General features: G+C 32.1%; 5 protein-coding genes across 5 annotated transcripts in view; 2 read left to right on the top strand and 3 right to left on the bottom strand.

The window, feature by feature from the left end:
- The window catches only part of LOC109817443 (dynamin-2B), a 16403-nt gene extending 7617 nt beyond the window's left edge, over positions 1 to 8786 (bottom strand). The window contains exons 1-14 of the mRNA XM_020382681.3: positions 8391 to 8786; positions 8243 to 8293; positions 8030 to 8150; positions 7825 to 7917; positions 7343 to 7404; positions 7118 to 7235; positions 6626 to 6968; positions 6224 to 6371; positions 5171 to 5272; positions 4910 to 5029; positions 3463 to 3546; positions 3150 to 3277; positions 2029 to 2113; positions 1733 to 1880 (exon numbers count right to left, since the gene is read on the bottom strand). Coding sequence (XP_020238270.2) covers positions 1733 to 1880; positions 2029 to 2113; positions 3150 to 3277; positions 3463 to 3546; positions 4910 to 5029; positions 5171 to 5272; positions 6224 to 6371; positions 6626 to 6968; positions 7118 to 7235; positions 7343 to 7404; positions 7825 to 7917; positions 8030 to 8150; positions 8243 to 8293; positions 8391 to 8531 — 1744 coding nt within the window. The 5' untranslated portion in view covers positions 8532 to 8786. The remainder of the gene's footprint in view (positions 1 to 1732; positions 1881 to 2028; positions 2114 to 3149; positions 3278 to 3462; positions 3547 to 4909; positions 5030 to 5170; positions 5273 to 6223; positions 6372 to 6625; positions 6969 to 7117; positions 7236 to 7342; positions 7405 to 7824; positions 7918 to 8029; positions 8151 to 8242; positions 8294 to 8390) is intronic.
- An 11692-nt stretch (positions 8787 to 20478) lies between these two features.
- On the bottom strand, positions 20479 to 22953 carry LOC145950586 (uncharacterized). Its single transcript, XM_083061692.1, has one exon. The coding sequence runs from the start codon at positions 22951 to 22953 to the stop codon at positions 20479 to 20481; it is 2475 nt and encodes an 824-aa protein (XP_082917818.1).
- A 1326-nt stretch (positions 22954 to 24279) lies between these two features.
- On the top strand, positions 24280 to 30333 carry LOC109817446 (eukaryotic translation initiation factor SUI1 family protein). The gene is made up of 8 exons (XM_020382685.3): positions 24280 to 24487; positions 24572 to 24683; positions 24773 to 24963; positions 25516 to 25610; positions 25694 to 26119; positions 26633 to 26741; positions 27618 to 28263; positions 29835 to 30333. Exons 1-8 carry the CDS (start codon positions 24353 to 24355, stop codon positions 29954 to 29956), a joined length of 1836 nt encoding a protein of 611 aa, XP_020238274.2. The 5' UTR covers positions 24280 to 24352; the 3' UTR covers positions 29957 to 30333.
- A 7442-nt stretch (positions 30334 to 37775) lies between these two features.
- On the top strand, positions 37776 to 49648 carry LOC109788731 (tropomyosin). The gene is made up of 18 exons (XM_083061691.1): positions 37776 to 37918; positions 37996 to 38082; positions 38322 to 38455; positions 39191 to 39249; positions 39322 to 39376; positions 43814 to 43864; positions 44146 to 44272; positions 45136 to 45228; positions 45370 to 45491; positions 45583 to 45662; positions 46225 to 46329; positions 46443 to 46705; positions 47371 to 47411; positions 47478 to 47582; positions 48526 to 48573; positions 48825 to 48944; positions 49157 to 49215; positions 49513 to 49648. The coding sequence occupies exons 1-18, from the start codon at positions 37870 to 37872 to the stop codon at positions 49598 to 49600; spliced, it is 1686 nt and encodes a 561-aa protein (XP_082917817.1). The 5' UTR covers positions 37776 to 37869; the 3' UTR covers positions 49601 to 49648.
- A 19-nt stretch (positions 49649 to 49667) lies between these two features.
- LOC109788730 (organic cation/carnitine transporter 3) lies at positions 49668 to 51334 on the bottom strand. Its single transcript, XM_083062043.1, has one exon. It carries the CDS (start codon positions 51332 to 51334, stop codon positions 49814 to 49816), a length of 1521 nt encoding a protein of 506 aa, XP_082918169.1. The 3' UTR covers positions 49668 to 49813.
- Positions 51335 to 70105: the final 18771 nt, after the last annotated feature.

The following is a 70105-nucleotide window of genomic DNA, read 5'->3' as shown; positions in this document are numbered from 1 at the left end:
TTATGTTAGGAATGATTTTAGGGAGCAGCAGAAACCTCTAAAGGTTTATTATAGAAAGAAAAAGGGAAAGGGGCATATTGTAAATGTTAGCTGACTGGGTCAAGATTGTAAGTTAAATCTGTTACTCTGTCGTAAACTCTTTAAATAAGACCTCTATTGTTTTGTTGGGGGAGTTTTTTTGGTAAAATTTGTATAACTGGAAGTTTCCAGTGTGAAAGGAGAGTGCTCCTTTTGGGGTTATACTTGTATACCTTAGTTCTTGTAAGAATTTTTGTTCATAATCAATACAGAAGTCATTCAGTTTTTCAGTCTTATTGTGTGGGTGTGCTAATCTTGGTTAGGATTCTGTTCTTTTCCTTTCTCAAGAAGGGATACCTAACACTTCACTTTCACTCTAGTTATAACTTACTATCTATTGATAGTAGAGAAAGATTTGTATGTATAAAATCTAAATCTTTAACTCTCCTAAGGTTGAGCCTATTTCCTTATATAGAATAGACAAATGAACATGTCCTCCAATTTCTCTCATAACAAGAATATGAGAATGGTTGTGAAAGGAGTTTCAATGCAATGAATTTATGTTTGGAGATTGCAGCACCATATATGACCCACCACTCCTTAGGATTTAAGTTCCATCTATTTTGTAAGGAATCTAATTGGCCAATGATTTCATTAATCAGTAATAGAGTATGAGCTTGATACATACCCAAATAGTACCCATATGTACCCAAAATAGTACCCATATGTACCCAAGTTAAGTACCCAATTACTTTTTGTTTGAAAATTGTTTTCGGTACGTATCCGTTACATACCCACAAATACCCAACGCTGGCAACACATAGCGGGTATGGGTACGTACCCATTTGTGTATCATATGACTTTAAGATTAACCATGCTTTAGAGATTCTTTATTATAGTTCTTATTATTATACTAATTCTATTTAATTAATAAATTTCTATTATATATTATATTATTATGTTAAATTTGACTCTATTATATAATGTATATTAATATTTTTCTATATTTCATTAAATATTACAGAGTAGCTTATAGTATTAATTATAGTTATAGCATAATATTAGTAGTAGTAATAATAAAAACAACAAACAGAAAACACCTCAATTGTAATACTTTGGAGAAGAGAAACTTGAAACAGACTAGGGTTTTCTTTGGGTGGGAAGGGCCCCAAATTGGGTCAGTCTCACCCAAACAATACTACAATTGGGAGGATTTTTTGCTGCTTTTTTATAATTAATCATTTATTATACTATTATAATATTATAATACAATAAAGTACTCCATAATATCTAAAAAGAATATTTTAAAATATAAAAATATTAATACATAATTCTAATAATTATAATTATATACTATATACATAATACACATACATAACCTATAATAATAATATAATATATACATATAGAGAAAAAGGCAATATATATACACACACATCATAAACTTAGAATTGTGACCATCCCACTATCCACAGACCCACTCCCACTATAGTGTTGGTTGCTCCACACCGTTATTGACTACTATGATTTCCACTGAACTACCACCCAAACCACAAAGAAATTATAATTCCCAGATGATATACAGTTTTTTCCTGACATTTCAAGAGCATTCTATCAAATTCAAACAGAATAACTACACAAAAAAACTATGGGGAATTGAGACCGCAAGAAATTTCAATTAGCAAAATGTAGTAGCATAAAGAATAGGACAGACCTGCTGTAATTTCTCCTTCAGGACCAGCAACCTTTAAACCTGAGCCATCTTGCCCTTCTTTCTCTGCCTGACCTGATTTGTCCTTTTCCTTATCTTTCTTCTCCTCCTTCATTGATTTCATGCTTCCACCAGTTTGGGGACTAGTGGCCTACAATAAGTTAACAAAGCAGTTTAAATTCCACAAGTCACAAAAAAGAAGAGTAAAAAATAAATCAGAAAATCAAAGTTACAAAAGCAGAACTCATACTTCATCATTTTTAAATACAATCCTTTTGTTACAGTAAGAGACCACCTACCCGGTTAAGTATAGATTGTTCAGCATCTTGCCCTTTCTTTGAGGATCGGCCTTTCAGTTCCTCCTCTCGACGTTGCCTTTCCATCCTACAGTAAATAACATGGAATTACTAGATCAATAATGGCCTCACAAATATAATATGGGTGGCATCTACATGTATAATGTTATGTGTAAGCAAGGACTAGAAAGAATTTTGTGAATAACTATGCAACACTATTCAAAAGAACCACCAAATGAAAAAATGCAGCATGTTCCTAAACAATTGTTCTTGGTGAACAGGAAATAGCAAATAGATGCTGTTTAAAAAATTCCAACCAACAATTTGTTCTGTCAAGATAAAAGTGGGTTTGATCTGGGCACAAGCAATAACACATGCCTGAAAAAGGTATGAGCCAAATGCTAGATCAGCTTAGATATGGACCAAAGATATGGAGAGTTTACTGTAGAAGGAAGAATGAGAATAGAGGCACAATGTGGGATCTAGTTGCAATTCTTCAATTTCATCATAACTTGATCGTTAAGCTTCAAAAAATGGGGGGCTTAAACGAATAATTTACACTTCAGAAAGGTCAATATGCTTCAAGCAATGGGACAATGGTGGATGTTTCTCCCAGACTTGGTAGAGACCCAACCCAATCCTTCACCAAGGTGAATCTTGAAGGGGCGTATTGATAGACCCCAATACCAAGGCATGTGCTACAAGGATTGCAAAGTAGAACGAAAAACACACGGGGATAAGGAGGACAACATGAAAAATAATGGGGATATTCAAGTTGTTAAGTGTGGATTATAACCAAGCACAGAGCTACCAAGGAATACTCAGAGGGAGGGAGGGAGAGTTTGAATGGAAAAAAAATGAGAAGAAAAGATGGGTAGTACATGGTAGGCTTGAATTGAGGGGAAAGAAGATCAAGGGCTATGGCTAGAGGTTATGTGCATCTTCAAACTCTATATTTATCTGTCACTTTCTGCATTTTCTGCTTTTTGGAGGAGCTAGTGACTCCATTGTTTTCACCAAAAAAATAAAAATGGTTGCTAACAAATAGACAAATAAAAAGTAGGGAACAGATCATCTCCCCCAAATGAGAGGATTTAGATCCATTCAAGAAATGTCAAAATTACCTCCTTTGTACCAAGCGGATGAAGTGTTGGGGTGGGACAAAAGCACGCTCCATATCAACTAGAGCAACCACCATTTTCTTTGATTCATTTTTAAACCCTTCTAGTGCAGCAGTTGCAAGAGCCACAACCTTGAAATATTTTTAAACAGCGTTATCTAAAAGAAATAGAAAGCACACTCCCCACATAAGGGATAACTTTAAGAAGAAAATATATAAAGGAACAATGGGCAACAAAAAAGAGACTCCAATTTAACAGAATATATTAATACAGGTATAATGTAGGAACAAAATAAAATTATAATAAAGAACCCTACCTCTCTCTTGAAAGGTGGGTATCTTCCTAAACCAGGTGTAGCATTGGCAGCAGATGAAACAATATCTATCAGGACACGATGTACCTGGAGCATAAAGCAATGAGAATCTCCATCAGTAACAAGTATAACAGAAGGAACAAACTAGGAAAAATGCACAGTGAATCAAATGCCAACGTTAGCTGTAACATAGAATTACAATGTAGTACTACTTCTGATAGGAACACATTTTTTCTCATAAAGACAATGAGACTAGCTCCTTACAAGAACACAAAATATGGAAAATAGAAGTCTATAAATTGAGTTGAATTAGAATCATAAACTTTACATACAAATGATGCAGTCATCATTTTACATGTGCTGATAAGAACTTTGGGAGAACCACACCACAAAAGCTTGCCTACAAGTTGAAGAGCACAAGCCCTATAAACCCCACACCAAGATCTCATGCCTCTAATGTGGGACTCAAGTCTCATACCTTGCAATTGGATCTAACATGTGCTTTGAGAGAAATCCCAAAAGATATGCAAGAAATACTAAATTATCAAGTTTTTTTTCACATAAGTATTCTCTTTCGAAGACAATCCTGTTTGAGGCACAATCGAACACTAAATGTAATCACCTCTCCTAGTTATGAGGGGGACTAGACTAGACTGTAGTTATCAGAATCCTACAATTCACAATTCAATTCGGCAACCTACCGATTTGTATCAGAAGATGAATATAAAATGACTTTGCATCCTACAATACATTAATGAATCTATGAAATTTTGTATTATTGACATGAAACGTACGATTCACAACAATTCATTATTTTATTCTTTTTTCATGAAAAAATTGAAATGTCACATAAACTTAAATTGTTAAATGAAAAGGAATTGAAGGAACACTTTTGAACTTATCCTATTCCATTACTCAATTTGTCACTCACTCATTCAATGTATACTATTTAGCTATTTACTTGCTTAGTTTCCATTCTTCTAAAATAAAGGTTTCACAAACTCATCTAACTACAATTATTTTGTTCTACAAGACTTTGCTTAAGTTGTCTTTATCTATTTGTAATTGAAGTTTTTACATTGAACACCATCATCTATATGATATATTTGAAGTAATTTTTCATTGATATTCCGATTCGATAGAAATTATGATTCACAATTCAAATCCCGATTTGATAACCTTCACTAGACCCAAATCTAATTGGTACCAAATGTATAGTTCCGCTACATATAACATGTTTTCGCAATACGCAGAATGAATACATTTAGATGGAAGGGAAAAGACAAAGAACATGGGTACTAGATCCAAACTTCAAACCTAAATGACAAACCAAATGAAAATATAAAGAAAAGCACTACAATATATAAGGAACAAACTACAATCATTTACAAACTTGAGAGTAAAGGAAGTTAAATACAAGTCAAATTCATTCTACAGATTAAAACATTACCTCTTCAACACAAAGACGTGATGGTTCTTTCGCAAGCTCTAGAACACCTTTGATTAGAGATCTCAATCCCTTTTCAGGGGAAATAAGATAAGGCTGATAACCATCTGCTTCTAACACAATCTGACAATGGGCAAAAAGGATAAGCCACAGTAACAACAACCCCTCCCCCCACCCCAACACACACACAATAAAATAGGCGAGGGGCACTAAGGGGAAAAATAAAGAAAGAAGATATCAACAAAACAGTGGTTCAAAACTTACCCTCTTTACATTGTTGATATCAAAATGCCTATCTAAAGGTAATTGTTTCATTCTATCAGGAAATCTCCCCTCAAAACAGGAAACAATTTTCCAACCAGATCCCTGCAAGACAATTTAATAATAATATAAATAAAAAAGGTCCAAGCAACAAATACAAAATTAATTATTCATTAACACAGGTTTGTTTGAAAACCAATTTTTCACCAAATGCTGAACTATCAAAATATCTACGAATCAATTATAAATGAGACTTTCCTCATTTTTTCCTCCACAGTTCAGCTGTGGGCTACATTTGAGATAAGCTTTTGTAGTATGTTATGAAAATTCAGCTTCTTTGCACTTTCAGGAGATTGGCAAGGAAAACAATACCTAGTGGCAATGTGTGGTTAATGGGATTTAGTGGTTTGTATTGTTGAAAAGGAATGCTTGTATCTTCAAGTGTATCTTTTCCTTAAAATCGGCCAAGTAAAGAATTGGGCAGTGAGTATATGGTTTCTCTTTCGTGTACAGATCCAAGGTTTACAAACAGATTGGGCAGCTCTTCTAGCTGATTAGTCTTGCAGGACTTTTTTTGTGTCATTGTATTGATTTTCTTTAATTGGTCTGAGGAACCCTTATCATCCATCTTCTTGTACAGTTTTATCTTTCTATTTCTAATACACTTTCATACACATAAAGGTAGTAATAATGTTCTCAATATAGCACATAAACCAAGTAACCAACTACATTCTTTATCCGGAGGACCATAGCAATAATGATGAATATTAAATGGCAAGTTAATCGAATATACTCTTTCTCAATTCTAAAACCTCAAATATGTTCTTTCTCAATTCTAAAACCTCTTTCAAGCTTCAACTTCTTAATTAAATTGGGCCCAAAAAATAGTTTCTTCAATGAAAAGTAACACAAGAAACAATATGCTATAATATGCAAAAAAAAAAAAAAAAAAAAAAAAGACTAGATTATTTGGAGCTAAAGAAATAGCATTCCCAATAATAAGTAACATAAAAAATAAATAAAATTTAACTAAAACATGAGATTGAGAGAGCAAACCTCGCCAGTGGTAATGTGCTGCAGGAATTTATCCTCAAATTCCCGGCAAAGTTCCAAGGCTATAGCACGCGTACCCTCTGAAGTCGTGACCATTGACTCTCCAAGCCTTGCCAATTCATCCTGAACTATCTGAGACTTCCCTTGTAACCTTAACAGTGTCAGCGAGGTAAAGATTAATAGACTGAACTTTCTAATACAAATCATTTAGTAAGAACAGCTATTCACATGGTAAACAAAATATGAAAATTAAAACACAAAATACTTCACATAAATGCCAAGAAACAATAACCATTGATATATATTCCAGGTCTTAGTTTTCCACTACTATAAACAAGAATCAAGTCAAAACAACAACATTTATAATTAATGGGGAAATGTCATATTGCACTACATGGAACTTACCCAGAAAGAAGGTTAGGAAGCCGAAGCTTCATGCGATTCTGAATCTGCTGTGCCAGGGCATCCACTAAAGCTATCCTTCCAAGCTTACTTTGAGGAGCTCCTGTCAATATGGACTTGAGGCTTTCACTCTCTGCTCTCCATGCAGTTTCTAAAGAACTTTCAGAACCAGCAGATCCAGACTGTGCTGTAGCTATTGAAACTGATTGACCAATCAATGCAACCCAAGGAATATCTGATGTTTTGGCAGGACCCTGATTCAATAAGAGAGCTTGTACTGCAGCCAGTGCTTTTTGGTCTGTTGCAGCTTGATCTATTTTACTAATAATACCAACTGTTCTGGTACCTATGAAAATATATATTTGCCTATTTCATCAATTAACAATGAAAAAATCTAATACCTAATAGAGAATGGAACCAAGCAAGTCCTCAAAAGAAAATTTATGCAAGTTTTTTATAACAACATTCCTAAAAAGAACCGAGCAAACAGTCTACCTTCTGCATCATACTCCTTTGTGTATCTTAGGGCTCGAGATGAAGCAATTTCTGGTGCTTGAGCTGCAGGTACAATAACTAGCAAAATGGCATCATTATGCTCCGCATATTCACTAACCTATGCAAGGACCACATTAAATAACATCAGAATTCCAAGACTGTTCAATGATAACAAAAACCAAAAAGTTTAGGAATCAATTTGGGAAATGTAGGACACCCAGTTACCGTTGATTCATCCATAATGCGCTGATCCAACCCAGGTAAATCAACCAATTTAAGAGGTGGTGCTGGGAAGAAAAGATGTTAGAAGGAACGTTAGGAAGTTTAGTTAAATAAAAGATAAACAGTACACATATAACTGGGGCTTGTCAATAAACAAACTGAATCACTCTTTCAGGGTTCAAATTCAAGCCAAATTTCGGCAATTATCTGATATCATAAAATATTAATTGCAAGCACCAACAACAAACTCAAAAGTTTTGCGAGGGCCACTGTAATTTCAAGAAGAACTATCTCTGACAAGCAAAGATCATCACATAGCTACGTATGGATAGTCCAGAAAGACAACAATATCCACCGGAGAAAAAGGAAGAAGTAATCGGGCAATTCATCTTCTCAAATCTGTATACTTCTACCCAATTGCAATATTACAGAACCTGAATGAAGATGGCAAGGTAACTAAAATAAATCAAGAGTTATTAATAAACCTGTACTCGTGCGTAGCTTCAAATAAATTTGATCTCGACTCCTGCCTGAGGAACCCTTACTCAGTCTATCCTGCAACGAGTGTCTCAAAGCACCTGCGGCAATAAAACAAAGCACGTGAGCATGCTCGTCAACAAAGCAAAGAAGCAAACTGCGCAGATCAGCCACTTAGGTATGCGCAGTCTCAACAAGAGAATAGGAACTGACTTGCAGAGACTTGCTGGGACTTGTTGTCAATCTGCAAAATAATGGATTTGCTGCTCAACGAAGTGTCTCGCTGCAGATCAATGCATATAGGAGCCCGAGTAGCTCCGTTCTCACCGGTAGGCTGAAGAACACAAATTTCCACACTCACTTTCACAGTTTCACTTTTGTAACAACAGAATAGGGTTTAAGAGAAAGAGAGAGAGTTCAAGTTACCAAAACGGGATGTCCAATCAAACTGTTGAGGACTGCGGATTTTCCAGCACCCTACAAAACCGGAATTGAAGTGAGCAAAACACAGTGACAGTGACGAAGCGACGAAAACGACGACGTAGAAGAAGAAAAACGCGAAACGGATACTCACAACATTGCCGAGTGCAACGACGTTGAGGAAAGTGGAAGGTCTTCGAGAAGCGTTGGCGTCGTCAACGTCTTCGTCGGCGAGAAGCGCCGCCGCTTGGCGCATCGAGTCGGCAAGCTCCGACAAGTCCTCGATCGCCGCCATGTTAGAATGAATCGACGGATCCAAAGCGGAGAAGATTGGTCGTGGAATCGAAGGCGCGGCGGATAGGGATCGATCGGAATCGAACCCTAAATCGGAGCTTCGATACGATCTGGAGCAAGGTACCGATCAGATCTCTGAGTTTCTCTCTCTAGGAAATGGGCCTTCGTCTTACTATATTGAAGTTTGATTCAGAAATTTCAAAAAGCACACTCTATCTCTCTCTTCCGCGTTTTGAAATGGTTGTCCCAGTCGTCTTGTCTTGTCTTTTATTTTGAATCCTGTTTTGTTTCAACTTTCAACCTAATTAACTTTTTTCTTCTCAAATTAATTCACCGCCCAACGTCAATTCACAGGTAGAAAGCAATGGTTTGGTTCAATTTATCATTCTAAGATTTGAAATACGAGTATAAAAAATCATATTTAAATGAAAGAAAAAAAAAGGAAACAATAAGTAAATTTAAAAAAAATCTTTGTTTTCTTTCTTCTGAGAGTGTTTATGTGGTAATTTAAAAAAAAATAAGATTAAATATATTTTTAGTTTCTCAAATTTAGAATAAGTCTATTTTTTGATTTTTTAAATTTAAAATTATTATTTTTAGTCTCTTTAATTTCAAAAAAATTTATTTTAATTTTTATATTCAAATTTTGTTAAAAAATTTATCAATATTATTTCATAAAATCCATCTATTGATGTTCTTATTAATAAAAGTATCACATTAAATTTGATTGATAATGTATAATTGTCTTAGTTAGTCATTTTCATATATGTTATTGATGACCTAAAAGACTAAAACAAGATTTTTTAAAATTATAAAGATTAAAATAATAATTTTAAATTTGAGAGATAAAAATAAATTTATCTTAAATTTAAAAGATTAAAAATATATTTTAAAAAAATATATGAAAGTTAGAATCAAAATTTAAATTTAAATATGTGTAGTATGTGGGACAAAATTAACGGCTAATGAAACATGATAAGTGTTACTGGTTAAATATTTGTACTTCTCACAACTTATGAAAAGTTTTTGTAAATATAATAAGTTTTTTTGTTTTGTTTTAACAAGTTTTTAGTATAGCATATTTTAACTCCAATAAGTTCTTTTTTAGATTCCATTAAAATTGACATTCAACTCGATGGAAAAATGCTTGCATAGTTTTTTTCCATCATTCATGTAATGGAAAAATGCTTTCATGGTTTTTTTCATAATTCATATAAGGAAAAAAATGCTTTCATAGTTTTTGTCATCATTCATATAATATATACAAGATGTTTAAAAAACCTCTTGTACAAATATTTCGTAATAACATGATAATGAAACATGAAAAAATCTATAGTGCTTTTAAGATGGATTTAAATTAATATTAAAATAAATATTTTTGAGTAAAATTAAATGTTAAACAAAGTTTTAAAAATAAAAGGTCTTAGAAGAAATAATTTATTAATAATATAAAATTTTAAATCAATTCTTATATATTAAACATTTTTTAAGAGTTTTCTTTTGATATGATTTTTAAATATGATTTCAATTTTTTATTTAATTTAATTTAATTAATATTTATTATAATTATTTATAAATTAAATTTTAGTATTTTTAAACTAAATTATCAATAAATAAAAATAATATTATGTTATAATATAAATTATTTATCATAATTCTAAAATATAATTATATATTTAAAATATCTATTTATTTAAAATTTAAATATAATTTATATATTAAGATATAATACTTATTTATATAATTTATTATAAATTTAAATTATATAATAAATATTTAACTTATACATTGTATATACTAAAATATTAATATATTTAACGATGAAATGTCACTCTATCAACTAAGTTGAGTTCTGATAATTTTATTATTTTAAAGACAATTCTCTACACTTTATTTGAATAATAAGTGAAATTATTAAGAAAAAACTAGAATTATTATTGGTTAAAAATAAAATTTTGTATTATTTGAATTAATGAAATTAATTCTTATATATTAAATATGAACAAATATCTTGTACAATAGTGTTTTTAGATTTTTTCTTCGATGAAATGATTTGTAAAGATTCTTTTAATTTCTTTAATTCGATTATTATTTATCATAATTATTTATAAATTAAATATTATTATTTTTAAATAAATTATCAATAAATAAAAAATATTTTATACTATAATATAAAGAACAACTTAAAAATTATTTTTTACTATAAAATAAATTATCAATAAATAAAAATTAATTTGCACTAAATCAAGTTCCAACTTAAACTTTTAGAAATCATAGACATGAATAAAGTGTAACTAAAAATTCGAGTAGCATCCAAAGTCATACAAAACTTCAAAAAAATTAATAAAAGGTTCCTAATCAGCATAAATAAGTCTAATATAAGATTCCAAAAGAAATATAAAACATAAAATCATAAACTCCAAATCTCTTGATGTTACAAACCTATATCAGCATATCCTAACCATAGCCAGGACATCAAGCTCATCAATTACATCATCATGACCCTCACCTATAAAACACATAACAAAAATAATCAACACAAAATAGAGAAGTGAGATACGTTTGACTCTGTCTCCTGGTGTGAGATATGGTCATGTAACCACACACACAAACACGTATTAAGGATATAAAATCAATTACATAATTATAACTACAATAATTTAAACAACTCACCCACATATCAAGCATATTCATTCACATTGATATGTCATACAACATACATGATATTAAAAATGCAAACAAACCTTTTATACTTAAGGAGGTAAATCTCCATTAGTGCCATTTTCTTAAAATAATGTTTAGGTTATGCCCAATATTTTTTATGAGATTTTCTATAAAAGTTGTTACAAATCATATGTGCCCAATTATATGTTAAATAATCACGTGTGAGATATATACGGAAAATAAATTAAAACTCATCTTATAAAAACTAAATCATTTAATTTAACATTATTCATAAATTTAATGTACAAAACAAAACAAATTTGTTGTACAAAGTAATCTTCGATAGATATTTCCCTATTTTCTTCATAAAAATACTAAAGTTTCAACCTTAGTTATTGGTTCATCTTGTCCCATTTAAAATTCCTCAATTGCTCTTCACCTCATCATGTCATCCTAAATTAGAAATATTAACACCAAGAATTCAGTTTGTAATTTTAAAAACTGATATTTAATTATCAACAACAAATTAAAAGTTATAAACATAGAAGATAAGTTTTAGTCTTCAGTTATGGATAGTGATTAGTTATGTAACATTGCTTGACATGACAAAATAATCTCAATAATAGCCCAAGCATGTAAAATCTTAATCATAAGGTTCAAACTTGTTAGAGAGATTAAAATTTTGTAAAAGTCTTTTATCATAATGCATTTTAAGCCTTTAATTGGTCCTGCCTATAGGTACAACGTTCATGTAATAATTGCTCAAACACTTAAAATCTTTGTAAGCCCAAAGAGACTAGTTAAAGAATACTATAATTGTTGGGTGTGATTTTAGCCATAAGTGACATAGAGAATGTTTGTTTTGTAAAAGTTTCCAAATTAGTGGAATCCTTAGAGTTTGAAGGTAATTATGTGACTCAGTTTGAGTGAACCAATATAAAAATACAAGATTTTTTTTTATCTCACCTTTGGACTAAGTACTTTTGAACTAATAGTATGCATTTGCGAAAAAGTTTTTGAAACTTTCACACACACATTCAACCCGCCTTCCGTGTGTTTCTTTAACCTTCATATAATGATAATTCTCAATGAGAGGATATGCTAGTTTAACACACTTAAGTTATGACTTGCTAAGGCAAAGATAAGCTAAGGTTAAGCTTTGATCTATATCCGTTTAGTGGACAATAGTTTATACAATAGTAAGAGCACTAAATTTATTAGAGTTTTGACACAAGTGTGTAAAAACATTTTACTAAGCTCTATAATTCTTCTTGTATACATAGGCTTCAAATATATGACCATTGAGCTAGGAGCCCTTCAAGAGTCATTGTGACTTGTTTTTTAATTCATGGTTGATTCTACAAATTGATACATGAATGATTTATATTTAGATGCTTTGGAGGTGTTTTAGGGTTGACAAAGGCAAAATCATTATTGACTTCTTTTGAACAACATTTTTCAGGGGTTGCGTATTCTATTTATAGACATCTTCCCCTTTTTGGACACTACAAAGGCATTACTTTACTTGCACCACTTTGTGTGCATACACTAAAAAGAAAATAAAATATACAACAATTTATAACCACTACAAACTATTAAAACACTTATCAACATTGTTTTTTAATGTATTTAACATCATTACAAGACATGTAAATATTAAGTCACTTGCATAACTTATTAGTTGGAGATGTTGGTTTAACACATTGGACACTAGACACAAATTCATACAAGACACATAAAGATTGTTTTTACTTACTTATTTTATGTGTTTAATAAAAACATATTTGTCAAGTTAAAAACATAAAGTCTTCACAGTTCTTCTCTTTGACACATATTTCCTATAATGACTTAGCTAAAGTATTAGTCCATCAATATTATAACTTTATTATCATCAAAACTTGAAGTGTTGAGCATTCATAATTGTCTTTGGCTTAACAAATCTTCTTGGAAACATTTTATTGACAAGATCATAACAAGAAAATCTTCCCCTAGCATATTTTTTTACGAAGTTTATTAAAAAAAAACTTGGTTCCTTAGAAGAAGAGTGACAAATAAGAGAGAAATAAGTGTAATCATATTCATAAATCTTATGGATGATCTCTTTTTGGATGATTCAAGCGCTCAAATAGTTTCAATTAACCCTTAAATGTATGATATGTTCATTTTAACACTCTTTTTATTTGTTATTTTCGTTAAATGTATTTTGTTGTAGTTAGTGAAAACTCCCAAGTTGAAGGGACTATACGTAGCTCAAAGTTATAGAATGAGGCTTCCCTTAAGGGTAACAAAGAGACGATTGTTTGGCGGAATGTGAACGGGTGCACCATTGACCGTTGGATCTGGAGGATCGAACGGTTATATGCACCATTGTAACCGTTGGATCTGGAGGATCGAACGGTTATATGTAATTTGAAACTTCGAATTTTCCCGCTTCTTTTTGAGTTTATAAATAGGTGGTGTGGTAGGGCCATTCACACGCATTGCTCTCATCCGAATTGTGATAGCTAAAGATCTCATAAGCCGATCCAACGAACGATTGTGGTCTTTCGGAAAACTGGTAAGTTTTTTGTTGTCATGGTTACTATTTCTGTAACTTCTTCGGCCAGCAGCTCTCGGTCGTCGTCATCCGGGGGGTCCTCGTCCAGTGATTCGAGTCATCCCACAGCATCTTCGTCTCCTGTGAGTGCCGAAAGGCCAGATCAGGGTGATTCTGCTTCGGGAGAGGCGTCTACCAGTGGGAATGAAGAGGTTGAGAAAAAACCAAAGCGGGCATCGAATCGTCAACGATACGGTCCATCCGAACTACCTGGATACGAATGGGTAAACGGGAAGGTAACTTCCTACTACTCTCGGTACCGAGACACAGACATGATCACGAGACTATTGGATTACACTAACTGTCTGAACTTCGATGCCACCGAGAATCCCTACCCCATTGGGGTTCGGTCATGCCGAAACAATGCGTCTCCAAATCCCGACATGGTCTGCCTTGATCAAAGTGGTGCTAGAATGGAGTCATTTTATATATATGACTGCCTTCTTCGGGATCTTAAAGTGAAACTGCCGTTTGATGAGTTTACCATGGGAGTACTAAAGATTTTAAACGTTGCACCCACACAATTGCACCCGAACAGTTGGGCACAGTTACAAGGTTTCAAACACTTGTGTAAGTGTCTTGATATTAAGCTTTCTCCCCTCCTTTTCCTGTATTTCTATTCGTCTCGGCCTACCATATTAGCGAAGTGGCACTCCTTAAGCCGAGTGAGTGACCGACTATTATTCGATAGCTTCACTTCTTCGTATAAAAATTTCAAGGCAGGATTTTTCCGAGTGACTATCCGGCCGAATGGGAGGCGGTTCTTCTTTGGTAAGGACGAAAGGCCTTTATTTCCATTGTACTGGACGCGCACCCCTCGGCCGTATGACGTCGTACCGAAGAAAATGCTGACTGCCGAAGAGCGAAAAGACCTCAAGTTACTGCTTCGTCTTCCTCGGCGTTTGCCGATCAGGTCTTTAATCAACGTGGTTGAATCCCCTCGTTGGTGGAATGACTTGATAGGTATGTTATCTGTCCTAATTCAACTGTAAACTTAATTCCTATTGATGTTTTACATAATCCTTTTTGCAGGAATCATGGTTACCAGTGGTGCTGACGAGCTAAATATTCGTAATCTGCTTGCTGCCCGGGTGAAGCAAGTTCGGCGATCCGGAGGGGTGGGAACTTCTACCGTTGCACACTCCCCTCGACCGTCCAATGATGACCGACTACCTCCTCATCCGGAACGCAAGAAGAAGAAAGAAAAGAAAGGGAAAGATTCCGGTCGGGAGCATACAAAGAGAAAGAACTCCGAGGAACGTCAAGACCAAGCTAAAAAGGCCAAATCAACGGCTATAGCTTCGCCAAACCGAACCGTGATTGTGGTGCTGCCACCGCTGATGTCTCGGGCCTTTCTGAGTGATGATGCTCCGGCCGAGACAGTGATTCGGCCTGACATGGTGTCTCCATTCGGGCAGGAATTTTTGGCTACTTTGGACACGAAGGCCAAATGGAGGCTTTTTTGCGAGGTACAAACTCGTTCATTGGCCTTAGCCCACCATCTAGCCATGGAGCCTGTCGGCGAGGTGGTACATTTGAAGCAAAGTGTGGAGGAAGCCGAGAAGATTGCAGCCGAGGCATTGGCAGCTAATGAACAAATATTAGCTAAAAATCGAGAGCTAGCAGCTGCGCTGGATGTTGCTCAGCGAGACAATGATACTCTCCGTCTAGACCTCCAAAAAGCAGCTAACGAGGAGCGTCGCCGAGTGGAGGAAGCTCAAGCTGCGTATGACAATCTTAAAGAGCAAGCAAAAGAAAAAATTGTTGCTCAACATGAAGCTGGTTTCAAACATGTCGTTCGGCAAGCCAAGCACTTCGGCCAATTTCCTGAGGATTTTGAGTTTGACATGACTCAAGATTTTTACCAAGGATCTCTCGTGTCATTTGCTGATATGCCCGAAGGGGCGAATCCTGACGACGAGGAGCCGAATGATGCCCCCCAAGCCACGGATGTTCATACTTCATCTGGTGATGAAGATGAAGAAATTACTAATCCTCACCCCGAGGGGGAAACGGAGGCCCCTGCCCAGAATGATCCAGTAAGCAACACTGATGAGTAATGTTAGGATTCTAATTCTTGTAGTAAGGGGGCCGATAGAGCCTCCACTCTTTGAATGAAGTAATATTTTCACTTTTGAAACTTGTCATCTTGAATTGTTACTGATCTGTATGGATATTAAATTTTCTGAGCCGATAAATATTTTTATGTTACCAACTGATTGAACCAATGCAATTGTAAAACTTAACTTGAGCAAAATTAAGAGAACACTTGTGAATTTATTTGCTTATCGTTAAAGACCGGGTGGATTCATTCGGAATTGCTTACTTTTTGAGCAATGCCGAACGGGTTCGTTCGGAATTGCTTGCTTTTTGAGCAATGCCGAACAGGTTCATTCGGAATTGCTTGCTTTTTGAGCAATGCCGAACGGGTTCATTCGGAATTGCTTGCTTTTTTGAGCAATGCCGAATGGGTTCATTCGGAATTGCTTACTTTTTGAGCAATGTCGAACGGGTTCGCTTGGTATTGCTTGCTTTTTGAGCAATGCCGAACGGGTTCATTCGGAATTGCTTTCTTTTTTAGTAATGCCGAACGGGTTCGTTCGGAATTGCTTGCTTTTTGAGCAATGCCGAACGGGTTCATTCGGAATTGCTTGCTTTTTGAGCAATGCCGAACGGGTTCATTCGGAATTGCTTGCTTTTTTGAGCAATGCCAAACGGGTTCATTTGGAATTGCTTGCTTTTTGAGCAATGCCGAACGGGTTCATTCGGAATTGCTTACTTTTTGAGCAATGCTGAACGGGTTCGTTCGGAATTGCTTGCTTTTTGAGCAATGCCGAACGGGTTCATTCGGAATTGCTTGCTTTTTTGAGCAATGCCGAATGGATTCATTTGGAATTGCTTGCTTTTTTGAGCAATGCCGAACGGGTTCATTTGGAATTGCTTGCTTTTTGAGCAATGTCGAACGGGTTCATTCGGAATTGCTTTCTTTTTGAGCAATGCCGAACGGGTTCATTCGGAATTGCTTGCTTTTTGAGCAATGCCGAATGGATTCATTCGGAATTGCTTGCTTATTAAGGCACATCCTTAGCCGAGTTGAACAACTCGGGAGGGAAGCCTTTTTCGAGGTTTTTTAAGGCACGATCTTAGCCGAGTTGAACAACTCGGGAGGGAAGCCTGTTTCGAGATTTTTTAAGGCACATCCTTAGCCGAGTTGAACAACTCGGGAGGGAAGCCTGTTTCGAGATTTTTTAAGGCACATCCTTAGCCGAGTTGAACAACTCGGGAGGGAAGCCTGTTTAGAGATTCTTTAAGGCACATCCTTAGCCAAGTTGAACAACTTGGGAGGGAAGCTTGTTTCAAGATTTTTTAAGGCACATCCTTAGCCGAGTTGAACAACTCGGGAGGGAAGCCTGTTTCGAGATTTTTTAAGGCACATCCTTAGCCGAGTTGAACAACTCGGGAGGGAAGCCTGTTTAGAGATTCTTTAAGGCACATCCTTAGCCAAGTTGAACAACTTGGGAGGGAAGCCTGTTTCGAGATTTTTTAAGGCACATCCTTAGCCGAGTTGAACAACTCGGGAGGGAAGCCTGTTGCGAGATTCTTTAAGGCACATCTTTAGCCGAGTTGAACAACTCGGGAGGGAAGCCTGTTGCGAGATTTGAACAGCTGTTAAGAATTGTCAAATATAATGGAAGAACTGAAGTAATTTCATTAATGGGTGCCTCGTTAAAAACCTTGTCGGCCAAAACCCCTTTTCACTTTTTTACAAGGGGAGAAAAGACCGATCAAGGAAAAGAGTACACCATCTGTTTACACAAGGTCCTTTTTACAATATATACTAGCTATAATATGTCTTCAAATGAGAAGCGTTCCACGTTCTGGGAATGACCTTGCCCGAGAGTTCTTCCAACTTGTATGCGCCGTTTTCCAAATTATGTCGTACCCGAAATGGACCATCCCAGTTAGCAGCCAACTTGCCTTCTTTCGTATTACGTCTTGCCGATCCTTGCACTCTCCACACCAAGTCGCCCTCCTGGAAACTTCTTTTAATGAGGTTGGAATTAAACCTACGAGCCATCTTCTGCTTGCAAGCTTCAGCTATAATCTCTGTTCTGATACGGACTTCATCGACCATGTCAACTTCAGCTCGGAGAGATACATCATTGGAATTTTCATCAAAATATTGTCGCCGAAAAGATGGTTCTCCTACCTCAACAGGTATCATTGCATCAGTGCCATATGTTAGCCGAAAGGGTGTTTCTTTGGTCGTGGACTGAGGCGTGCACCGATAAGCCCATAAAACCTCTAACAACTCCTCTGCCCAAGCTCCCTTGGCATCTCCCAATCTTTTCTTTAGTTCACCAAGAATTACTTTATTTGCTGCTTCGGCCTGCCCATTGGCTTGTGGGTGTTCTACCGATGTGAATCTGTGCTTGATGCCGAGATCCTGAATAAACCGATTAAGTTTTTGATCGGTGAATTGAAAACCATTATCGGTTACAAGTGCATATGGAATGCCGAAGCGAGTAATGATATTTTTTCACAAAAACTTTTGAACATTAGCAGCTGTGATACTAGCAAGTGGCTCGACCTCGACCCATTTCGTGAAATAGTCAACAGCAACTAGCAAAAATTTGCACTGACCCTTGGCAATTGGGAAGGGTCCAAGAATATCCATACCCCACATTGCGAACGGCCAAGGTGAATTAATACCATGAAGTTCTTCAGCTGAAGCATGAATAAGGTTACCATGTCGTTGGCATGATATACAGTGTTTTACGAACGTTACACAATCGTCCCTGAAAGTAGGCCAATAGTATCCTGCCCGAAGCACCTTAGTGGCTAAAGTTCGTCCTCCCGAATGAAAACCGCATATCCCTTCATGAATCTCTCTCAATATATAATTGGCTTGCTCTTTATCAACACATTTTAACAACGGAACCGAGAATCCTCTTCTATACAGCTCTCCTCCAATCACAATATATCTAGCAGCCTGCATTTAGAGCTTTTTAGCAGCCGTTGGATCCGATGGTAGTTTACCATATTCAAGATGCTCCACTATCTCAGTGATCCATGTTCGAGCAGACTCCTGCACTGCCAAACATTCGGCAGCTACCACACTCGGCGCTTCAAGTTCCAAGTGAAGCGTGGTTCTCAATTGTCCGGGTTTTTTGGTACTGCTTGCCAACCGAGCCAATTGATCCGCCCTCTCATTGTTTTCTCTTGGGGTGTGCTTTACATGAACTTCTTCAAACATATCACGCATTTTTTGAAACAAATGATAATATTTTAACAAGTTCGCATCTTTTACTTGAAAATTATCATTCACCTGCTCGGCTACAATTTTTGAATTGGTCCAGCACTCCAATCGGCTGACTCCGATCTCTCGTGCAAGCCTTAAACCTGCCAACAGCGCTTCATACTCGGCCTGGTTATTTGAAGCTTTAAACGAAAACCGTAATGATTGTTCTAGAATCAATCCTGTTGGTCCTTCCAAAATTATTCCAGCTCCACTACCTTGGTTGTTTGAGGAACCGTCCACGTGTATCGTCCACAAACTATTCATAAAACAACCTTTCGGCTGCAACTCATTGATAAAATCCACCAAGCACTAGGACCTGATCGGCCCTCTAGGCTGAAAACCAATGTCAAACTCCGATAATTCGATAGACCAAGCCATCATTCTTCCTGCCAATTCTGGTTTACGTAACACTTTAGCTATCGGGCAATCAGTTCGAACGACGATTTGGTGACTCTGGAAATATTGCCAAAGGCGCCGAGCGGTATGGACTAGCCCCAGTGCCACTTTTTCCAAGAGCTGGTACCTTGTCTCAGCCTCCTGTAGCATGCGACTGATGAAGTAAATAGGTTGCTGTCCCTCCCATTCTTGAATTAGAGCTGTACTTATTGTATCATTTGATACACATAAATAGACCACAATTGGTAGCGTTAGATCAGGCTTAGAAAGTATAGGCGGCGAACCGAGATGTTCCTTTAGGGTCCGAAAGGCCTTTTCACATTCATCAGACCATTCAAATTTTTTCTCTTTTCTCAACAATCCCATCATGGGTTTCGTTATTTCGGCCAAACACGGGAGAAATCGTGACAACGCTGTAAGCCGACCTGCTAGTTGTTGAACTTGTTTAAGGTTCTGAGGGCTTATCATGTTGACGATTGCCATACACTTGTCAGGATTAGCTTCAATACCTCTCGCCGAAAGCATGAAGCCCAGGAATTTGCCTCCGGACACTCCAAATACGCACTTCTCCGGATTGAGCCGCATATCATACTTGCGCACCTGTTGGAATACTTCCGAAAGGTCCGTTACATGCCGATCGATGCTTCTGGATTTTACGACCATGTCATCCACGTACACTTCCATGTTCTTGCCTATTTGGTGTTGAAAAACTTTGTTCATCAATCTTTGGTACGTTGCCCCTGCATTTTTCAACCCAAACGGCATTACCTGATAGCAGTAATTGGCCGAATCGGTTATGAAGGCCGTCTTTTCCTCGTCACGGGTATGCATGGGAATTTGGTTATATCCCGAGTAAGCATCAAGAAAAGTCAACATTCCATGACCCGAGGCTCCATCAACTAATCGATCTATGTTTGGAAGTGGGTAAGCATCCTTAGGGCATGCCTTGTTGAGACTTGTGTAATCAGTGCACATTCTCCACTTCCCATTTTACTTTTTTACCATTACTACATTTGCCAACCAAGTGGTGTAATGGACCTCCCGAATGAATCCGGCATCAAGCAACTTGGCAACTTCCGTGTCAACCGCAAGTTTTCTTTCGTTCCCCATTTTTCTTTTCCGCTGCGCGATCGGTCTTGCCTCGGCACAAATTGATAACTTATGACACATAACCTTCGGGTCTACACCCGGCATGTCAGAAGGTGTCCAGGCAAAAAGATCTTTATTCTCCACTATAACCTTGCATAGGGCCGAACGGTCGTCTTTGGACATATCGGCACCGATGTATGTAACCTGCTCAGGACGTGAACCTATCTGAAAATGTATTTTTGACTCAATTGGCTCCACACGTTCTTCATTATTCATTCTTGGATCAAGATCCCACTCAGCCTCCTCTAGAAGTGCCGAAGCGTTCACAGCATGTATTCTGTTTGATTTAGATTTTCTTTCTTCCAACGGTAAAACTCGCAAACTAGCATAATAGCATTCTCTAGCAGCCTTCTGATTGGCGTGAATTGTGATTATTTTCCTTTTTTCGGATGGAAACTTCATCGCCAAATGTGGTGTTGAGACGATAGCCCCCAATGCATTCAAAGACGGTCTGCCGAGGAGGATATTATATGAAGTGCTAGCATCCACCACAATATATTTTACTTGAACTTCTCTGCTTTCTTGTTCGTCAAAACAAAAGCGTGTGAAGAGTTTAATGTAACCCCTGGTACTGACCCTCTCCCCTGCAAAACCAACCAACGGATCGTCATAGGGAAGCAATTCTTTTTCAGAAATACCCAACTGCTTGAATGTGTTCCAATATATAATATCTGCCGAACTGCCCTGGTCGATCAATGTTTTCTTGACGATGCAATTGTGGATTTCTACGCTGATAACCATCGGATCGTCTTGCTCCGGATCAATGCCTTTGAAGTCGGCATCAGTGAAGGTTATTGCTGGCAACCGCCGAGAAGACTGTCTATGAACAGTATTGACCGATCGGATAACTCGGAGATGTCTCTTTTGGGCTGAAGAAGTGGTGCCTCCACCCGCAAATCCACCAGCAATAGTATTAATAACCCTCCTATGTGAAGGTGCCGAGTCATCTTTTCTTTCGCGCGACCTGCTTCTTTCACGCCGAGCTCTATCGGAGGTTTTATCGGAACGATCTTGCCTGTGCTGATCTTGATATCTGGGTTGATATGAGCGAGTCTGGGATGAACCTGACCGGTCCACAAAATTATGCAATTTTCCTTGCTTAATCAAGTCTTCAATCTTGTCTTTAAGTGCCGCACATTCATCAGTTGAGTGTCCACGATTGCGATGATACCGACAAGATTTGCTAATATCCGCACGTGGTGGAGTGGACGCTCTCTTCGGAATTGTTAACACTTCGGAAGTCAAGGCCTGTTCGAGTACCGCCGCACGATTGGTATTAAGCGGAGTGTATTGAGTGTATTTCGGACCCCGAATAGGCCGCTCCCGAAGGGATATTTCTTTGCCTCGCCCCCTGTATGGTTGTTCTACCGATCTCTCGGGTTTAGCAGACTGCTCGGCTCGGGCTTGATTTCTAAATTCTGCCAACTCCTCCATCTGCATGTATTTATCAGCCCTCCTACGTAGATCATTCATGTCCGAAGGAGGCTTTTTACAAATGCTGTTGACAAATGGGCCTGGTTTCAATGCTGTTGTAAGATGATGTAGTGCCACAGCTGGGTTGAGATCTTTGATTTCCAAAGCAGCCTTGTTGAACCGGTCCATAAACGCCCGAAGAGACTCCTTTTTATCCTGTCTAAGACCAACCAGAGATAAAGACGTTAGACTATGAGGGCGACTTGTTGCGAATTGGATAGTGAACTGTGATGACAATGTATTGAAGGAATCGATTGAGTTGGGTGGGAGACGAGTGAACCAACTAAGAGCTCTGCCTTTGAGGGACGTGGGAAAAATCCGACACAACGCAGCGTCATCTGTCGTACTTAGAGTTACCTGTGTCAGAAAAACATCTAAATGTTCATCAGGATCAGTAGTACCATCATATTTGTCAATAGGCAAAGCCTTCCAATTATCCATTAAAGGGAGCTGCATAATAGAGGGAGTAAACGGATGTCGGTGTGATCCTACAATGGTCATATCTGCAGGACGACCCACAGTAGGTAAAGCCGAAGGGAACTTCTCAGGGGCTACTGCCGAAGCATGAGGAGCTGATGTATGGATCGCGTGAGATTGATACGACCCTTGAGTTTGTGTGTTGGTGACATGAGTAGGCTTCCATGAAGTATCCTGACTTTTCAATGCTTCATTCTCAGCCCTCAAGGCCGAAAGCTCCCTTGCATCTTTCTCTCTTTGTTGTTTCATTAACTCCATTTCTTGTTTCAGCAATCGCACTGTTTCGGAGAGGTCAGTTTCATCCACAACCTCCACATGCCCTTCAGTAGGACGATCTTGTGTGTTTGTTCTCCTAGTTATCGGCATCGTTCTTCTCAGCAAACTTTCAACCAACTTCGTTCGGCCCCACGGTGGGCGCCAAATGTACCTGTCTAGAGGATACACCAGTAATCTTCTCGTAAATTGAGGGCCGAACAACTGCTCCGATCTGATGTGAGTAAGGGGTTGGTACCTGCAAAAGGCACTCCAACGCTCAAGTCAGGACAAACACAAATATCGAGAGTAATTAATGAACAATGACGTTACCTTTTGACCTGAGCTATTTATACTGACATTTATGGGCCTTGAGCCTTATGGGCCCTATGGCGTATTTACCGTATTAGGGTTTAGGGTTTAGGGTTTAGTCAAGTAATTATCCCCTAAGCCTAAATTAAGTGTTAAGTGATGATGGGCTGATTCAGGTGGCCGATTGGCGTTCGGCTACCTGATTCTTCCATTCGGTGGCCGATGTAGGAATGACCAAATGTCCCTACCTGTACATATATTAAATAAAAATTATTTAATATATCATTTATATAAATCTAAGTAGACATAATATATATTCTTCAAGATATACTAAAATAAATTGATCACTTTCTTATTATTGTTTATTTTTAACACAATTATTCATAAGTATTTAAAGTAATATAAAATTATAATTTAATGATTAGATCACAAAATTTACTTTTTATACAAAATTATTGAATAATGTAATAATTATAAAAGTTACATCGATATAATTTGAATTCTTATAATATATATCAATAATTTTAAGTTAATTTCAAAAGAATATTTTTAAAGATATATTTAAACAAAATTTCTCTCTATTTTTTTTTGTAAAATTAAAAAATGCTTTAAATAAATCACCAAGGTGTGATAAAAGTTTTTCAAACTAATTCATGAAAGTTACATAATTTTTTTAAACTAAGATATCTTTAAAGGAAAGGTACTCTTAACAAATATTTTTTCATATACACATTAGACAAAAATTAAATTCTAAACATATACTTAATATTTGATCAATCATGCAAGCACAAATTAATTTTTCACAGTAACAAATTATATGAATCATAACCTCAAGCGTGTGGTTCAGCGGTAAGGATTGATCTACGCTTAAGCAAGGTTAGGAGTTCGAATTCTACCTTATGTATGCAGTCGCGTAAATCTTGAGGCCAGCTATCCCACCCTTGATTCCCTGTCAGGAGATAATGTTAAACTTATCTAGCAATCACATTGTGAAAAGTTAATTAAGAAATAATATATCAAATTTAATAACTTTTAATAAATCTCCACGTTGAGAAGGATTTTTCTTTTAGCTTCTTTATGCAAGGTGACAAACAAACTTTAACTAGGTTATCATTTATTTTATAAAATAAAAGAAATGGGGAAAACTTAGCGTCCTCTTAGAGTGACAGACAGAGTGAGTGGGAGCGAGAGAGCCAAGAAAATGTTCAAGAAGGCGGTGGAGGCGAAATCTCACCAGAGATTGTCTGGTGCGGACAGGAAGAAGCTGAGACGAAGCATCAAGGACAAATTCCAAAGGGCTTCTGATTCCGACTTGGACGCCTTGCTTCCTCCCAAGGTTCGTTGCTGCTAATATTCATTGATCCATCTTTTAATACGCACGCTCGCACGCAATTAACGTAAGGAATAATCAATTACGCAGGCAGAGATAACAGTGTCCAAGTTTCAAAACCGTGTCCATGTATATTCCGTGGAAGGAGGCTTTCCAATGTTTTTCGACGTTGATGGCCGCGGCTCAGACATTTTCCCAACAGGTTTCGTTTCATTTGCTCATAATAGGTCAAAATCATGAATTCAAATTATGAATAGAATTAGAAACTAAAAGAAAAAGGATTGGACGCAGTTTATGCACTGTGGATGGTCCCTGAGTTGCTGCCTGTTTTCGTGCTGAAGGGTGGTGAGGTTTCCCGGTTTGTTATCGGTGGTGCAGACTTGATGTTCCCTGGTATAACTGTGCCTCCCGAAGGACTTCCTTCTTTTGTAGCAGGGGAACCTTGGGCCGTCAAAGTACCCGGAAATCCTGCTCCCATTGCGGTTGGTAACACTCATACATTGCTTGTTTGTGTTCCATTGAGTTTCATTTCTATGCATTGTTGGTGTAGAAAATGTTGTCAACCAATAAAAAATTATAGTGATTTTTAAAGTAGATATTGTAAAAGTCAATAAACTTATCGATATATAATGGTTTATGATTGGATGACACTATAAAAATCTTTTACATTGTTAATGTATACACTATTTTATTTACTGTAGAGTAAATTAATTGACACTTCATGAGGTTTCGCGAAATTGCGGATAAATTTCCTGTTTCTTTTTTACCTCTACGTTAACTCCCCTTAATTGTTTGAAAAAATGACACAGACACCCGTGGACATTACATTTACACCCTTAATATTTTGAAAATCATTTTGCTGTGTCCCATTATAAGGGATGTTGTAAATGTGAAAAAGAGTTGGGAGTTATGTGCAATCTCATGAAACCTCAGGGAGTACTGGTGTAATTTAATTTTTAATTTATTGTGTCTGTGCCTATCGTCAACATTTCACAAGTTACATGTCCGCTCAAAATTCATTGATTCTCTTGAAGGTTGGGAGTACTACAATGAGCAGTGCGGAAGCATTAAAAGCGGGTTTACGTGGAAAGGCGCTAAGGATAACTCATTACTATCGTGATTTGCTTTGGCAAGTATAGCTAGAGACAACCTGTGATCCTTTTATTCATTACAAGTAACCAACTGAGTCAATTTGCTTGGTTGGATTTGCAGGGAATCTGCTGAGGGCCGCCATGTGCCTAATGCAGGTTTTTTTGAAGATGTTGTGTATGAGGATCCTTCTTTGTTACCAGCATCTCATGATTCTGATTTGACTGAGGTTGCTGGTGAGACATCAAATGATCAGCAGAAAAACCTAAAAGGCGATGGAGCGGAGGAGTCTCAGGATGTAAATGAGTTACAACCTGACTCCACCTCCACATTGACAGCACCAAATGACAATGAAGATGATACTGCAGCTGAAGTAACTGAAGGCGTATCTGATTTGAAGTTAATGGATACTGCCACTGCTAGTGACCCTAATGACCAGCATACTCTATCGACTGCAGACATAGATTCTCTGTTAGATAAGTGCCTTCTGCAAGCCTTGCACACAACAGTGAAGGACAAAGACCTTCCCATGCCTGGAAGCACTCTATGGTGGGATTTTCTTTCTGTTTGCCTCATGGTGTAGGTTAGATAGTTTAAAAAGATAATTATCTTAGTAGCACTGTCATCCAAATATGATCTCTGTGAAGTGCACTTTCAATTGGATAAGATCACAAGAACTTCAGTAATGTGTTTCTTCAAGATCTTGTTTTTTATACTGAGCAGGGAATTTATAATAAATTTGAAAATTGAGGTCTGGATATTAGTGTTGAATAATTGAACATTGAGTTTCTGTTGGAAAAGATTTTAGTTTTGAGGTTGAAGTGTTAGTGTATCAAAGAAAACTAATTGAGTATAATAAATTTTTCATTTAAGGAAGTTATTGTCATTTGAAGACAGCTGAAACATTTGGTGATTATTCAAGTGCACTGTCATTTATGTTTAGCATTCTTTCCCCACTTAAATTCATTTCATTTTGTATTGAACCACTATTAGTTTGTGCTGAATTGAAAAGTTAGATTTACCTCCAATAATCTAATAATTATTTGTTTTTGGGCATTTCAGGTCAAATCATGTATTGCCATGCAGGCCTTCAGGAATTACTTTAGACATCAAGAAATCTTCCTACAAGAAGTTGTCAAAGTGGTTACAAGCAAAATCCACGTCTGGCTGGGTTTGTTGTCTACTGCTTTCTTTTTACTTGGATAACTAGAATAGAAGCTTTCTGATATTTACTGGAAAGTCTTTCAAGTTTCAACTGTTATATGAATTACAGAATTAAAATCTAGAATGTGCCAAAGTAGGCCTCTGTCAAATGTCAATGCATTGCACAGATGTTTTCTTCTGTCAAGATGTACCTTTTAGTGAAACATCCAGACACTTTTGGCCCTTAGCTCGTTAGATGTGTGATCTCTTAGCATGTTGCTTAGATATGTAAGTGAAGGCACTAATGAGAAAGAAATAAGTTTGACTACATCTTGCTGTTTTAGATTTGTTTCATGAAGAATTGGAATGGAGGTAGGCATAGGAGATTGGAACAGAGTAGTTCTCTTAATTCAATCTGCAAAGTATTAATTGAAGTTTTTAAAACAATCAGCACTATCCATATTAATGACCATGAGAGAAGATTGAATAGAAATTTGGGGATTGGACATTACAGTTTTTCCTGTGTAAGTTATGACTTACAAGCTTTTGTGAAGTTTTTGGTGAATGAATTGCTTTTGGAGGGGATCTGTTATAGCTGCTGAAATCAACTTAAGAAATGATTCTCAATTTGGGATAATGATGCCTTTTTGATGTATTCAACAAGGTTGATGAGGCATTGAATATTTTTTAGAATATTATTGTTATTAAAGTTTAGGCATGTTTATGCCGATAGTTATATGTCTGTTTTGTGTAATACATCATGAGCGAAATGTATGGAAATTTTTTATTTTCATTGTATGTTGTCCTTTTGATCATTTGTCTTCTGCTAGTAAAGCTTTCTGCATTGATGTTTAATGCAATGTTGTTTCTGGATTTTTTCTTCACATATATTCACATTTTGTAGATATCAGTAAAAGAAGATAAACACAAAAAGGAAGTCATGCTATTTTCAGTAAACCGAAATCATGCTGATTATTCTTCGTTTAAGCCTGAAAAAAGGCGGGTGGAGAAGAGTGAGCAGCCCAGTGTTCAATCTGCCAATGAAATTCATTCGTCCAAAACTCTTGAAGTGGTTGAAATCTACAAGCCAAGTGTACATGTCAATTCCATATTTTCATCTGTGGGAGCTGACACAGGGAAACTTTTTAGTGCTTCTGAAGCTACCGAAATTGTCTTCAAATATGTTGAAAAAGAAAATCTTATGAAACCAACTAATAAATCCATTGTGATTCTTGATGCCATATTATGTGATGCACTGTTCAAGGGGGCTATTAAAAAAGGAACAACATATCCTACAGAAATTCACAAGAAAGATTTAGGATCAACATTTGTGAGTCGTATGCAGCCTCACCATGTTGTCACCAGAGGAAATGAATCTGTAGTTCGTAAAGGTGCACTTAAAACAATTCAGTTACTGACAGAACGTCGTCAAGGCAACAAGAAAGTAACCAAACTCTCTGGTATGGAAACTTTTCTTATAGATGCTGAAGCGTTGGCATCAGAACTGCAAAAGAAGTTTGCTTGCAGTACCACTGTTGCAGAACTACCAGGTATTTCTTGGTTGCACTAAAATTATAAGTTTTATATTGGTTTGTACTTGTTATCCTCAAGAAGTATGGAATTTACTAGCAGATGAGTGCCTTTATTTATAATGCCTGTTAGATGTTGCTTTTCTTTGTTTAAATCCAATCTCATATTGTGGTGTCTGATTAATATCTCTGCACTCATAGAATGTGTTTTTGGTTTTATCTTTCCATGTTTGATAAAATGTTGATACCTAAGATCATAAAACTACATTTGGGTCTCAAAAATGGAAAGAGAAAAGATATCAAATCTACGTTGTTTAGTCCCCAGCTGCTATATCTTCTTACTTTTCATGTTGTTGGTCTTGCCTTCTGATAAGTCAGATAGTCATTCTTTTTCACATTAACAAACATATTAATGGTAGTATGTATGAACTACCATACTAATTAAGTATTGAGGAAACAAGGAAATAAAGGCATTAAATCACCTAAGATTGATTTTTTTAAGCAACAAATTGTGTTTTGATCAATTTGAAGAATATAAGTGATTGGGGAACTACTATTGTGAAACATGTTTTCCCTAAAACCTGGTAGTGTGGATTCTTATGTATCATAAATAATATTAAAATCAATGAAGTGGTATATTGTGTGTTTTGCGTAGCAATCCCAGGATGGTATATGTAACCCTATATATGTCATTATTGTGCATTAATTATGGTAAATAAAAGAAATGAGTTTGAGGGTATTTATTTTCTGTTGCATGTTCAAGTTAACGATATATTGGAGGCATGAAAGGTAGATAGGTGCAGTTGCATAATATTTGATTTCTTTATACCAGTACTAAGAGGATAGAGAGTAAGGGTCCATATGGGAAACCAAACAGATTTAATATGGTACTTTTAGCGGAGCTTATGCAACAAGAGTAATCAGTATATGATCTCTTTTGAATTCATACCAGGGGCATTTTAGTAAATATGTGTTAATTTCCAATTCCTTCTGAATGTTAACAGTTAGGAAAACCAGGGATTAGGCTTGCATGTTTAAAATTTATACGTTCGTTTATCTTCCCTTCAATATTTTTTGTCCTTTGTGTTAACATAACAGAATAGGGATGAGGTGAACTAACAGCTGAGTGTATATATTTCTTTGTTCGTTTAAATACCTTTTTGTCCCTAAAATTTCATGAACTTTACCTTTTTGTCCCTATGGTTAAAAATTGTTCCATTTTTGTCCGCATAAATACTATTTTTGTTTCTTTTTAGTTCTTGTCATCTATTGCTATAGAGATTAAAAGGTAAAGTCTATGAAACAATATAGACTAAAAAAAAAAAACAGTGAAGGAACTAAATGAAATGTTTTAAATTATTGGTTTTAAAAAGATAAAGTTCATGAAACTATAGGGACCAAAAGAGTATTTAAACCTTTTCTGTTTATTTCAAGAATTTCTTGGTTTGAAATGGCTTGGGGAAGATGGAAAGAGACTACACCCTTCCAACATTCATGGTTCTGACTTGTGAAGTTTGACTTTCTAGTTACATATATAAAATGATATTCATTATTACATTGTCTATCTGAAATTCTGCAAAATTTGTTTGCAGGTAAGAAAGGGCAAGAAGTTTTGGTTCAAGGAGGAGTTATTGATGACCTAGCTAGGCATTTGATTGAACAATATGGAGTTCCTAAGAGATACATTGAAGTTCTTGATAAAACCAAGAGATGAGCTGCATACAATAGTTTTTATGTAACGCAGCTGGGAGTGCTTTACTTGGATGCCAAAAGATGTATGTTTTGTACTTTCCGTACTCAAGTTTATTGGTTTGAGGTGAATATAAAAGAAGCGTGCTAAGAATAGAAATGGGCAAAACACAAATGTTCTTTCCAATTCAAACAATTGCTGTCTTCAAGTTTATTGTGAAACTCTGAATGGAGGAGGCCACCATTCAGATCAACAAACTTGATCAATTGAGGCAGCAGAATTCACACTTTTTTCACTACTTGATATGTAAGCTATAGACTAAACTCTCTCTTTACTTTTTAGTCTGAGATTGCAAGTGTCTGATACTTAATTTTACTTTATAAAACCTTCACTTTAGTTTAGTCTCTAATTTCCTAAAACATCATTTACTTTATCTTTATTTTGCTACTAAATTTTTCATTGACAATAAAGATCATCATAAACGATGTTTTGTGAAGTTTGAGGCTAAATTTAGGGTTATGTAAAGTCAAAAATCGAAAGTAATTGATCTTTATCTGTTCAGGGACTAAAATTGAATTTTCCTTTGATGAGTTTAATGCTTTGTTTGTTATAGTAGAAATGATCCAAAAAGAAGTATTCAACACTTTTTGATGTATATTCTATTATTTGAAATACACAAGAAAAGGACGAGAATGAAAATAATTATGCGAGATTCAGATTAAATTTTCTCTCTCCACAATAATCAAGAAAATGAGAGGAGAACTATATTTTATTCTTGTAAAAATTGTATTTTTATTTCTAGTTAAAATAATTTTAGTTAGGAACATAAATGAGAGGGGAGCGATATTATTTTTTCCTTTTATAATAGCTCTGTCTCCATATCTTCGTGCATATGCTATGGATTTGTTTTTTCCGTGCCTATGTACCTTATTATCATTCTTTCTTTCCAAGTTTCCATATTGTACCAACAACAAAAATGTCTATAAGAAAATATCTCTTTTCCTCTGCTTTCTTTCGTATTTCACCTATTCTAAATAATTTTAAAAAATATTTCTTTTCTCATCATTTTTCCCCTACTCATTCTTTTAATTGTCTCTTTCTATTCTTTTCCAACCAAACCATGTGTATGTTTATTTGAAAGTGTTGTTAGTATAATTATTCTTTCTTATTTATTTTCTTTGAAACTAACTAGTCAATTGAAATTAAGTTAGCTTATAAATTTATTTGAACATGCATGATATTATTAAACAAAAACGCGACGAGTAAAATTTTTACTTAAATTAAATGACTTAGAATCAATAAAAGGTGAATGCTATTTGGTTTAAGAAATATCTTTCTATTTTTGTTTTCTATTTCTATTTTTTAAAAATAGTTTTCGTTTTCAAATTTAAAATTTTAGAAACATGTTTGTTTTGATAATTAATTTTCTATTTTCCAAAAATGCAAAACTAAAAATATGTTTAGTTTAACTATTTATAAAAACATTAAATGTTTTTATTATATGTTTACAAACACATATCTATACTAATATATAAAGGGATACTTCTTTTAGTAACCACCTTGATCACCACATTTTGTTGATCATTATACCCTTTCATTTTAAAAAATTAAAAAAATATTTTTCTCAAAATCAAGACCTTAAAATTAATTGACTAATTATAACATTAGATTAACTTATATTTATTAATTTTATTTTATTTTATCTTTAATAGAGGCACGAAGTGCCTCGACCATACTAGTACACATAAGGAGGGTTCAAATAATATTAGTATAATTTTTTACCATTACATCATTTAATAATTTTATATTAAATGTGAATTTTTTTAAAAGATTTACTTAGAGATTGAAAGTTTCTTACTTTAAGATCATATATATAAAAAAAATTATATTAATCAAAGATAATTTGATATCTTAATTTTATAAATTAAAATTGACGTAATATATTTGTTTTAAAATATATAAAAATAAGAACACTTTGATTATTTTTAAATTGTTCAATTTTAATAAAATTTAACAATATATAAGATGATATGAAGTTATAATTTAATGATTAAATTTACAAAATTCACATTTAATATAAAATTATTGAAATGTGTAATAGTTGACAAAAGTTATACTTGTATTGTTTTAATCATCCTTGCTCTTTCTCTCTCTCTCTCTCTCTCTTTATATATGTACATACATCCCAATATGTTTAATTGCTTTTGGTCTTCTCTTTTTAATGGATCATTATATCTCTTGAATATTAAAAAAGTAATAACTTCTCATATTCTTTTTGAATAACCACCTACAATCATTTATTCTATTATCTCTTTTTATTTATTTATTTTTTAAAATTTAAGAAGTATGAAATGCCTTTTTTCCTTACTAGTATGCATATAAGTGGGATTTATTTACTCTACTTAATAATTCATGTTTTATATTAAATTTTAACAATCCAACTGTTAAATTAAAAGTTCTTAATACATAATTTGCAATTTTTTTAAAAATTTGAAAATTATTCGATGTTCCATTTTATCAATTCAAATTGACGAATAATCATTAAAATATTTTATATGTTGATTTCAATCAATAAAATAAAATATCAAATATTTTTTATTTATTTTTTTTAAATTTACAAATTTGATCTATGTATTAATTTTTTTTAATTTAATGGTTGTATCATTAAAATTTGATATAAAACATGAGATATTGAATGAAGTAAATCTAAATAAACTTATTCTTTGAGTAAATAAATCCCTCCCCCCCCTCTCTCTCTCTCTCTCTCTCACACACACACACACACATATATATATATATATGTTAATTATATAGAGTGAATCAAGTGATAACAATGTTTTATTATGAGAGGTAAAGAGATTAAGTAATAATCTTTACATTAAAATGAATGATTGTAATTAACCCCAAGCGTGTGGTTCAGTGGTAGGGGTTGATCCACGCTTAAGCAAGGTCAGGGGTTCGAATCCTGCCTTGTGTATGCAGCCGCGTTAAATCTTGGGGCCAGCTATCCCACTCTTTGAGGTGTCTCCCTCGTAGTGAGGAGATTAGTCACTGCAATTGGCCCTGGATATTCCAGGGACGAACAAAAAAAAATGAATGATTGTAATTAAAAAATAAAATACATAAAATTAGAAGAAAAAAAATATTTTTTTTATTTATAAGCTAAATTTCATCACACTAAAATTTATCAACAGTTAAAATGGTTTAAAATAATAAATATTAAAATATTAAAATAAAAAATTATAAATACTTATATAATAGTGCCAAACTTTCAATAATAAAAGTATCAAAATATCATAAAAATAATTCAAATAACAAATGCATACCAACTAAAAATAGTTTTAATGTCATAATAATTTAAAAGATTAAATACACAACTTAATATTAAAGTCTTAAAATATTAATTAGTGAAACTCGTGGACTAGTCCGTGAACCCACGGATTAAATCTGTCAAGTCCGCAGACTCCACGGATCGGACTAAAAAATTAAACATAATCATACGGATTTAAAAAAAATAGGTCTGTTATTCGTAAAGTCCGCAAGCTTACGAATCAGTCCGCGGACCTGAGTCCATCTATCCACTCCTAGGTAAGAGTAGGGATAATGCAATGGTGGTGACAATAATGATAATATTAATAATGATAACAATAATGATTATAATGATGATGATACAGCTGCACAAGGTGATTACAATGATGATGATGGTATTAGGGATAATGATAATAATGATAATGCTAATAATAATGGTGCTGGAGATAGGGATGGCAACAGGACGGGTCGGGTACGAGTTTCATGATACCCGCCCTCGTCCCCGTGAGCTAAACCCATCCCCGTCCCCGTACCCGTACCCGTCGGGTATGTGATTTTCATCCCCATCCCCGTCCCTGTCGGGTATCGGGTATACTCGTACCCATACCCGTACCAGTCAAATTTTTTATTTTTTATTTTTTGTAAAAAAATTATAATATTTTTAAATTATTTTTTTATTATTGTTTGTGGAGGATTTCGTTTATAGGTTCTTTTTATTCGAACTAGCACAATTTCAATTTATGCGTGTTCGCAACGTGACAGAATCGAAGACTTCCAGTGAAAAAATAAAATCGTACAAACAACAAATAGAGTTAATTAAGTAGGGTGTTGTTTCAACACATCAGAAGATCTATGCTCGTTGTTTGAGCACGTCAGAAGATCTATGCTGGTTTTAGCATGTTAGAAGATCTATGCTTGTTTTAGCACATCAGAAGATCTATGCTAATTGTACAATTAATTTCATGCATGTAAGAATTAACGTGAACTGAACAGATGGCATGTATATTGACTGCAGAAATCATATCCTTCATTAAATGGTAAAAAAATTACAATTCGTAAGGATAACGAAACAGGTTCAGATGACTACACTACACTAGACTATGCTACGCTACGCTAAAAAAGAAAAAGAAAGGTGGTCGAGAAATCGTACCCAAAGTTGTCTCGTATGCACGGTGTGCCTTATGCGCAGGCTGAGGAGTGCGTGTGAGGTATTGTGGGTGTGTGATTTCTGACCCTTTGCTACGAGCATGACCGTTTAATTTATAGACAAAGATTTGGGAAAGGTAACTGTTTCTGACGTGCCCCGGAAGTGCATAACCGTTCTAAACTTCCACATCGTGGCTTATTCCCGGGCACGTCTTTGGATAACTCTTGGAACCGCTCATTAACCTCCCCAAACCGTTTTGTAGCCTTTGACACTTATCCCATGATTTACTTCAACCGCTCTTAAATCGTGTCTCCTCTAAGTTCTTCATTCTGAGAGGTTACGAAGTGTATTCTTGTATGTCCGGATCCTTGGGATTTCGAGTAACCAACGGAAAATATACTTGAGTGTTTCCTGATTGTTCTTGTACTTTGAAAGGCTGCGAGGCTGTGAGCCTTTCTCATGAGCAACATCCTTCCCGGTTCAATGATTTCGAGAGCTTCACGAAAAATGTCTTCGTGTATCTCTTGATTCTCTTTAGGCTTCGTATGCCTTCTTCAGGAATTTCTTTTGCCATTTTCTGATCAATTAAGATTTCGAGCGCCCCTGTATTTCGAGTGTTTCCGAATTCATTTTCTGGTACTAACAATTATGTTATAATTATAATTAGGTTATTTCTCTATTTCATATTATAATAAATAATCACACATAAAAAACTATTAAAATTCTTTAATATAATTAAATTGAAAGTGAGTATTAAATTAAAAATGGAAACGGGAACGGGTACGGGTACTCGTACCTGTACTCGTACCCGATTTAATATATCGGATTTTACCCGTACCCGGTTAAACCGGGTATTTCCCGTCAAAGTCGGGACGGGTTCGGGTATTACTCGCGGGTACGAATATATTTGCCATCCCTAACTAGAGATTGTGATGATAATCATAATGACATCATTATTATTAGTGTCGTTGTTACCACCATTATTATTATTGTCACTATCACTAATAAAGAAATGATGGAATAATAAGATTTGAAAAGAAAAAAAATAAGCTATTTTATAATTATAGTTAATGTTACCACATTCCATTTTGTTAGAAAATATTAAAAACGTGAATTTTTTTTGTTTTCAATTTTGACCGCATATTGAGAATATTTTATAGAAAATATTTTTTAAAACTCAAACCATTTTCACCATCAAGTTTTCACCAAAGGTTTCCATTTTCACTAAAAATGAAAAAAAAAAAAAAATAGACAGACGAAACAGCCCACGTATTCTATCATTTTCTTTTACGATTAAAACCAGATAAACTTAGTTTTCATAAATTATTTGTTAATAGTAACAACTGTTTTGTGGGGAAGAAAGATTTTTTGCTGGAACGAAAACTTCACGAGGTTATTAAGTATCGATGGCTGGGTTGCTGGAGTGAATAAGGTCACGTTTGGTTATTGATAATGTGTAGGATGTTTTTATAAAGATGAAAAAAATTTCCCGCAGCAATTAGTCAAAGTAAAATTATATTCTCTGTTTAAGACTTAAGTGTTTAAAGTAAGGTGTTTTCAGAGCTTATAAGTCGGACATCTTTTAATTAATTTATAAGTTAATTTAATTAAAATAAGTTTATGTGATACAAATATTTATAAGAGTTTATAACATATCTTTGTAATAAAATATAACAATGTCTATTAATGATAATAAATTTACATCTAAAATAAAAATATCAAATTAATATATTATAAAATATAAAAAATAAAGATATTAAAATGGTAAATTAATATAAATAATTAAATTATATTTATAAAATAGCGGTTCAATATAAAAGGTTCTCTAAAGCAACCAAATCTGTTAAAGTTCAATTCTTGATAAAACTAGTTTGTTTAGTTGGTTCACTCCATTTTTCTAAATGACTTAAATATATTTTTAGTTCTTCAAATTTAAGGTAACTTTGATTTTAGTCCCTCAAATTTAAAAATATTATTTTTAATTCTAGTAATTTCAAAAAAAATTTATTTTAATATCTTTATACTCAAATTTTGTCATGAAATCTATAAAATATTGACGTATAAAATTTATCTATTAGTATTCTTGTTAGTAAAAATATTACATTAAACCAACTGATATTGTATACTTATTTTAATTTTTATATTTAAATATGTTATTGGTGACTTAAGAGACTAAAACAAAATTTTTAAAAATTACAGGAATTAAAAAAAATAATTTTATTTGAAGGATAAAAATAAATTTATCTTGAATTTAAAGGATTTAAAACATATTTAAGTCTTTCTAAACTGATTTATAATTTATAAGTTCTTAACTTTTTTTTTCTTTCTCCTTTTTATCCTCATTAATTTACTTGTAATTCCTTCTTATTCTTTTTATTTTAGAAATATTTTATTTATTATGTGATTCTCTCATTCTCTTTATGAAAATCATTTTATATCAATTTACATTTATTAGTTAATGTTTTTTTTAAATACTTTTAATTCGATAAACTAACTTACAAGCTTCTTACTTTTTAACTCTCATTCTATAACTTATAAGTTTTTAGTTAGTTTATAACATTTTAACTAACTTACAAGCCAATTCTACTAAACACATCCTTAATAAATTTTATTTAAAAAATAAGATTGGAATTTTATAAGTGTCATAATGAAAGAGGTTTCTCCAACTATTATTATTAATTCAAGAATTATAATAACATATAAAAATGATACAATCTTTCCACATTTTTTTAAAATATTTTTTATCTTTATAATTATCTTCAATAAGATATAAATCAATTACTATTTTGTAACTTTTATTATTATTTTTTTAGAGGAATGTAAGTGACCGTGAAAAGTTGCTTAAAAAAGGGAGATTGGTCCAAGGATTTTAATTACAGAATGTGCTCATTTTTTAAGGTAGTTTCATAATTATGTAAATATGATGAATGATAGACTACTTTTTTTAGGTGGTTCCTTATGCACCATTTTCCTAGACCATTAGGTTAATTTGGTACATATAATAATACTATATATTTAATTAGTGGAAAAAAAATTCTACGCGACTCCGTTATAATTTTTTTTATTTTTATTTTAATAGTTTTGTTCAATTATTAAAAATTATGGATCGTTATTAAAAATAAAATAAAAAGGTAAAAATGGACACTAAGTAAAGAAATTTCTTTTATTATTATTAATGATAAAACACTTGATACTTTTATATTTTATTTAATAAAAATATTTACAAATTATTTATATTTATTAGATGAATTGGTGTTTTGTTTAATTTTTAAATCTAAAAAATTTATGTTTGAATTTTGTGTTTATAACTTAATATTAATTTTTATTATTTAAAAATTTATGAATATTTTTTTTTCTCTCTCTTGAGTGGTTGTTTTTGTTTGTTGTCATCATAAATTCCCATTCCCTCCAAATAGGCTTATTTCAACGGTTTTCTTTTCACCGCGAAACTCGGTTTTGGTTTCTCTGATTGTAGAGGAAGATGGAGGAGTATTTGCAGTACATGAAAACTCTGCGCTCTCAAATGAATGGTACTTTCCAATCCATCCACAACCTCATCGTTTATTTTCTTTAATCGATTTGGAAATGAAAACTGAAATTGAATCAGATATGGAGGATGAAGCGGCGAAGATTTCGGTCGAAGAGGAAATGCAATTGACAAACATACGCACTTTGGAAAAGGACATCGACTTAGGTCACCTCTTGCATTTTCAATTTTCATGTCGTTTTGTTCCATTTCGCTCTATCGCCTAAGGAGCACCGAGTAACCTCACCATTATTCTATTTATAGAGCTTAATTTCTGTGCATTGTGACTTGTGAGCGTAAAAAATTTTACGCTTAAAATTCTTTACCATGTCCGTACATACAATGTTTATTGTTATTTATAAACTTTGGAGTTTGGACTGAAGTACATTTGCTATGTAAATGTGCAGCAAAATCTGGAATTACGCAATTCAAGGAAGACAGTGAGAAGATGAAGGCAGTGAAGGGTGAGATATGCTCAAAGATATTGGAAAAGCAGAAAAGGATTGCCTCTTTGGAGTTTGACATATCCAAACTCTCCCAGGTCTCATTCATTTGGTTCCTTAGCATTAATCTTTGCATCTGCAATGTGAATTTGAGGCACCAGTTCAAACAAAATTTTATGACTGAGCTACCACTTTTCTCTGTTGTGATCAATGATCCCGCTCGAGTGTCAAATATTAGAGATGTGATTACTTAGAAAATAGTTAAGAGTTTGTTAGTAGAAATGCTTATTAGTTAGTTATTACTTGCATATATAAATCAAATTAAATGGCTTAATGTACTCGCCTTCCTCACACCAGTAAATTCTATGTTTCAGTCTTGTACATTTTCTCTCAATCTTTTTCTACGAACTTTGAATTCTAACAGAAAGTGTGATTTGTTTGTTGTTATTGTTATAGATATAGTGATTCTGCCAGCATTATTTGGTGGATTTCATCTACGTGTTAAGTCATATGCTATCACACTTGCACGCATTAACTTGGTTTACAAAAAATGTGGTAGCAAGAAATGTATACTTGCAACTATGAAATAAAATTTTAAATTAAAAGCTGTTTTTTCCAGAACAAGTCAAGAGTTAATATAGGATGGATGTGAAAACTCGATCTAGACGAGGTTTTAGGATTGGTTATCACATATGAAGAATTGGGACCTTATTTCTTGTTTTGACACGCTTTTTAGTGCTTAGTGATTAAGAATTAAATAAAAAGGAGAGAAAGAAGAAAAATTTCTGATGCCTTGTGCTGGTTCCTGACGCTGTTCTTGACTCTTTCAATAGACTTTGGAGCTTATTCAGCAAGAGAAAGTTGGGCTATCTGCCAAACTTTCAGAGAAGAGGTAAGTGATGATGCTAAGGGAAAAATCTTATTCATTTGATGCATATCCACCTAAATTGCTTTACTGTTTCAGAGCCTACTATAGCAAGGTTGCAGAGGAAATTAGTGCCAAATTACAGAAGCAACAGGTTCGCTTTCTTTATTATTCTTTGTTATCGCTGCGTGACCTTTGGAGCTGTAGGCTCAATGCATGAAGTAATATATAAAAACAACTGACAGCAGATGTTGACATCAAAGAGGTTATTATGTTTGGGAAATAATTCCATTAGAAATACATTTATGTTCTGCATGAAAAATGTTTTGTGCCTTTGACCGAAAATTACATCCTGAACAACACAATCAACTAATGAATGTGTTTGACAATATTTGAAGGGTTTGCAAGTTTCTTTAACTATCTTATTAGTTAGGTTGACTAAAATAAATTTATTTGGTACTAAAGTTTATTTTTGTAACGTATATTGATAAGATAATTGAAGTAGTTTATAGTTAATAAACTCTTAATTTTTTTTTTAATTTTTTATCCCCATTAATTTACTTAATATGTCTACTTTTTTAATTTAGAAGCCCTTTTGCTATCCTGTCATACTCTCACTTTTTTAATTTATAAGTTTTCCGCTTATAAGCTATTTTATAAATTGGTTTTACCAAACACAATCTATAAATATCGAGTGTCATTTGGGTATCAGAGAAAAGAGTGGAAATACTTGTTTATTTTTGGTAGTTGAAGACGCTAAAAAAAAAAACAAAAGGAAAGAAAAACAAGGTTAAAACCCTATTTTGGTCCTTATAATATTTTTTTGTTTCAATTTAGTCTCTAATTAATTTTTGGTCTCAATTTGGTCCCAAGTTAATTAATTGGTTTCAATTTAGTCCTAAATTAATTAATTAGTTTCAATGTGGGACTTTCCGTCCAAATTGCTTTAACGGTGTTAACTTTTGGCCACGTGGACGCCACGTAGATGCATACGTGGCATCCACGTGGATGAGAATTTTTTTGAAAACACTTGGACCCAGAACGACCCATTCTGAAATCGGAACGGGCCGTTCTAGGTGCACTTTTGGTGTGTTAATTTTGCATTCAGAACGGTCCGTTCCAAGTGCAAAATTAACACACCCAAAATGCACCAGAACGGCCCGTTCCAGTTTCAGAACGGGCCGTTCCGGTTTTATTTTTATTTTTTTATATATAAAATATTAATAATTTTATAAAATATATATTATTAATTATATTTTAATTATGTTATTATATCCAATAAAATAAATATATTAATATTTTTTATATATTTTATTTTATTATGTTTATTTTATTAATTTTTATCATTTTATTCCTTTAATCTTAAATAAGTTGCAAAAAATTATAAAGTGATATTCTTTTTATCTTATTAATTATTATATTTTTTAATAAAATTAATTAAGAATATTGGTTTAATTACATTTTTTATCCCTCAAGTATTACAATTGTGCAGTTTTGTGATCTCCAAGATTTTAATTGCATAATTTTAGTCCTTAAAGAATTGCAATTGCACGATTTTGGTCCTTCAATTTTTAATTGAACAATTTTAGTCCCTCAAATATCATAATAGTATGATTTTTGTTTCTCCCATTAAAAATTAATAATTTTAATATATATATGTATATATATATAATATTTTAAAATTAAATAATTATTTATCTATTCAAATTAACGTATATTATAATTTTCGATATTATATCAATAATATCATTAATATATTTATAAATAAACTAATAATTTGATAAATATAACTTGTTATATATTAATATACTTTTACAAAAATATAAGTATATTAATTAGAAATATATATCTGATCTTATATATTTATATTTTTGTAAAAGTATATTAATATATATTAATTTATATTTATCAAATTATTAGTTTATTTATAAAAAGGGTAAAAATATTATTGATATTAATTTATCAATAATATTAAAATACTAATAATATATAAATTTTATTTATTTAGTAATAGTAAATATATATCATTTGATACATTAAAAAAAAATATATGTTAATTTAAATAAACAAACAATTATATAGTTTTAAAATATTATATATATATATATTAAAATTTTAAAATTGTTAAATTTTTAATGAGAAAGACTAAAATTCCACAATTATGATATTTGAGAGATTAAAATTGTTCAATTAAAAATTGTGAGACTAAAATTACACAATTATAATCTTTTAAGGACTGAAATTACTCAATTAAAACCTTAGAGATCAAAATTGCATAATTATAATATCAAAAACACAATTAAGTAAAGAATATTTTATTCACAGTTCTGGAACGGGCCGTTCTGAAACCAGAACGGCCCGTTCTGATTTTAGAACGGCCCGTTTTGAAAGCAGAATGGCCCGTTCTGATTTCAGAACGGCCCGTTCTGCTTCACTGGTGGTGTTTAAATTTTGCAACCAGAACGGCCCGTTCCGGTTTCAGAACGGGCCGTTCTGGGTCCAGGTGTTTTCAAAAAAATTCTCATCCACATGGATGCCACGTATGCATCTACGTGGCGTCCACGTGGCCAAAAGTTAACACCATTAAAGCAATTTGGACGGAAAGTCCCACATTGAAACCAATTAATTAATTTAGGACTAAATTGAAACCAATTAATTAATTTGGGACCAAATTGAGACAAAAAATTAATGAGGGACTAAATTGAAACAAAAAAAGATTATAAGAGACCAAAATAGGGTTTTAACCGAAAAACAACAAGCAACAAGAAAAGCATAAACTAGAATCTCATAAAACGCTCTCCAGCAGCAGCATCCGCTTGAAGCAATGGAATAATATCTAGAGGAGGCTCCATAAAATTAATTAATCTGTCAGGACACCTAAGGCCCAACTTTGTAAAATAGTCTGCACACTTGTTGCAAAATATTTTTTAATATTTTATCATGTAAACTTTAAAAACCATATTTAAGATAATTTATGATTAATTGATCATATACATAAGATATATTCTTTTCAAATTTACATATTGCTTTAAACTTTAATTAAGTAAAAATGTATTTAATAATAATAATAATAATAATAATAATAATAATAATTTTGTCACTCAAGTTTTATGATTTTGCAAATTAATTAACCCTTTTCTCCCCTCAAATTTTATGATTTTGCAAGTTTTGCCATTCAACTTTCATATTTTTTTTCACATTTTACTACCTTGTTTATTAACTATTTATCTCTGTTAGTTGATCACTTGACCATTGATGTAACATGTTATTTATTAATATAATATGTTGACTCTTAATGTGTCATGTTGACTAAATGATATATTATTTATTGATATAAATTGATGATGTAAATATAGATGATGATATGACATAATATGTTATGTCAATGATCAACATGTCATATCAATAATTAATAAAGACTAACAATTAATTAAAAAGATAGTAATACATGAAAAAAATAAAAAATTGAGTTAAAAAATGTGAAATTTTAAAAGTTAGATGATAGTTGGTGAAATCGTGAAATTTGATGATAAAAAATATAATTAAGCCTTGTTTTTATGTTATTTCTTTATTGTAATATTTGTGAGTATTATTTATTTATACTTATATATGTAATTAAATATTTGTACATAAATTGTGTAAATAGAAGTATAGAACAAAAATGAAGAAAAAAAATTATCAATAAAAGTATTTTTTTCATGCTATGATATGATTTTATTTTATTTTTTTTTATAATTTTTACTTTATGCCTTTTAAATTTTATGATTTTATCAATAATTTTAATTCAATAGAACTCTTTTAAAATAATCAATACAATTAGCGTATGTATGAATCATTTTGTATTAATATATCGGTGATCCATAAAATTAACGTATGTCCTATATGAAAGTATTAAAGAAAATTTATTAATACTTAATAACATATAATGTCATTTAAATTATTTACAAAGTATTTTTTTCTTTAGTAAGAAATAATTGTCATTATGTAATTTTAATACATATTATTCTATTTATAGAAAATATTTTATACCACTTATGATCTTAATTATTAACAAAAACATTAATTTTTTCTTTGGTCCTAATTATAAATAATAATTATTAGATTTTAAAGTTATTAAGAGTTTAATTTCTTTTATACCTTCATTTATTGTTAACTTTATTTCTTATATATTTATATATAAGTAACATTAAATATGACAACCGTTAAGAATATATTTAAATAAAGTTTGAATTTATGATATAATTAATTAAAATTAATTATATTAATTATTGTTTTATTTTTATAATTATTTATAATTAAGATAGGAGATAGTATTTTATATTTAATTGTTAATATTTAATAATCCATATTCTCATTAAATATATTCAAAATTATTTTTCCTGAGCAGAGATTAAGAATGTCCTTGATGCTTGTCATGATACATAGATTAAGCCACTTCTGTAATCTACTTTTTATTCACCAAGTAAATATATTTTTCCATCATCTTTGTTCCATTAATTCTATTCTGGTACCAGCTATGCATTACATTTTTTCACGTGAGTTCTTTCATTCGGTTTGTTGCAACTTTGTACTGAAAAAAAATCTTTGGCAGGAATGGGTCAGTACTAAGAAGATTAACAGAGAACTGAAAGAGCATGATTTGGTATGGCTTTTCTTATTCGTTCAGATAACTTTAAACAGTTTATCTAGAATACCCTTAATCCCTTGTATCCTTTGGTTCCTCTGAAAAATAAGAGTCCTTGGTATGTGTTTGAGCAAACTTCTACGAGCTTTCTTATTTATTAGGAAATAATATAAGTATTGTCTAATAAATTATTTACTAAAAGGAAGAGTAAAACAAAGAAAACTTCCTCCGATTCCCAGGTCTTATTTAACTTATATGCTTTTCTGACAAGTATTTCCTTTAATTTTGAATTTATGCAGGTCACAGAAAAAGTTGTTGGGCAAAGAAGTAAAGCTAAAGGCATGGCTCTAGACTCTTCCGTGATGTTTTACAGTGTCTTACGCAAAATGACTTGTGATAAGTTATTTGAATTTGTTCATTACTTTTTTTAATTTTTTTTTTTATAAATTAGCTTTGGTAGATGGAAGCAAAGAAATAGACCCTCCTGAAATTGTTAGCAAAGTTTAAGAAGCGTATTTTGGCTTCTAAATATGGGTTGCGTGAAGGATGAATATTTAGTTTGCCTCCACTGCCTGCTTTCCATAACCAAGCTTATCTTTTGATCATTCAACCATAAAAGAAGCACTAACCGATAAAGGTTCTACTGATGAAAGTTGATCAAATGGAAGACAGTCTGATCAAATGGAGGAGCCATTAAAAAAAAGACTTGCAAAAGCTTTTGACTAAAACTTTGGTTTTTAATAGTGTTCATTGGTATCAATTGATCCATGTAGCCAAATGCACATAGAGAGAGAAGGCTTCTTGTTTTTGTTGTTAAATGCCGTGCCATTTATTATTACCATTCTGATGTTTGAGCTTCAGGTTATATAGATAATTGGTGTGTGAGTGTTTAAAAAATTTCTGTTCGATCTAACATAAAGTCATTATGATCTACATGTTATGTGATATTCATTCCCCATATAATGATCTACATGTTATGTGATATTCATTCCCCATATAATGATAAAGGCAACCAAGAGTATGATTTTAATGTCAGAATTGTAGTCCCTAAACCCTAAACTTTGACTGATGAAATACTCATTCAAGGACTATTTGATAAATGCATACCTAGGGACAATAGATCTAATTTCATTATTTGTGGACTAATATGACTCTCGTGCTCTATCTTTCATGGACTAATTTGACTATTTATTCCTTTCTTTAATTTCTACTTTTTTATCTGTCACTTTAAAGTGAAAATAAATAGAATCATATAATGGCATTGCTATGCATGATAATGATCACTGTAGATATTGCAACAACTGTAGAAAATTTAACATGCTTGTTGAAAGAGAAAAGAGAAGATGAGGATCATGTTTCTCAGTTACACACCGGAGAGCTTAGTATATAGATTGCTTACAATGATTACAAGATATGGGCTAATGGTTGATGTTAAAGATATGAAAAATATGTAGGTGAAACCTAGAAGCTAGTTCCTTTGCCTCATGGCAAGACTACAATTATTTGTGGTTGGGTTTATATAGTGAAGATTGGATCATATGGTGATATTGTTCTGTTCAAAGCTCATTTGGTGGCTAAGGGCTATACTTTAATTTTTGGTCTCGATTATGGGGACACCTTTTCCCCATTGGCTAAGATCACATTTGTTTGTATATTTCTTGCTATGGATGTCATTTGGCATAGGCCACTTCATTAGTTGGATATTAAAAATGCTTTTTTTGCATGGTAAGTTGCAGGAAGAAGTTTACTTGGATCAACCACTTGGTTTTACTATTTTAGATGGCTCTCACCTTATTTGTCGTCTTTGTCATTTTCTGTATGGCCTAAAGCAATCTCCTTGTGTCTGGTTTGATTAGTTTAACTCTGGCTTAATACAATTTGGTATGACCTGATGTGAGGCTGACTACTTTGTCTTTTTTCTTTACTCTCCATTTGACCTGTGCATTTATCCAGTGGTCTTTGTTGATGACATAGTAATCACTGGTGCCGGTTTTGATGGCATACATCAGCTCAAATCTCTCCTTTAGAGTCAATTTCAGCTAGAAGACCTAGGATTGCTCAAATAGTTTTTAGGCATTGAGGTTGCTCAATCCACCTTTGGGATAGCCATTTCTCAGAGGAAATATGCTCTACATATTCTTAGCGAGACTGATATGCTTGACTGTCTCCCAAATGACACACCTATGGATCTCACCGTGAAGCTTCTTCTAGGTGAGGGGGGAGACACTGAGAGGCCCGAGAAGATATCGGTGACTTGTTAGTAGACTTAATTATCTCATTGTCACTAGGCTAGATATCACATTTGAAACAAGCGTGGTAAGTCAATTCCTAAATGCCCCGTGTGATTGCCATTGGGATGTTGTCATGCACATCCTCAGATATATCAAGAACGCACCAGGTCGCGAACCTTTATCTAAAGACAAAGGAACTAAAATTGTTTGTTGCTTTGATGCTGATTGGATAGGATCATTATCAGATCGGAGGTCCACCTCTGATTATTGTGTTCTTATTGAGTTGAATTTGATCTCATGGAGAAGCAAAATACAGTAGCTAGATCTAATGCTGAAGCTGAATAACTGCATGTGAAATTACATAGCTTAGACTGCTTCTACAACAGCTATAGTTTGGAGACATTCGAGATACCAAGCTTATTTGCGACAATCAAGCCGTTTTTCACATTGTATCTAATCCAGCCTACCATGAACGAATTAAACACAAAGATATATTGTCATTTTGTAAGGGAGAAAGTGCTCTTGGACGAAATCACCGCTAACTTTGTCAACTCCAATGACCAACTGTCAGATATATTCATTAAATCTCTGAAGGGGCCTCATATTGATTGCATTTGTGACAAGCTTGGTTCATATGATGTATATGCTCTAGTTTGAGAGGAGCATTAAAGATATGAAAAATATGTAAAGCTAAAAATTAGGGATTACAGATCCTTTTCTTAATTGTCCTTCCTGATTCTCTTAATTGTAATTCATTATAAATAAAGTAGACATTGTATGGATCATTGTGCACAATTCCTGCAATCTCCTTTAGCTCACTATTATACGTACAATGAATCTTGAAAAATATATAATAATAATAATGGACATTTCAAACAAAGCTTTTAACTGAGAATTTGTTGATGAAGTTTTGGTAGATGAATTTAATATCAATTAATGATCAATACATTGTTCATGCATTTTAAGATGCATTAGAGTTATGACTGTCGGTCCCTTGTGGGATTGGTTCCATAAGATAATATCGCTTGGTTTAATTTCTCAAATTGAGAACCAGTGGAATTTTGTTTAGTCTGAGTTTAAACTCAAACCATCCCATGAATACCTACGGTAACCTACATCTGCTCACTGTAACAAAATCAGTAATGAGTGGGATACCTTGATTTTGTCAAGGCTGAAAACTGAATCAAAAGTCCATTTTTATTTTTTGCTATTAAACTTGCAGACATTTTATAAAGCCGTTTTTTAGAACTGAATTTGACACCGTAGCTTTCTTTTCATAATCTCAACTTGCAGGGAAGGCTGGTGCTGATGATAACCTTGTCATGGATAACGTGGTAGGCTTCTTTCATGAATGTACACTACATGGAATTGGAATCTGGTAATTTATCTTTGTTTCACAGGGAAATGATGTAAAGAAGAATTTAATCACTGAATTGGATTCAGCTAAAGCAAGGCTTGATGATATTCTTATTCTGAAAGCCAAGGTTCTTACGGAGAACAAGAAGGTCACATATCTGCATCCTTTTCAGGCTGTGAAGTATAAATTACTCGTTTATGGTTGTTCATTTAATTAATTTTTGTGTACCTTTTTTATAGCATATGATGGAACATTTCATTGATTCTACAAAATAAAATTCAGTGTTTTAAATTACGCAAATCATTTCAATCTGATTTAAGTTCTCCTGGTCCCTCCTAATTTTTGAGAATATGTCTAAAACAACCTTCCATTTTTCTCTTTTGTTTTTCCATTTTTTTTCTACTACTTCTACTACACTTTACCATTTTAGTCATATTTTTTATGATACATGATGGAATATATACATGCACACCCCTTTTACTTTGATCAAACTTGAATCCTTGCATTTGAAATACAGAATATGTTGATCATCAAGTTTAATTAGACTTGGTGTCTTCGAAACTTCGTCTGCTAAATTTTTGAAAAACTGACCTCATACAAATGGATTTGATGCACACACATTTACCCCCACGCTCTATAATAAGAACACTGTTAAAGTTTACAACTGCCTCCTAGATTAGAATTACGGTTCATTCTATTTAAACAGTGTGCTCTCTAGTCATGGATAAAGTTCTCCTTAACTGAATTGATATGATTACTTTTACTGGTTGGGAAAAATTATTTTCTGAAAATTGCCATTTTCAAGCTTTCACAAAGTTAATAGATGCAACCATTTTGCCCGTGACAAGTTTGTTAAAATAGCTGTTGATTATGTTGAAAATCAATCTTTTGCCAACAGAAAGATGCAAAAATGGCCCTAGGCATAATTACGGGTGTAAAGTTTTATATGCAAGGATTTCTTTTTCCACCCCTTAATGCTTTCAACTTTTCAAGAAACACAGAATGGAAAGTTTTGATTTATAGTATGCTAATCTGGTTATAATATCTGTAAACTTTCTTCGCTTCTTACTATTATTTCTTTTTAATCTTAGATAAAACTGGCTATTGAGGATGTGAAGTGTAAAGAAAATGAGTTTAAGGTTGGTTGTTATTCTGCAGGAATAATTGAGAAATGTGTGATTATCATAATGTTTCTCTTTTAGGTTGGTCGAGTGGAAGACATTTCCATTTTATGTGTTTTTTTTTTCCTATACTGATTTATTCATTAGATCTTTGATCCGAAGCTACTCTTTCCTCTTATTGGAACAAGCAATAAATTTGTGGCTTTTAATCAATGATTTTGTAAATTATCTTATCTAAGTCTTTATTCACAATGAACGAGCGATGCTAGCCAGAGCTAAAAGCAGCAGATGTAACTGCTCTTGAAGAGGAATATAACGCCCTTTTGTCAGACAAAGCAGGAGAAACTGAGTACTTGCGATCTCTAGAGAAGCAAGTTGAGAAACTTAAGGTAAAATAAGTTTCTCTGTTTAATCCATTGGAAAATTTTACAATGTGCTTAAATAATTATCCACAAAATATTTATAATAGGTCATTGAATGTGAGCATCAAACAGGCATATATATAATCAAGTGATAATATCAATTAAACAAATATAAAAATCAAACCTGTGTTTTAATTTCCCTTTCCCTCACACTCATGGATATGCATATAATTTTACAGGAGATAAGTCATGTGGTAAAATGTGCTTGTGGAGAGGAATACACAGTTGCAGTGAATAGGTAATATTTTTAAGAGAACATGGAACTTCGGGTGGCTGTGAATTTAGTCGTTCATTCTGATCTTCGTCATATAATGTTATACAATAGTCTGGAAAAAATTGACTGCATGGTTTCCTTGACTTCTCTGATTGTATTTCCACTGTACATAGATTAATATACAAGACTTTTGACTGTCTTTTAGTTTGACAGCTATTCAAACTAAAAAGAAAATCTGTCCAAAATAAATGAGATATATATTGTAACACCTAACACCCTCAATTAATGCCGGTAGATCAAAAAGCATTAATTTGTGAACAGAAAACTGATGACATTGTCCAGTGAGAGACTTGGTCAACATACCAGTTCATCATTGACATGTTTACCAATTGGATGTGAACAATGGTGAATTACATGAGACAGTTTATATGCTAATTTTATAAGGCACAATGTTAACAATTGCGGAAAGCGGAAAATGGCGGAAAGCCAGTAACGGAGTCTATTATTTATATTGCTTAGAAATTTTCACTTCAAAATCGAGACAACATAAAGAGCTTTTCCAATCAATGTGGCAAACACAAAGAACCTACAAAATCATGATAACATGACCCAGTTACGCATTTTACGCAGATATGGTGTCCTTTTTCTCTTGTTGATCCATGGTATCACAAAGAGCTACCCCTATGGTCTCTGGCAAACAAACCAATGTCAAACAGGATGACATTATAACTACTCCAAACACGCCATAAGAGAAAACATCATTTTTCCTCCCCGCAGCTATAAAAAACGGGCTGAATATGCTGCCAAATACAGTGGCTTGCCTCACCAACGAGGTTGTAGTGTTCCTTACACTCGTGGGAAACAGCTCTATAATGTAAATGAGAAACACATTATAAGCTGTGACATTACAAAAAAATGCTACCAATGACAGTCCCACCTTAGCCACTTGCAGCCCTCTGCCTACAACCACGCACAATATACAACATATCCCACTTGCTACTGAGAATGCAAGAATAGATGGCTTTCTTCTGTAGTTTTCCAAGAAGTAGGTGGCTACACAAGAGGGTATTTCCATCAAGGCATTGAACACAACAGCCAAGTAAATGTCAAATCCCAAGTTCCCCACAGCCAAAGGCATGCCAAAATACACCATTCCAATCCCAACACCAAGCACCATAATTGCCAACATCCGTTTAAGAGCCCAACGTCTCTCAAACAACTCTGCTATTGATGAGTAAAGTTGAAAAAATGAGGACTTTTGTTTAGGAGGAACTTTTAGTAGGGTTGCAGTTAAATCAGAACCATTCTCTACCGAAGAAACTCCTTTAAGCATTGCCATGGCTTCTTGCTCTCGGCCTTGCATGAGAAGCCACCTTGGAGACTCAGTAACAAAAAGGTAGGCAATGACAGAGTAACAAATAGCAGGAATGGATGTCCACAAGTAAAGAGATTTCCATGAGGAATTTCTGTTTAGATAAGCTATTCCAGGCAAGACCATATACCCCAAAGTGAAGCAGAAATACTCAAGAATCCCCACCGTGAACCTCCACTCTGTGCTCACTTTCTCGGTCAGCAACACGAGAACACATGTTGCAATGGATGAACGCCAAAACCCAATGAGGAATTTAAAAGCTGAGTAGACCCAAACATTGGTGGAGAAGACAATGATCACAGAAGATATGGACATTGATAAACTCGACAGAACGAGGAGGTTCTTTCTTCCAAGAGATGTGTCAGCCAAGGTGGCAAGAAGAAAGGAACCAACAAGGCAACCCATGAAGAAAGAAGACTGAGGTAAACATGTGATGAAGCTGCTGGCACATTCAAGGCCAAACTGGGATACGATTGTCTTAGAAGAGGGTCCATCCCAAGCCCAAGAAGACTTTGGGAGCTTGCAGATATTAGAATAAGAGGTGCACGTGGTGGGATCGGTGCAGTGCCAAGTTGGGTAGTCGTCAGAGTAGATGGCTATGAAGGATTGCTGTGCATCAAAGCACATGGCACTGGCCACAAGGGTGCATTGCACCATCTCTGACCACCCAAATCTCCGCAAACCATTCTCTATCACTTCATCTGATGACGGAACCAGCTTTTCCTGCACAACAGAATCAGAGTCAGTTAAAATCGGAACTGATTCCTCCATTTCTCTTTTGCTTCTCTAGCGTAAGTCAGGGTTATGAAGACCAGAATAGGTCTATATGTACAGCGCTGAAGTGATGAGTAAAACTCTCACCAATCATGTGAATATACACAATGACGTGCACGTTTACGGTAGTGGGGGCAGTTCCCACACTAAAATTTTGTTTATTTTCTTTTTTATATTAAATATTAATTGTTTTATAAAATATATATTATTAATTATATTTTAATTATTTTATTATATTTAATATAATAAAATATATTAATATTTTATTTTATTATTTAATTATCTTCAAATAAAGATATATCAATTTGAATATATATAGAAGAGTAGGATCCACATAATTTTATATTCGAATATGGTGCCATCAAAATTAAATCAAAGTTAGCATCGTATAATTGAATTTCAACCAAATGTATATGGTAGGAGACAATCCACATCAAGAGGAATAAAAGTAATTGTTACTTAGTTTTTTTTAACTTAAACATATTTAAATAAAAACATTTATTCTTATAAAAAATACACATTGCACTCATAAAATATTTTTGTTTTAAATGAGTGTAGAAATTTAGAAAACTAAAAAAAAACAAATTGATAATTTTATTATTTTTATCCTATTAATTTTTATCATTTTATTCCTGTAATATTAAATAAGTTACAAAAAATTATAAAATGACACTTAAATATAATTTCAAACAGAAAGAGAAAAAGAAAAAATTATCACTTTATTTATTATAAGACAATTCTAATTTATTAAAATAAGGTATTTTAAATTTTTATCATAAAAATATATTTTTCTAAAAATTATTAAATTTTTTTAGTAAAAATGACAAAATATTTTATTGCCCTATTTAATAAATTTCTAGATCTGTCTCTAATATATATATATATATATATATATATATATATATATATATATATATATATTATTTTGAATATATATAGAAGATTGGAGTAGGATCCACATAATTTTATATTCGAATATGGTGTCATCAAAATTAAATCAATGTTAGCATCGTATAATTGAATTTCGACGTCTGCATTTAAATTGGAAAAGACATGAAAAAGATGCGCGCGCTACAGCAGAATTAGGTATCTCAAGCTAATAAAATATAGCAGAAAATTTATCATCGTGTTTATTTTTGTTTTTTATGTCCTTCTCTAGATCTGATTATATTTGTAATAGAAGACTTTTAAATTCAATTGTCTTGATCTAAAATAAATAATGAGACATTAATTTATCATGCTTAAAAAATGCACCATAATAAATTAAAAAAAATAAAAATTACAAAAATAAATTAATAAAAAAACTATTTATCAAACTAAATAATTTTGGACACGTCGGATAACAAGGAAAGAAAAAAACATCAGAGGCAATGACGATTTGTGGAAAACGTTATTCTGAGTGACGCTTTCATACTGTTCACAACTAAAAATGTCAATCCTGTTGACGTCTTCTGAATTAAAAATTTTAAAATTGAATTTAAAACGTCACTGGTACAAAACACAACCAGAACGGCCCGTTCTGAAATCAGAACCGGCCGTTCAAATTCATTCTTTGTGTGTTGCATTTGCATCTGGAACAGTCGTTTCAGTTACAAAATTAACGAATAAATAGTGGGACCAAAATGGCCCATTCTGGTTTCAGAACGGGCCGTTCCAGGTTCATTAATATTTAATTTAAGAAATTTATAATTTTTGTTTCTCAGTTTTTAGTTATTCAATTATAGTTTCTCAATTTTATAAAATTTATAATTTTAATTTTATTAATAAATATTATCTATTAATTATTAAAATTATAACATTAATTATGAATTTATATATTAATTAGATGATTAAATAATTAATATTTAATGATATTTAGATTAAATTATATATTAAATTTTCATTTTTATCCTAATTTTATTATTTTTTTATAAGATAAAAATAAAAATTGAATGTATATTTTAGTTTAATTATTATATCATTTAGATATTTTTAATGCTATAACTTCAAGAGATAATGAACAACCATTTAGTAGTGAGATAAAAATTGTAAAATTTATTGAATTAGAGTAAATTTATAAAATTATAAGTCAGGGAAACAAAATCGCAGATTAAATATTATAGAGATAAAAAGTAAAATTTATCTTTTATTTTTAATATTTAATTTAAGAAAAAAGTTAAAAATGAAACGATAGTATAATATTTTTGATAATGTGTCAATTAATAAGATGAATTTTTTTAATAACGTGACATTTTTATGACAAAACACTAGACATGCCAATAGACGGAACAAACGTGAGTTTTGCTTTTAGTTATCATCTTTGTCCTCCTAAAAGGCCAATGAGTTCTGATTTGGATAAACTCATAAGAAAATCTTAGTACTTTTTTATAATTTTAATTTAGTTCAAAAATTTTAAATAAATTATATTTTAAGTTATTAATTATATATAATTCCAATAATATATAAAATTAATAAATAATGAATAATTTTAAATAAAAAATTTAAGAATTAAATTATATAATTATATTTTTCCATATTCCTTCTTTCATGAACCTGGAACGGCCCGTTCTGAATCCAGAACGGGCCGTTCTGATCCTATTAGTTGTGTGTTAATTCTGTAATTGAAACGGCCCGTTCAAGATGCAAATGCAACACACAAAGAGTGAATCAGAATGGGCCGTTTTGGTTTCAAAACGGGCCGTTCTGGTTGTGTTCCGTACTAGTGACGTTTTACATTCAATTTTAAAATTTTTAATTTAGAAAACGTCAACAAGGTTGACATTTTTAGTTGTGAACAGTGTGAAAATGACACTCAGAATAACATTTTTCACAAATCGTCACTGCCTTTGACATTTTCTTCTTTCCTTGTTATCCAACGTGTCCAAAATTATTTAATTTGATAAATAATTTTTTAATTAATCTATTTTTGTAATTTTTATTTTTTATTTATTTATTATGGTGCATCAGCCCGTAACGCATGCATACTAGGCTAGACTGTTAAAAAATGATCCTGTAGATGACAGTGACCTTTTCCTAAGATTAGCTAGGAAAGCCAAGTTGTGGCCATTTACAACCATATTTTAGGTAGTGTTTGTTTCTGGTGATGTACTGTTTACGAGCAACGAAAAGCGAAGAAAGTGAGTGTTTGTTTCCGGTGATTTGCAACGAAGGAAAGGCGAAGAAAAGGGGGAGAAGCATTGTTGCTCTCCTCGCACAAAAGCGAAGAAAAGAGACGAAAGACACATAGGATTTGTGAAAACCCGGAAATGCCCCGTCCCATGCATGCAGAGGAACCAAGCATAATCGATTATGTAAGCCACATAATCGATTATGGGCTTGCATAATCGATTATGTTGAAGCATAATCGATTATGCATGCCACATAATCGATTATGGGCTTGCATAATCGATTATGTTGAGGACATAATTGATTATGCAAGCCCATAATCGATTATGTGGCTTGCATAATCGATTATGCTGCCCTATTTTCGCTTCCAGGCGAAACCAGAACGGGCCGTTTCAAAATTGGAACGGCCCGTTTCAAATTACCAAAATAAGAGCAATTTAGTATCCTAAAACGGGCCGTTCCGAAATTGGAACGGGCCGTTTCTAAATTGGAACAGGCCGTTCCAAACTAGAAAATTGGCTTAAAAAGCCTAGTTGAGAGGGCCGTTCTAAATTAGCATAAAATACAACCCCAAATTTGTAATTTAAAAAATTTCTCAATTTTTTAATTGGTAAAAATTAATTTGTACAATTAATAAATATATCTTCATTTCATTCTAATTTATGTCAATGATTTATCAATTTTTTTAATTTATTAATTAACTTTCAAAAATTTTATTGTACATTTTTTTTATATTAAAAAAATTCTATTATTTAAATATTGACATCAAAAAGTAGAAATATAAAAAAAACAAAGTAATACATGTTTATAAAGTTAAAATAATAACACTTTCATAAACATTAATAAAATAATGTTAGAAAATATAATTATTATAATATATTTTGTTATTATTATTTATTATTATAAAAATTATTATTATTTTCATTATTATTATTATTATTTATTATAATTAGTATCATTATTATTTATTATGATTCTTATTATTTTTCTAATATTTATTATTATTCTTATCATTATTTATTAATTTTTTAATAAATTTTACCTATTAATATAATTTTATTGTAATTATTATTATTTACAATAAATAATATTATACTCATTTTTAATCCAAGAGTAAAAGTGTAAATTTATATTCATCTATTAAATTTTTAATTTTTATCTATCATTAAATTTAAAGCAAATATTTAAATTAAATTATTTTTAAATTAATATTTTATATTTATTTTTTTAGTTAAAATTTATATATTTATCTTTTAATTATAATAATTATAAACTTTATTTTAATCTAAGGGCAAAATAGTAATCTTACACAATTATCAATTAAAAAATTTATTTTTATCTATCACATCAATCAATTCACTCACAAACTTTCACAAACTTTCTCTACACTTTCCACTCACTTTCCCTTAATCCAAACAACCTCACTTTCCACTCACTTTCCCTTCAAATCCCTCCTTTTTCACTCTCCCTTTTCCATCTTCAAATCCAAACAAAGCCTTAAATAGGAGTAATGATAACCTAATTTATCTGATTTTATATTATTGACCATTTTTGTGAATGCTGAAAATTTTCTCATTATATGGATCTGCAAAAATAAATAAATAAGAGTTTGAATTAAATAAAATATATACTTTGACTTTCTTATATAAAAACTTTGGCTCGTAAACATAAAAGTATTGTGCACACTTTTTTTTTTTAAAATTAGATTAAAAAAAATTGTTGAAAGAATTCTTTATAGAATAAGACTATTTTTTATTTTATTTTTACGATAATTTCTTTTACTTTGCTGATGTTATATATACATCAGATTTAGTATTTGGATATTTGTAACAACTTGATTAATTTGATTTGTTAAGTGATCAAATAATATTAAATGTTTCAATAATCCTATAATTTTATATTAATTATGTAAATCAAAGGAGTCTATGTCTATTATTGTTGAACAAGATGTGCGAGTGTTATAAATTTCTAACTCATCCTTAAGCATTTGTATTCAATTTTCATTGATAAAAAATTGTACTTGTGTAAATTAAAGTTAATTCTTATTAGATATTTCAATAGTTTCATGATAATATTAATCACACATTGAAAATTAATATAATTAATTAATTTAATTTTAACCATTTTTGTGAAATAAAATCAACTATAATTATATATGTAATTAACCATGTATAACATTCCCTTTTCTCTATTAAAAGCAAAAAAAAAAATGATTTCACACACATTAAGATAATCAATTAACTTCGTTAAATTTTACCACTAACTATTCTTTCTAAATTGTATCTTTTGTTAAATTTTATCACTCAAACTATTCTTTCTAAATTGTATTTATTATAAATGTTCAAAAAAAAATAAAAATAGGGCAACTAAAAAGTCATGTTTTTAAAAAAATTATTTTAGAGTTAAGGAGTCATTAAATAAGACAATGTAATTGAAATTTGTTTATATTTAAGAAAAATGTGTTTTTTTTTGTTGTTGTTGTTTATAAAATTAGAAAACAAAGGGAGTGATCAATAAATTCATAACATTATTAACAATTTATGAAGAAAATTCATTATGTATGATATTACTGTGATATTAAGTTAGTTCTCATTAAATATTTTAGTAACATAGATCAAAATACTATTAAACATATATTGATAATGATGACAATTGTATATAATTTCCCTTTAAGAAATGAATAAGAGGGCTGAAAAATAGGATTGAATTTTAGTCAAGACTAAATCAAATGAAGCTATAAATCATTTGGTATTGAGGAAATAACACTTCCATTAATGATGGAAGAGGTAAGTGAAGTGATTGATGTTCTTTCGTTTCCTTCTCCAATTGTCACGATCTTCTTCCTTGAGATTCAATTCCGGAAAAGGTTTTCTAGAACTGGACAAGCAAAGTGAGTTCCTAAGCTAGAGATGGAAGTACTCAAGCAAGAAACTTCAAAGGATTTCTCACGAAAGCCTTAGAACTCAGATTCTTAAGCCTAAGCAAGGAAAGTTTAGGTGACTTTGAGAGAAATTTGGCTGAAGTGAATGATCAGAAACCTCATAAAGGTTCAAAGTGAATACAAATGAGTAGAAAAGAGGCTTATATAGAGTTTAGAAGTGGTGCCATTCAAAGGAATACTTTGGCGCCAAAAATTGAATTCAAATCAATTTCCGTCCAAATGCACTTCATCCATGTGCAACCACATTTGTTGGTTAATTAAGTTAAATTTAGAGTTCATTTGAGTTTCATTTGGTGGCAGCCATGTGCAACCCCCTTGGCTAATGTACATGTGCTCCAAATACAACCTAAATGAACCTAAATTTGACTTAATTAACTAACTACTCTAATTAAGCCTTAATCTTATGCTAATGGCCTAAATACAATGACCAACCTATCACAAACACTAATAAATAATAAAAGAAGCAAAATGAGCCTAATATTGGATACCAAAATACCCAAGGCCCATTAAGCCCGAAAACAGGCCCAATAAGCCTATGACCTAAAAATGCTAATCTATGTGGTCCAAAATAAAAGACCAAAATATATGAAACCTATACTAATATACTATATACAAATAGAGGAAAATGGAGATCTTAGGGTGTGGTCCATGTGAGGAGCAACTTGGGCTTTCCAAGCCCATTAGGCTCTAAACTAGCCCAAATCTTCATGTGTAGTCCATTTCTCTTAAGTCCTTTAATGTGTCACCTCTTGACCTTCTTGGCATGATTCTATCAATTAACTAATGAGAACGCTAAAAATAATTAAAATCTATATAATATAAGTTTTGAGAGTTGAGAGTAGACATTCTATAGAGTTGGATTTAACATGTTGGCACATTGAATTAGTGAGCTCCTCAATGATTGCCTTGGATGAATTCAAACTTCAAAGCAATGAAAATTGAGACAATGTCTATGCTACGATACATCTAATTATATACAAAATAGGTATCATTAGTGAGAGTTTGTCTCATATATATTCACTTACATAAAGTCATTTGTTTAAATCGTAGTTTTAAAACGTAACTCGGATTGATCAGTTGGATCGATCTGATTGAGATCCAAATATATGATTGGTTCGAACTAATAGTTAGATCATCAAATTGGTAAAAATTGGCATAAACTTGGTATAAATTGAGGTTTACTTGATTTGGATGGACCTATCTTTGTTTTTTTTTTCTTTTTCAAATCTAGAGTTATGTTTGTACAACTTTGCACACTCTTCTTACGACTAACTTTATGTGTCATTGTGCTCTTCTTGAGATCGATTTACGTCACTACTTTGTGTGTGTTGTTGCATGGATGTCTTGAGATTCCCTCCCATTTGTTGCTTACATTGATTTGTGCGTTTATTCCAAGATTAGGTACAAACCCGTGACTCGAATCGAAATTGAGGTATTCACACCATTTTTTTTTGTTTTTGGGAATTTCAAATGGATTTTTGGGTAAAGAGTGTCATTTTTTTTATATTTATAAACCCATTAAAACTTGAAGCTGCCTAAAAATAAATGCAGAAAAATTTGTGAGGCTAATACTAGGATGAGATTATAATCATAAAGGCCTAAAAGGTATTGTGGAGAGAGAGAAAAAAAAAGGAATTGGACAAAACAAAGGAAAAGATCCCACAAAGCCAGAAGAGAGGAAAAAAGTATAAATGTAGCAACATTGTATGTTGGTTTTAATGCTTTAAATGTGACACTTTCTTTGTAGGGTGGGGACCATCACTTTTGTTTTATGCAAAAGGAAGCCTATTTCAATCTTGTTGGAGTTCCTACATCAAATAGGAATAATGCCATAATAATGTATATAAGTGGGGAATAATCCTCACTTCACAAGCTGGTTTTCTAATATTGAATTAGGCTTCTAACCCACTTTCTAAAATGGTATTAGAGCCTATCAAAGTCTATATCTTAACGATTATTGATTGTTAGTGAACTTATTAGGCCACTCATTATCGGGTCATTATTGAACAATCCACAAATGTTTAGTCCTGCAAACTTCATGTTTGAAATGTTTAGTCCTTGGTGTAAAAAGGTGGGTTAGAGATCCCACATTGACTGGGAATAAGGCATATTAATTGGAGTCTATATCTTAGCGATTATCGATTTTTGGTGGGCTTATCAAGAGACTCATTATCGGCTTGTTATTGGACCACCCGTAGATGTCCAGCCTTACGAACTTCATGCTTGAGATGTCTAGTCCTCAGCATGAGGGGGGAGGGGTGAGTTGGAGATCCAACATTGACTAGGAATAAGACCATAATAGTATATATAAGTGGGGAACAATCCTCACCTTACAAGCTAATTTCGTAAGGTTAAGTTAAGCTCTTAACTCACTTTCTTACGATGGTATTAAAACATATCAAACCCTATATTCTAGTGATTATCAATTGTTAGCGGGCTTATCAGGCCACCTGTTACTAGGCTATTATTAGACCACCTATAGATACCTATATCCTAGCGATTATCAATTATTCATGGGCTTATCAGGCCTCCCGGTACCATGTTGTTATTGGATCACCTGCCAATGTCCAGTCCTACAAACTTCACACTCAAGATGTTTAGTCCTTAGTGTGAAAGGGTGTGTTGGAGATCCCACATCGTCTAGTAATAAGGCCATGTAAACTTCACGCTTGAGATGTCTAGTCCTTAGTGTGAAGGGTGTATGTTGGAGATCTCACATAAACTAGAAATAAGGCTATACTAATGTATATAATTGGGGAACAATCCTTATCTTATAAGTCAGTTTTGTAAGGTTGAGTTAGAATTTTAAACCACTTTCTTAAGATGATATAAGGGAATATCAGAGTTTATATTAGGCCACACACTATCAAATTGTTATTGGATTGCTAGCAAATGGCCAATCCTACAAACTTCACACTCAAGATATCTAGTTCTCAATGTGAGGGGGGTTTGTTGGAGATCTCATATAGACTAGGAATAAGGCCATAATAGTGTATATAAATGGGGAACAATTCTAACCTTACAAATCAGTTTTGTAAGGTTGAGTTAGATTCTTAACCCACTTTCTAAGAGGTCTTCTTCTTGCTATGTTTGCTTCTCTCGCAATTTGTTGCTACAAATTCTAGGAGGTGTTGGATCTCTCTATGATGCAACAAAAAAGGAGGAAAGGTAAAACCAATTTCAGGTTAAAGGTTGTGTTGCAATAATGAAGAAGGTGAAAACATCCGATTGGTAAATGCTAGATGAATATGCTGATTCAAACCGCACAAATCGATCTGACCCATTTGTTATCCAAATAATCCAAAACTCACTCAAATCGATCACATACTTGAGATTTTGAGCCTAAAACCTACCCAATGAATCACAATTGTCACATATTGGTATTGGTTCCAAGACCTAGGAGTAAAAATGAGTTAGCCTAACCACTATACCATTTGAATTCTTTGATATAAGTTGGACACACATATATAAGGGAGGGATCAAATGATACTGGTATAAGTTTTATCAACTATTACACTACTTAATAACTTAATATTAGATGTGAATTTTGTTAATCCAACCATTGAATTATAAATTTATATTACCTTCTATGTTTATGTCAAACTTTGTAAAAATGGAAAAATAATTTGAAAGTAATAAATTTGTTCATACTTTTGTATATTTAGTGGTGCAATATCAATAATAGTTGGTAAAAGTTACACAAATGATATTTGATCCCTCCCCCACCCCAACACATATATATGGTTTAATTGTGTTTTTGATCCTTTAGTATTGCAATTGTACGAATTTGGTCCTTAAGGTTTTAATCGGGTAATTTTAGTTTATCAAATATCACAATTGTATAATTTCGGCTTCCCAAATTTAAATTAAGCAATTTTAATCTCAAGTATCGCAATTGTATATTTTAGTCCCTCAAGTATTGTAATTATAAAAATTTTAACATTTTAAAGTTATATTTTATAATTTTTATTCGTCTATTAAATGATATATATTTATTATTACTAAAATAACTAATATATGTAACTTAGGTATGTACAAATTTGCATAATTATGATATTTGAGAGACTAAAATCCCACAATTGTGGTACTTTAGGTACTAAAATTGTGCAATTAAAAATTGATGAATCAAAATTGCACAATTAGACATTTGGGGGATTAAAATTATACAATTGTTATACTTGAGAAACAAAAACATATTTAAGTGCATGCGCACACATGTATATGCATATGAAATTATATTTATGTATATACATGTATATGCGGTTCAACTAATAACCCATTGATTTGGTACCTCTATAAATCAACTTCCGGTCCAAATTTTAAACTATGATTTTAAGCTTATATATATATATATATATATATATATATATATTAAATTTTAGAAATATTATAAATAATAATGTTATTCATGAGAATATTAAAAAAAAGGTTTGGTTTCATTTCAATATTATTAGGAACATTTTTAAATTTAAAATAAAACAAAGATTGCCTTCTTGAGATGATTTAAAGAGAAGAATTTTCTTCTCACATCTAAATGAAGATCGATGCGTTCTGTGGACAACAAGAGGAAATAGTTGAACATTATTTGTTTAGTGCGATGCTATTATGCCATTGTAGAGAAGGTGCTTATATTTGGATTATTAGGGACATATCTACTCTTGTTGGACTGTGGACGAGCATTTTGTTTAGCTTCCTGCTTAAATTCATGCTGTGATAGTTGCAATTGGAAGGTAAGAAATTATACTGCAAGTTGAATAATGGCTCATTTGGTAAAGAAGATTTTAGGAGAAATCTCGTGTATTGTTAATGGGATTTGCTCTTGGGTCTAAAGGGGACTCTAAGTACTCCCTTGAATAGTGACATATTAATTCTGTTGCTTGCATCAGTAAAATAATAGGTAGAATTGTTTAAGTTAGATGCAATTGAAGAAAACTTTTATAGTATGTTTGGATTAGAAATTTTACAAATTCAAAAAATTTAAATTTTTGGTATTTGAATTACTTTGATTTCAATTTCTATCATTTTTAAAATATTTTGTTTAGATAAGTCAATTTAAATTTCTTAAATTTTAAAGTATTAGGTTGAATATGATAATTTATTTCCACCATAGTAAAATTGATTTTAAAAATATATTTACATGTTGAGATTTTTAAATTAAATTTTATAAAAATAAATATTAATCAATTTTTAAATATTTAATAATTTAAAAAATTAATATTATATAATATTTAATAATTTTAAAAATATTTTTGAATATTCAATAATTAAAAGAATGAAGAGATAAGATAAAATATACAAGTGAAATAAGAAAAATAAATATGAGAAATTTCAAATTCTTAGATTTTTGAAAAATTTGAAATTCTACTATTTTAAGGACTTTTACACATACTTGAATTTCAAATTCTTTATAAATTTCTTATTCAAATAAAACATTTCACCTTAAAAAATTTGAAATTCTTCAAATAAATAAATTACGCTATTTAAATTTTTTATCCAAACACATCATCAGCGAGCCAATTCAAGAAATGTGCATGGGGAGATGGCAATATGGTTTTAATCACCTTTTGGATACTTGTATATGACCATCTCCAATAATGGTTTTTGACCGATATCTTAAATACAAGTATCGGTTCTTACAACTTTTATTAATAGAATAGGATGCAGATGTTACGTGTAAGTATTCTTATATAAAAATTTTCAAAAATTGATTTTTAAATAATATAAGCATTTTTTTTTAATTATTCTCATTTAATTGTGAAACCTGCAAAAGTAAATTAAAAATTCAAGTTAAGTTCTTATATTGGGAAAAAAAATAATCTAAAACCCTATCCGGCTTATTGTGAAATCCACCAAAAATGAATTAAGAACTCAAAATAGGTTCTTAAAGGGAGATGTAGTGCTAACTGATAGGTACAATCGGTAGTCAATATTGGTGGGTAGTTACATTATATTTAGTGTTGTGCAATTAATAGTGTGTTTTTATTTATGAAGACATTTACACTCTATTTTGATTTTTTTCTAATGTGATCGGGGTACTTCTTATACTCTTTATTAAAAGTGATGATTATTTATTGAGAAGTGTCAATAATACACTTTTTAACACTTTTCAACAATACATTCTTTCTTAATGATTATAATATATTGAAAATAAAAAAAATCATGTATCATATTAAATAGAGTATGAAATTTACTAATTTTTATATTTTTAATAAATTTTAGTTAATTAAAATAGTGTGTTTAAAAGATTTTTTTTTTATAACATTTCTCTTATTTATTTGCCAAGAAAAAAAGATGACTCTTTATAATTATATTTAATCTTTCTGGTTGATTTTATTGTGAGTGAACTACATTATAACACTTTTTTTGAAATATTATTTTCATGTATGAGCAGGTAATTTATTTCCCAGGCAATTTATTCATGTATCTAACATCTAACTTACGCCATTCGTCATTATTGTGTTTTGATTGTTTGGGACTCCAAATGTGTATTTTTTACCCTTGTTTAATCCTTTTTGCCCTCCATGGATTCCAAAAGAAAGGGAAATAGATAGCGGGGATTTATTGGAGTACCCTACGTAAAGGAATTCATCATTTCAGAATGGATGATGGTATTGGTAAACAAGAAAGTTGCTGGTTGGCGTTATAAGATTTAATATATATATATATTAATAGATAAATGGAATACTTTTTCTCTGTTTTTAATTTTTACAATTGTGGACGATTATATCTTTAATTTTCAAGAATTTTTTTAGTAATCATTATTAGCCAATTCTAAATAATTGTTCAAACTATTATTTATATATATATATATATATATATATATATATATATTAGTTATTTTATTTTTGAAAATATTTAGTGGTACAAAATGTCTCTCTATATATAGAGATTAACTTATTCTAATAATTTCTATTCTATATCATGATTCAACTGTTGAATTAATTTTTTTATGTATAGTTCAAGTTTGTAAATGTTTAAAAAATTTAAAAATTATTTGATATTTCATTTCAATAATTCACATCAATATATATATATATATATATATATATATATATATATATATATATGAGGAGAGATCCATGGGGATGTTTGGTAAGAGAATTTTTTTTTTCATATCTTCAAAATATAATTTTTAAGAATAACTAAAATATATTTGGTTATTCATACAAGATTTTCGAGAATTAAAAATTATTATGTTTGGTTACAATAATATATTCTTAGGTATATAGATACTTTTTACAAAAATATTCTTTATTAAAATAAACTTATTAGATATATTTATTTCCTCAAATCTTATTATAAATATTACATTAAACTATTTTAAAAAGTTGAAAACAAGAAATAAACAAAGAAAAATGCTACAGAATAATTAAGAAGGATACATATATATTATTTCATTTCATTCAAATAAAAAAATAAAAAAATATTAACAAATACCATTAAACTATAGAAATAAAATATACTTTAATAATATTATTAAAATTAACAAGGTTAAGAAATAATGAAATATAAGAAAGAGAGAGATAGAGATATGAGAGGAGAGAGAGGGAGGGAGAAGAAAAAGGAGAAAGGGGGAGTAAGAGTAAAATAGAAAGGCAGAAAGAAAAATTTAAAAATCATTTGATAGTTAAAATTTGTAGATTTGATCTATGCATTAAATTTTTTTTAATTTAATATTATATATTTGAAATTTAATGTAGAACATGAATTATTAAATCGAGTAAGTCTAGATAGATTTACTCTTGGACTAAGTGGATCCCTCTCTCTCTCTCTCTATATATATATATATATATATATATAGAGAGAGAGAGAGAGAGAGAGAGGAATGATCAAATTACTCAAAGATTAACTCTTGATAAAGTTACTCTACTCAATAACTCATGTTGTATGTTGGATTTCAACGATTCAACCATTTGTTAAATTAAAAATGTTCTTAATGTATAAATTAAGTTTACAAATTTTAAAAAAAATTGAAAATCATATAATAATTTGTTATATAGATTCAAATCAATGTATAAAATATTTATATGATTATCCATCAATTTGAATGGTTGAAACAAAGTATCAAATAGTTTTCAAATTGTAAAAGAAAAAATTGTAAACTTGATTTATGTATTAAGAATTTTTAAGTTAATAGTTGAATTGTTGAAATTTAACATGCACTATAAGTTATTGATTGAAATAATTTTAGGAAGAATTACTATTGGAGTAATTTTATCCCTCCTTTATATATATATATATATATCCTGTTTATATATATATATGTAACGATCAACATAGTCGCCAGACTCTGTGGAATCACTAATACTAGCAACTGAAGCTAAGTTGCTAGAATGTATAGGATTAATGAGAGAAATATACCATACATATAATTAACATGAGTATATAAATAAAATAGTCAAACAAATATAAACAGGATATATATATATATATATATATATATATATATACATATATAGTCATCCTAAAATAATCATACATCCTAGTGCTGATCAAACACACCTATACAAGGTACATCAGTAGTACCGCCATAAAAAAGTCATAACACTTGCCCGCATCAGCTCCTCAAGCTTAACCCTGATTTGCTCTTATACAATGTATGATTATTGCAATCCAAACCACTATGGAAACAGAAAGGGTAAGCTAGAGTTCAAAAACATATACATATAGAAACAAGTCTATAATATACAACAACACACGAGATATCATATATGAAAATTAATGACATTCCAAGCAAGCATGTACCTCACCCAATCATGCCCTAAAAGACATCAAATGCACATGAACACACCTCAACATACATCATATGCAAACACATCGACCAATCCGTCGTCACGCATTCACCTACGGAGATCTCTTAACAACATGAGCAGTCTAAGCGATTTCCATCCTACCAAATCAACCCAATCGTTTTCATGCTCGAAGCGCTGGCTCGATTCAAGCAAAATGGGATACTAATCCCTCCTCTGATTTCTCGAAGGGAGAAGAATTCTGATTCTGGGCTCACAGGGAAGAGAAGAAGAAGAAGAAGAGAAATGGCACGAGAGTCTTCCTTCACAGCCTAAGCTCCACATCTACTTCAGCAACCTTGAGAATCACAAATGAAGTGAATGACTTTTAGGGAAGAAATGAAATGGAGAAAAAAATAGGGAAGAAGGACTCGCGGGTCTCACAATATATATATATATATATATATATATATATATATATATATATATATATATATATATATATATATAGGAAAGATCTATTTACTCTAGGAGTAAGTCTAATAGACTTACTCCGTTTAATAACTCATGTTTTACATCAAGAGAGGAGTGATCCGTTTACTCCAAGAGTAAGTCTACCTAGACTTACTCCGTTGAATAAATCATGTTCTACATTAAATTTAAAGTTCTTAATGCATAGATCAAATTTGTAAATTTTAAAAATATTTGAAAATCATTTGATACTTCATTTCATTAATTCAAATTGACGGATAATCATAAAATTATTTTATACATTGATTTGAATTAATGAAACGAAGTATCAAATAATTTTCAATTTTTTAAAAAAATTTGCAGATTCGATCTATGCATTAAGAACTTTAATTTTAATGATTGAATTATTAAAATTTGACATAGAACATGAGTTACTGAACGAAGTAAGTTTAGGTAGACTTACTCCTGGAGTAAACGGATCACTCCTCTCTATATATAGAGGAGTGATCCGTTTACTCCAGGAGTAAGTCTATCTAAACTTACTTTATTCAATAACTCATGTTCTATATCAAATTTCAACGAAACAAAGTAAATGTTCTAAATTAATGTATAAAATATTTTTATGATTATCCGTCAATTCGAATTAATGAAATAAAGTATCAAATGATTTTAATTTTTTTAAAAGAAAAATCATACTTGATCTATGCATTAAGAACTTTAATTTTAATGATTTATCGTTCAAATTTGATATACAACATGAATTATTGAACGAAATAAGTTTAGGCAAACTTACTCTTATAATAAACAAATCTTTCTCTATATATATATATATACATATATGAGACACTATTTAAAAAGTATGTTTGTTTAGAGAATTTAAGGGTTGTTTTAGTTTGATTTTTTTATTTTTCCATTTTAAATGATATTAAAAACATGTTTGGTTAAATTATTGAATTTTTTAAAAAATAATTATAAAGATAAGTGAAAAGTTGAAAATAAATATATATACTTGTGACCTTTTTGATGGGTTATTGTCCATAAATTAATAGAATATGCATTGATTATTAAATATGTAACTAAGTATCTGAGTATCACAGCAAATCTATGTTTCTTGTTACTACATGAATATGATGATCTTATTGTACTTAAAATACTCTAATGATTTTGATTGATCTTTCCTTTTCTTTATTTCTTGTTATACTATTGCTTTAGATAGTCCTAGCAGTGAGTGATGGGTGTCTAAAAAGTTTCAATTTCATTAGGGAAATGGTTTACTTTGATGTCACACCTAAAAAAATATCTTTTATTGATAAAAAGAATATTTTGTTTTAGTATACTATTATTTTATGAGAACAAAGTGTTCTATTCTTTTGTTGTTAATTGAGTTTACTTTTGGTCGTGTTAGTAGTTTTTTAAATTAGAATATTTTAAATTGATAAAAAATATATCATGTTATCAACAATCTCATCTTATTATCAAATTTGTAGATGTCATGATTTAAATAACTATAGATATCATGATGGGTTGGACAACATTTTCTTAGTTAAATGTCAATATTAATGTTCATGCTTTATGATATTTTCAATGGGTCTATTTTAGGGATTGGATTGATTAAGAAAAAGGCTTTAAACACTAGTGCAGGAGGGACATTCCATGACATGTGTATTGGATATTCTATGTCGGCTTAGGACGTGTTATAGATCCCGACAATATAAAATGCCCACATATTTTATAACGGATCAACATCCGACACAAAATGTTTACTTTCTATGTTGGGTGATCAACGATTGTCATAATAAGGATACAAATTATGGTCATATAGGACTTTGCTACCCACATCCTATGACATGTAATGTTAATATCCGTCATAGAATGTGAAACATTCTATGATGGGTAACATCATACCTATCGTAGAATGTGAGTTTCTTTTTAAAAAAATGCAGTCTGCTTTTTGAATTTTTCCATACCTACATAGCATATATATATATATATTAAACATTCCAAGAAGTTCACATTAACATATTGTTGTCCATTTCAATACAAATGTATATAATATACAACATCTATCATTTAAATTGAAACAATATATAAATTAAACTTCTCATAACAATCTATATAATATATAAGTTAATAATAAGTGTCATTAATTAGTAACAATGTATACTACTCAAACTAAAACAATGTCCCTAATAATATATATAAATACAAGCAAAATAAAATTAAAACATAGATATTTAGCCAATGTACACAAATAAAAGTAAAACAATGTACAAAAACATTAATCATTCTTGGAGGAGGAGAATGAGGAGGAGTACCTCCCATGCTAGTTATAGGTCTAAAAATAAATAAATAGCAATCATGTTAATAATGGTAATAGCAACAAATAATATGCACATAATGTAACGACCCGGCTGGTCACTACACACTACACAGTACACCTGAAAACTGGACAGAAAGGAACAAGTGTATACATATAGTGTCTAGAATATACATATATACATAGTCCAAGTCTGACTAGATTCAAAGTGTACAAAAATACATCCAAAGCTACTACACCAAGTAGCTGAAACAACAAAACATCAACAAGGATCAACTCCGCCTGCCAGCTGCAGACTCACCACTAGCCACCAACCTATCCCTGCTCTGCTCCCATACATAGTATGATCATCGCAGTCCAAACCACATGGAAACAACAAAGGGTAAGCTAGTGAAAGGAAACAACATACATATATAAATATGTGAATAGAAGACAGCTACAGTTATCAGCACATCAACTAGCTTAACAACATCAACTTAAAATACCACAACATTCAGCAATAACAGCACACATCTCACATCATCAGCATACAACTCATCAGCCATACAGCATAACGGCAATAAAATATACAATGCGTCATCATGCATATAAGTTAGTATTGGTCGCTTGTAATCGGTATAGCTCGACTTGGCCTCTATACCGTGGTCGCTTTGTACACGTGTGCCTCGACCTTGCCCACACACGGGACCACTAAGACTTAGAGGAGAACAACAAGTTGCCACTCCAAGGGTCAGCTTTCCAGGGAGGGTTTTCAACAAATTGGGCTCTAAGAGCACCACAGCCACTCAATCCACACAATGGGATGAGGAAGTTTCAAAAAATATTTTCTCTAGCCTTAGTGATCAACAGCTCAGCCTTTCGGCCTACAACAACTCAGCCATTATGGCCTACAACAACTCAGCCATTATGACCTACAACAACTGATGGAGGAGGCCCATGGGCTAAGGGCCCAACTACTAGGGCAATGGCAAGAAGGATGCATGAAGAGTGGGCCCAAGCCCAAGAAAGGCCCATCACTTTATTTTGTTGGGCTATAGTTCAATCCCAAGTAGCTTAGGGTAGTATAGGATTTGGGCCTTAGTGCCTTGTATTTTGTTTGGGCCTTGTATTTCCGGCCTTGTAGCATAGGATTTTCATTTAAAGGTCATTAGAATTTAGGGTTAATTAAGGTTGCATGTTCATTGTCATTAGCATGTAATTAGCTT

This window comes from Cajanus cajan, chromosome 8, assembly GCF_000230855.2.
Source record: "Cajanus cajan strain Asha chromosome 8, NIPB_CcT2T_4, whole genome shotgun sequence".
NCBI classification, from domain to species: Eukaryota; Viridiplantae; Streptophyta; class Magnoliopsida; order Fabales; family Fabaceae; genus Cajanus; species Cajanus cajan.
This window is presented reverse-complemented; position numbering and strand designations above follow the sequence as displayed.

What these genes read in the sequence shown, in the direction of transcription:
- LOC145950586 (XM_083061692.1), bottom strand. Translation starts at nt 22,953, where the DNA reads ATGCCGATAACTAGGAGAACAAACACACAAGATCGTCCTACTGAAGGG.
- LOC109817446 (XM_020382685.3), top strand. Translation starts at nt 24,353, where the DNA reads ATGTTCAAGAAGGCGGTGGAGGCGAAATCTCACCAGAGATTGTCTGGT. An exon ending in CTCAGACATTTTCCCAACAG is followed by an intron (nt 24,684 to 24,772) that starts GTTTCGTTTCAT and finishes GATTGGACGCAG; the next exon opens with TTTATGCACTGTGGATGGTC. An exon ending in GAAATCCTGCTCCCATTGCG is followed by an intron (nt 24,964 to 25,515) that starts GTTGGTAACACT and finishes ATTCTCTTGAAG; the next exon opens with GTTGGGAGTACTACAATGAG.
- LOC109788731 (XM_083061691.1), top strand. Translation starts at nt 37,870, where the DNA reads ATGGAGGAGTATTTGCAGTACATGAAAACTCTGCGCTCTCAAATGAAT. An exon ending in TGAATTTGTTCATTACTTTT is followed by an intron (nt 44,273 to 45,135) that starts TTTAATTTTTTT and finishes TGATCACTGTAG; the next exon opens with ATATTGCAACAACTGTAGAA. An exon ending in GGATCATTATCAGATCGGAG is followed by an intron (nt 46,330 to 46,442) that starts GTCCACCTCTGA and finishes GAAATTACATAG; the next exon opens with CTTAGACTGCTTCTACAACA.
- LOC109788730 (XM_083062043.1), bottom strand. Translation starts at nt 51,334, where the DNA reads ATGGAGGAATCAGTTCCGATTTTAACTGACTCTGATTCTGTTGTGCAG.